This window comes from Colletes gigas, unplaced genomic scaffold, assembly GCF_013123115.1.
Source record: "Colletes gigas isolate AHSC1104 unplaced genomic scaffold, ASM1312311v1 Colletes_gigas_Sc00015, whole genome shotgun sequence".
Classification (NCBI taxonomy): Eukaryota; Metazoa; Arthropoda; class Insecta; order Hymenoptera; family Colletidae; genus Colletes; species Colletes gigas.
Genome location: NW_025106644.1, coordinates 4,833,744 through 4,905,832, shown reverse-complemented (window position 1 = coordinate 4,905,832; position 72,089 = coordinate 4,833,744). Strand labels below are relative to the sequence as shown.

General features: G+C 46.0%; 2 protein-coding genes across 2 annotated transcripts; one reads left to right on the top strand and one right to left on the bottom strand.

Moving 5' to 3' along the window:
* Window positions 1–2,620: 2,620 nt before the first annotated feature.
* Window positions 2,621–5,441, top strand: LOC122399954 (homeobox protein Nkx-2.5-like). The gene is made up of 3 exons (XM_043401059.1): window positions 2,621–3,074; window positions 4,827–5,043; window positions 5,117–5,441. Exons 1-3 carry the CDS (start codon window positions 2,621–2,623, stop codon window positions 5,439–5,441), a joined length of 996 nt encoding a protein of 331 aa, XP_043256994.1.
* Window positions 5,442–33,685: 28,244 nt separating this feature from the next.
* On the bottom strand, window positions 33,686–71,806 carry LOC122399933 (barH-like 2 homeobox protein). Its single transcript, XM_043401027.1, has 2 exons — window positions 70,053–71,806; window positions 33,686–34,260 (listed from the first exon to the last, which is right to left on the bottom strand). Exons 1-2 carry the CDS (start codon window positions 71,161–71,163, stop codon window positions 33,893–33,895), a joined length of 1,479 nt encoding a protein of 492 aa, XP_043256962.1. The 5' UTR covers window positions 71,164–71,806; the 3' UTR covers window positions 33,686–33,892.
* Window positions 71,807–72,089: the final 283 nt, after the last annotated feature.

Here is a 72,089-nt window from a genome sequence, read left to right as displayed (position 1 = left end):
ACATCTCTGGACTGACAGACGCGCGGACTTTAAAACCCAAGACTAACAAACAGTTAGCAGTCATCCGGTCTTCTTGTTTTTATATTCTTATGCCCGCCCATAGAGCGTGCTCCTTCGTCCACGATCTTCGTTACTTTCGTTGTCGTCGAAATGCCTTTTCCCGTCGATGCTTCGGGGAACGCGTTCTTGCCCCTACACGACGATGCAAAATATTTTTACGAGGAACACTATTTTTCCCCCCCAAACCGGAAATTCCTTACGATTTATCGATCCCGAGCTCGCGCCTTCTTTGGCCCGGGGGCAAACACAACGAAATAATAAAAAAAACGAGTGTTTGGGGATTTTCTGATCTCGGGGATCCGAAGAGTCCAGCTCACCGCAATCCGCCGCGGTCTATTTATAAAAGAACGATTTTAGAGCGGTTAACTGTTACGACTGGCCCGATCGAAAGTGGCCGAAACGATCGCCCCGAAACTCGGCTTGATATTTCCAGCGATTGCTCAGCCAGGGGGGGGGGCGGTAAAAAGAAATATCCAAGTGGCGGAATCGAACTCGTAAGAAAGCGAATCGGTGGGGGTGGCCAAAGAGCACAAGGGGGTTGGGATCGTGGACGATGGAGGGTGGGAGAGGAGAGACGAGTCTCTGGTCTCGTTCGAGGGTAACTGAAATAAGGTATAATTTTCCGCGCCAATTAAGGTCTTTAAGAATTGCGACCAATTGAGCGGGAGGGTCAGGGCTTAGCTCTAGGGGAGAGATGTACCGCCATCCCCCTATAATTTATTATTGATTAGATCGAATCGAGAAAAAGAGAGCCGAAGACGTGGTCGTCTTAAACATTCGCCCCCCACCGAGACGACACTCTCTCCCCTCTGAAACCAGTAATAGGGAAATGACGGACGTTTTTCCGGTTCGATTACTCGCCACCTGCTAATCGTCGATTCCTGGCACTCTCCGGAACGTTCGAGGCTAGAGAATTGAAAATTGACTCGAAGGAGGCGATGACTATTGGTCAAGTATTTCCCGAGAGAATTTCAAGGAATATCGTGTCTAGGAAGGTGGAATTATTTCCTCGTCGATATCCGGAACGCGCGAGGCCATCATCGGATCAAGTGAGGCGTGATCCACGCTCCTGTGGTTCACACTTAATTAAACCGCCATAGGAACTCGGCTGGCAGCACGTGGCGGACAATGCTGCAAGTCTTTAGCGGCGATTGTTATGTAAAGCACACCCTATATATGCACCGCGCAGTTTCCTCTCGACTCGATACGAGACGAAGTACGTACAACGCTCCTGCCTCTGTGCCCCACCGTACCATCGCGGGGAACTTTTTGAAAGGGGTTTTCGATGGCTCTCGTCTCTCAAGACGAAAATCCTACGTAGGGCATCAACGTTGCGTAAAAGATATTTCTATCGTGAATTTTGTCAATTTGAACAGTCGTCTTGCTGCAATTTTTTGGCGAACGTGCTCGTCAGCTGAGTCAATAAATCATCGACCTTAAATCGGGAACGAACACTTGCACGAAGTAGTACTCGGTCGGATAAAACGACGTGTCACGCGCGATACCTGAAAGACGTCTCGAGCCACCCCTTCGTCGCCGCCACCCCCCCGGGCGGCTCGACCCTGAAAAAACCACGAAGATCCCACTCCCGGGGGGCGAGCGTCGCTCGTCACCTAGAGAAGGCTTCGTGGAAGCATCGATTGGCTCGGTGGGGAAAGCGGCGTCGCGGGTAGAGTCGTGGATTGGTCGTAGGGCGAGGCTTGCGTCGTGACGGAAGCGTCGTCGAGCGTCGCGGGGACCAACCTTGGAGGTCATTCGAGGCTCCACCTACGCCGCGAAACTCGAATTCCTGGAGCGACTCGAAACTTGGAAATTTTTGCTCCGCGAACAGCGATAGATCAGAGTTGAAAGAGGACTGGGAATCCGTAAGAACCCTACGGCGGTGTCCGATATCAGCGCGAACATCGATCCACGGTCGTTAAGGGTCGGCGAAGTGACGCGTAAAAGTAAAAAGCGTGTTCGCGGAGGAGGAGGATCGTGGTAAGTCGCGAGTGGAGGGATGAACGGTTGGTGGGGGGTGGCTGGGATAGAAGGGGAAGATAGCCAGCGCGGGAGGAAGGGAAGAAGGAAGCCCCGGTTGAAGTGGCCGCGGACTAATTCGAAAAATAAGTCTACGCGCGCGACAAGCACACTTGACCGAAGCACACTCGGTGCGGAAGGGTGCACGCGGCCCTCGAGTGCTCGCCAAACGACAATTAATAACGGACGGAGCCGGGTGCACCGCACTGACAGCAGATTACGCGGACGCGGAAGTTACCGACGAGCGCCAGTCGACTCGCGGATCCGCCAGAACGTGGCCGGATCGTGCTCCACCAGCCTAAAAAATTCGTCTCTGTGCTCGCGGCAAGGACATGTCCGTGTCCAGGACCACGAAGGGTGGCGTTCGGGGCTCGTGATATCCCGAACGATGGCAGAAACGGTATCGTTGGAGCTGTGAAGAGGGTGAACGTTCGCGGAACGAATCGAAACTACGCCGGGAATCGCGAGAATAGTTCGCCGTAGCTGTAATTTCGTCGAGAGTTCGGTGGTCCACGAGGTGATGTCGGGGCGTGAAGAGACGATGGACGAAGAGAAACGGAGCGAAGCGTCGCCGAAACCGTCCCAGCTGACGCCGTTCAGTATAGCGGACATTCTCAGTCGCAGAACCTCTTATCCGGACCACGAGCGACGATCCTCGGAGTCCGACGAGACCCAGGGCGGTTCTTTGTTCGCGAAAAAATTGGAGGTGGATCGCAGAGAAGCTCGCAACGAGCTGGACCAGAGTCGGATGACACGGTTCCCGAGGCTCCCGTCGCCGGATCTGAACGTGGCCCGCGAGCTGGACATTCTCACGAGGAACCTGGTTCACGCGAACATCACGAACTTTGGTACCATCCCGCACCTGACCCAGGGAACCTTCAAGCACCTGGAGACCCTGGGTAACATGGCCGCCTATCAGCCAGCCAAGGACTCCAGGGAGGCTTCTCAGAGACAGCAGGACGAGGCTCTGGACATGAGCAAGAACAAATATCTCGGTAAGCGTTTCTAATTTACGTATGTCACGGGGTTTCCTAATCGCGATTCGCGTCGGTAGCCAAGGCAGCTCCCTTCTGGGAGATCGTGTGTCTGCCACGAGGATACAGGCTTAAGAGATCATTTAGCCCCACGGGTATCCTCGTAACAGGCAAGCTTTTCAAGGGTTTTTTTTTTCTTTTTAAGTTAACCCGAGCGCAGATAACGTGATCGAATGTAATTTTAGTAGCATAAGTGGTGCTCGACCCGGCAGACGTCACAAGTGGCCGGCACTCTACTTCTTGCACTTGTTCGATCCCTGGCCCACACTGTTGCTCTGTCTCGAGTCGTCGAGGATCCACGGATCGGAAGCAAAAACAGATTTAGATCAAGGTTACCGGGAGAACCGTCAGATTTCCCAAGAAATCGCCTTCTTTCGCCGATCGACAGCTCCTCGATTCTTGTAAGAGATAGGTCCAGGTGTCTCGATCAATTAACTGATCTAAATTTAAGGAAAGGATAAGCTTGTAAAAGGAAAGACCTTAGCATTGGGGGATATCATGGAACCTGCAATTAAGTAATTTCTTCGTACCTGGGACTGTTTCGTTCCTTTTCATCACTCGAGGGTGCAGGGCACGAGCTGGCACCGTTTCAAGCCTCGCTCACGAAATTTCCCCTTTTCCTCTATCGTTCTTGGGAATCACTTAATACGGTAATGGACAGGATACGCGAGGCAGTTCCTCGCAGGCCGTCTATTAAAGTCCCGTTTCCTGCCGCCATTAATCCAGAGTCGTTCGTAGAGTGGATGGATACAAAATTGTTTACGTATACTGTTCGATAAATTAATGAGAAGCACTACCCCTCTGTCTTATTAATTTCGTACGCGAGAAAGGCGAACCGTCCCCCTGATGAAGTTCCGTTTGCCCTGTGTTTGTGGTTCGTATGAATTTATTTGATAAACGACGGTCGAAGGGTTCGGGAAGGTACGAAGGGTCATCTCGTTGTAATCGGAGCGAGAGCAAACGGCACTTGCTCCTCGCGAACACTCTCGATGTAGGACGCGTAGGATGTTTGACGAACGTCAGAGGAGGGACGCATTAGCCGGACGAGATGGCACAGAGTTGACGTCGAAAGTGATCAAATATAGATCTCTCTAAATGCTTTGCGTCCCCCCATCGGGCCACTGCCGATAAACATTGACGCAGCACGAAGCACGAACCACGTACGAAATAATTATGATGTCATGGGACCTTTGGAATCCCATTTTTTTTTTCATCCGGAGTAAAAATAACAATTAAATAGTATAAAAGAGTCCCGGAATACACGGTCGACGAGACAGCCATCACGGGTGTAGAAAAGTAATAACAATAACAGGGCCGCGTGATTCGATTTTCTCGGTTGGAAAAGAAAGCAAGTAGGATTTTAGGACGGTGTGGAAAGACGATTGCACTCCGGGGCGCGACCGGTTAAACTTAGAGAGAGGAGAATTACCGTGGAACAGGAGCGTAAACATGTCGGAGTAGCGAGTGCACGTGTTAATGTTTGAACGAGACATCAAACGCGGGCGGAACTGATTCGGAGCGTTCGCCGCTTCTATGGCTGTCAGAGGATGGTTACTCGTTGGTCCACCTTCTCGTTTACCCTCCCCCCCTCAGTTTTAGCTAAAACGCGTTTGATTTACGATCGCGGATGATCGGTTTTCGAGCGTGTACCTGGGTGCCGCGAGATCTAATAATCGATGGTGATGGGGGTTTGTGAACGATGGGAATTTCCAGAGGACGCGGAGGAGGACATGTTCGAGGCGCAGAGCCACAACCAGAGTCACCAGAGCAGAAAGAAACGGAGCAGAGCGGCGTTCTCGCACGCCCAGGTCTACGAGCTGGAGAGAAGATTCGCCGCGCAGAAGTACTTGTCGGGGCCCGAGAGGGCGGACCTGGCGCGGGGGTTGAAGCTGACCGAGACCCAAGTGAAGATTTGGTTCCAGAACAGACGGTACGATCCCCATTCCGGGTGATAGCGGTCATTCATTTCCGTAAAATTGTTAAAAATCTCGTAAAATCTCCAGATACAAGACCAAAAGGCGGCAGCAACAGGAACTGGGCGCCCTGGTTAATTCCGGGAACGCGAGGCGCGTGGCTGTACGCGTCCTCGTGCATCCGGACGAGCATTTGAGGGGACTGCCACTTCGTGGTTCCGGCCAACTTCCCGGACAAATCTCTGCACCGCAAATTCATCCCGCGAACAAAGCGCTCGGTGGTTTCCCATACTACTGCCTCCCCTATCATCCCCTGCTCTGTCCGCCCCTTCACTCCGCTCATATTCAGGTGCAAAACACGATCGCGCCGGACCTCGATCCGAGCCAGCTCTCCAAAATCAACGACGAGAAATAAATCGCGCGAATCAAACGGTCGATCGTCGTTCATTCCCGCGCAACGACTAACCGAAATATTTTTTAAACCGATTCTCCTTGGCTACTATTTTTAACACTGAAACCTACCACGACCGATCAAACGACCGTATTATACGTAAAATATACGTAAAGGAGAGAATCTTCAGTTTCCACTGTCTTAGTACAGTCATACAACGCGTGTTAAAAATAGTTGAACTTTAGACCCCTGCAGTTCCGAAACTATTAATGTTTTGTTAATTATTGAGGTATCGTTAGAAGCGGCAAAGCCTCCCCTTTAAAATGGTTTTTGGTTTTTGACGATCGGACTTTCCGTTTTCGAGATATCGCAATTTATGTAAAGGGGTAATTTTTCAAATAGTTTTTTAGACCTCTCTCTCTCGCGCGTGAGTCGCCAGTTCATTGACCTCGCGCAGATGTAAACAATGGAACGTAAACAAACCCTATCTCCTCAACTAGCCACCGCATCGACTTCAGACTAAAATCGCTATATCTTCGGAACTAATTAAGCTATCGACTCGTACAAACGCTCATTTTAAAGGGCATTTCATCCCCTATCCGATGATTGCGCTAAACACTATAATTTATGCTCCCTTCCATGTTTATTTTGCAATTTACTTTGACTCTACATACCCAAACGCGATAAAACTGAATTTAAATTTGTACAGAGGATGTTTTGCGTAATTATCATCCCAGTCTGCCTCGTAAAAGAGAAAACCAGTTATTTGACCGGTCATGGTAGGAATGGATGTACACAAAGTGTCGGTAGGTTTAGTGTCCATTAGAATTTACTGACGATTGCCTCGGGGATCTATCCGGCTAGTTTAAAAAGATCAAAAGGAGAGTGTTGTTTCTTCGTTTTCGTTAAGTTTCATTTAAGTACGATTTAAGCTAGTCCTCCGCGATTAAGGTAAGAGATCGAGATTCCTTTTTAATGTTAGAAATGTTTTAATTCGTTTCGCCCACTCACTTACTTACACACACACACACACACACACCACGTACACAGTCACATTGTAATAACGATTAAAGAGCACGGTATCGATTATTCTGTCGACGCGTAGCGGGTACGTTAATTATAAATTTACTTATAAATATTATTACAGTCCAGGAAGAGGACCGTGTAAATTAGCATGTAAATAACTGTATAAAATGCAATCCGTGTCGATCGGTATCGATGGCTGGAGTATTTATTTATTCTGAGTCCTGGAATCGTAACTAGAAGTCGCGATCGACGCTTCGACCGGCGCTGTATTTAAACTTTGAAAACCAACAACGAGTTTGGGCGACGTGCCGACTGCCACTTTCAGTTCTACACTTTAATTCGAAGCAAATTGTTATTGCAAAGCGACATTTTTCTGAAATCCGATTGGCAGTCGACGCGTGGGTAGCTCCGATCGATCTTCGGACGAGAAACGGAAGCGTTCGAAGGACCACCATCGGCGCTCTTAGCGTCAGGAGCTGGTAAAAATGTTCAAAGACCTTTTTTTTGCCCTGCTCGGTGGTTTCGTGTGCAATAAAACCAAAGGGCACCTGTATCGATTAAGCGTTATCACGATTTATTATAAGCAAGCGCCAGGCTGACTCCATTGTTTCCGCGCACCTATGTGATGATACAGATCTATTCAAATATATCAAGTGGTTCATTAAAAAAAAAGAGTAAAATAAAAACTGACGTCTCTTCTTTTCTTCACCCTTCAACGACCAGTCCCGAAACGTCTGCGTCACGAGATCGTAAAAACTTGACGCGTTTCACCCGACTTCGTCCCGAACAAGTAGTTTTTTTTCATCCAGCCATGCTTTTACGCGTGTTCCCTGAGTGTAACTGTTAAAACGCGGGGGATTTTTTCTCGTACACAACTCCGAGGAACCGTTCGAGACCAACAGGTCCTAACGAGGGAGTTGAAACTAGGAGAATTTTACTCGGAACGCGCCGATAGGTAAACTCAAGGCTCTCCGCAACAACGTTTTAATCGTTCGATGGCAGATTTGAGTCGATCGAACTGTGCATGGAATAAATCGACGGGATGGAACCGACTTTCCCATAAGGGTTTTAATAGCTCCGGCTGGGTGGGCCCCGACAGACATCAGATATGTTTATTCAGACGCGGAGACGAGCAGACTTAACCGACGGACGAGGAAAAAAGGCTAGATCCGACACTCATCTGTTATAAACAAAGGAGTTACATTATCCTCCACGAAAGGGCCTTTCCTCCTCGCGTTCAAAGGACCGCCAAGCAAAGACAGCTTCGAAACTAGGATAAGTATATCGAATATCTGTCTAACGAGTAAATTTCACTAACGTTGCAAAGACATTATTCGGTGCATCGACCTGCACGCAACTGGAACAAAACAATAACCGCGTCTAATCGCGTCTCCGCACGGCAAAGTGCATTTTCAATTAGAATCCGCGGATGGAACGAGCAGACATTTCTGCGCGATAAAATCCAGCATCGTTCGTTCTCCGCGGGACCATCAATGACAAAATTGACTCGTACGGGCGAGCAGAGATCGGTCGGAAGATGGATTTTATAGTCGTTTCTGCAGTCCATTACTGCTACGTTTATATCACGTTCTAAACATTCGAAAGCCATAATGCTCTTGCGTTGAACGAGGCCTTGTACCGACACGGCTACAACTAGTTTCCGAACTAGCAGGGATTACTTGCGGTTTCCATTAACAAATTAACACGGACCATTGTACAGGGGGAGGGGGATGATCAGCCTTCGGATACGAGTGACCTATTTTTGAAGTACCGCGTCTCGCTATTCCGCGACCAAGAAAAATAATTCCTTCGACAACAAATTCGATTACACCATTGGATCATATAAAACTATTAAATAAGATGTTGCATATCATTTCAAAATATTGCTCTAATCAATTTATAATATCCACTTGAAAATTTAAGGGATAGTTTAAGGGATGATAATATTTGTTTTCCTTCAAATTATACGTCAGATGCAACATTGTAATTAACAAAAACCGTATTTTTAGGAACAAATCCAATAAAGAAAACTGATTATTGTTGGTTAACCCGAAAAATATGAGCGTTAAGGGGTTAAATGACATTTTTTGGATCATATCAGGCTATTTCATGAGAATTTCATTGTACATCGTTTCAAGATATTGCTATAATCAATTTATAATACCCACTAAAAATTGAATTTTCTATATTATTAAATAGGATTTTTAGATCATATCAGGCTATTTCATGAGAATTTCATTGCATATCGTTTCAAGATATTGCTATAATCAATTTATAATATCCACTTGAAAATTGAATTTGCTCTATTATTAAATAGGATTTTTGGATCATATAAAACTATTAAATAAGAATTTTATTGTATACCATTTTAAAATATTACTATAGTAAATTTATAGTATTTAATTAAAAATCATATTCAATTATTGATAATTTTCACTGGATATATGAAAATTTCTCTATTATTAAACAGGATTTTTGGATTATATAAAACTATTTCATAAGAATTTTATTGTATACCATTTTAAAATATTGCTATAATCAATTTATAATATCCACTTAAAAATTGAATTTTCTCTATTATTAAATAACATTTTTTGGATCATATCAGGCTATTTCATGAGAATTTCATTGTACATCATTTCAAGATATTGCTATAATCAATTTATAATATCCACTTGAAAATTGAATTTGCTCTATTATTAAATAGGATTTTTGTATCATATAAAACTATTTCATAAGAATTTTATTCTATACCATTTTAAAATATTACTATAGTAAATTTATAGTATTTAATTAAAAATCATATTCAATTATTGATAATTTTCACTGGATACATGAAAATTTCTCTATTATTAAATAGGATTATTGGATCATACAAAACTATTTCATAAGAATTTTATTGTATACCATTTTAAAATATTGCTATAATCAATTTATAATACCCACTTGAAAATTGAATTTTCTCTATTATTAAATAACATTTTTTGGATCATATAAAACTATTAAATAAGAATTTCATTGTATATCATTTCAAGATATTGCTATAATCAATTTATAATATCCACTTGAAAATTGAATTTTCTCTATTATTAAATAACATTTTTTGGATCATATCAGACTATTTCATGAGAATTTCATTGTATATCGTTTCAAGATATTGCTATAATCAATTTATAATATCCACTTAAAAATTGAATTTTCTCTATTATTAAATAAGATTTTTGGATCAGATAAAATTATTTCATAAGAATTTTATTGTATACCATTTTAAAATATTACTAATAGTAAATTTATAGTATTTAATTAAAAATCATATTCAATTATTGATAATTTTCACTGGATATATGAAAATTTCTCTATTATTAAACAGGATTTTTGGATTATATAAAACTATTTCATAAGAATTTTATTGTATACCATTTTAAAATATTGCTATAATCAATTTATAATATCCACTTGAAAATTGAATTTTCTCTATTATTAAATATAATTTCTGGATCATATAAAACTATTTCATAAGAATTTCATTGTATATCATTTCAAGATATTGCTATAATCAATTTATAATATCCACTTAAAAATTGAATTTTCTCTATTATTAAATAACATTTTTTGGATCATATCAGGCTATTTCATAAGAATTTCATTGCATATCATTTTAAAATATTGCTATAATCAATTTATAACATCCACTTAAAAATTGAATTTGCTCTATTATTAAATAGGATTTTTGGATTATATAAAACTATTTCATAAGAATTTTATTCTATACCATTTTAAAATATTACTATAGTAAATTTATAGTATTTAATTAAAAATCATATTCAATTATTGATAATTTTCACTGGATACATGAAAATTTCTCTATTATTAAATAGGATTATTGGATCATACAAAACTATTTCATAAGAATTTTATTGTATACCATTTTAAAATATTGCTCTAATCAATTTATAATATCCACTTAAAAATTGAATTTTCTCTATTATTAAATAACATTTTTTGGATCATATCAGGCTATTTCATAAGAATTTCATTGTATATCATTTCAAGATATTGCTATAATCAATTTATAATATCCACTTGAAAATTGAATTTTCTCTATTATTAAATAACATTTTTTGGATCATAGGCTATTTCATAAGAATTTCATTGTACATCTATTTCTCACAGATTTGTCTCGCCGCGGTATGAAATGAATTTTCGTAACGCGAGACCGCCTAATTTGACCCGAATAATTGTAATTGCGTTCAATTTTTTTAAAGTTTCCTTTTTGTTGGGACACTGACGACGAGTTTCCGCGATTCAGAGGGGTTTCATGGAAATTTGCAGAGCACTTGGCCCCGGAATGTCCTATCGGGCGGAGGAACATCGTCGAAAGAAAAAAGAAGTGGACAGTGCAATTCGTAGCGAGAGTACGTCGGTCTAACGACACCAGTGGCGGACTTCTCTCCCGAAACAAGAAAGGGACGATTTGACGCTCAATCAACCGACGAAAGCTAATTTTCATTAGCTGTTAATAGCGCTGAACGGTCTTCCTTCTGTCCAACCCTCTCGTTCCCCACCCCCCACCCCCCACCCCCCCGGTTTTCACCCCTTTCGTTCTCGTTCCCGTCGTTCGTTCGTCGACGATACCGTCGAGCAGTCCGCGAATCAAGTAGACGAATACTCTCCACGAACAGCGAGTTAATTTGCAAAGACGCAAAACCGTGTGAAAAATATCGTCGAGCCGGTTCGTTAGCGACTCGAAGCAATTAGCAATTTCCGCGGCTTGATTGGGAACCGGGGGAACAACTTCCTTTCCCCGCTGAGGCTATTTTTTTTTCAAACGCGACGACCGTGAGGATTTTCCGAAAGGCAACGGGGAAGGGAATTTATTTGGTTACGGCGCCGGCTATTATCAATTTCGCACGAACCATTTCAGACACGGATGAAAATATTCCCTTTTTTTTCGCGACGACCGCCTCTTACAATGGTCGCGAAAAAGGGAATTTAAAAGTATAATCGGGGACCCCCGTGCAATCCCTGCGAAATACTCTTCACCGTCCAGCGAATCCTTTCTCGCCGAATGTCCAGCACAAGGAATAAACGAAATACATACTCGCGCGATTAATCGTGCAATTTGCGTAAACTATCCGACGGATCGTGGACAACCGGAGTCTATCCGTCGAAACTCGTCGTTCACTGACGGTTTCGGGCAAAAGGAATCGCAGTCCCCTTTAACCTCTTCAATAGTCCGTGTGACACTCCGGCTCCTAGGTTTCCTTGGCAACCATCCCGATTGAAACGCGTGTCAGAAGTCAGGAGGACGGTGTATAAGAGAGATAAGGAAGGTGGAAAGGTCGTCTTTCGCGGCTCGGAGAGACGAAAAGTGGCGGTAGAAAATCTCAAACTTCGAACCGGCAATTCGACTCCGCCTCGCGAACCTGTTTTCTAAGGTACACAGGTATATAAGGGTTAAAGGGCTTACGATTCGTAATATCCATCAAGTGTTAAGCTATAAATATTCTCCCATGCATAGTATTAATTTTATATCTATTATTCTCTGATCTTTGGTCTCTGATCTCTGGTCGTCTCGTTTCTGAGTTTGCAAAAGGTATTTTCGAGGTGGAAATTTGTGGTGGAATCAGTCGTAGGGCGTACGGATCATCGGGCAAGCAACGATGCTTATCTACGCGAACAACTCGCCGTACCAACTACGGAGGGAACCATTTCCTCCGCTTTTCCGGCATTTCAAAGAAGCAATTTACCGATTTTTCGTGGCGAGGCGACGTCGGGGAAAATTGGCGCACGAGCGGCCAATCAGCGGCGTTTCATGCAGGTCCGCGGCTTCTACGAGTTCAGAAAATTCTTTCGCTCGAATTTCCTTTTCCCGACGCAGCTTCCACCCCCCACCCACCCCTCTGGAAACTCTCCATTTCGTCCTTAATTCCGTCGAATTAAGTGTCGGTCGTTTTGGTCCTGGAAGCGACTCCAAACTTCGATCGATCGAATTAAATATCTGACTTTATTTAGAGAAACTACGGAGATCATTTCTATGTGGAACTAAATAAAGATTAATTTCCTCGATCGTTACTTAATTTTTACCCTTGCCCTTTACTTCTTCTGTACGAGTATGGTGGAACATTTATGCGATCAATCCGTGAGTCCAAAGTCGTTTTTGTCCTGGAAGCGACTCCGTCTCTCCAACTTCGATCGATCGAATTAACACTAGAAAGACTGAAACTTAGTATATACCTATATTGGCCAAAAGCAGTCAAAATGACTGCATCGTGATAGAATAACTAATGTGTAAAGAAATTTGTTTAAAATTAATTTTTAATATTATGTTATAATATTATTAATTTAGGGCGTAGAAATAAAATAAACAACTTGTTAGAACAAGTATCACTGCATAAAGATTCGAATAACAAGTACTACTTTAGCTTATTGAGAAACTGTAATTTATCAATAGGTCTGGGTTAGGTCTGGGTTAGGTCTGGATTAGATCTGAGTTAGATCTGAGTTAGATCTGAGTTAGATCTGAGTTAGGTCTGGGTTAGGTGTGGATTAGATCTGAGTTAGGTCTGGGTTAGGTCTGGATTAGATCTGGGTTAGGTCTGGATTAGATCTGGATTAGGTCTGGGTTAGGTCTGGGTTAGGTCTGGGTTAGGTCTCATTTACACTGTTGTTGTATTTTGTAATTTCCAAGTGTATGATTTGGTTTGGACTCGAAAAAATGTCGAATGGGACTTGACGAACAATGCTTTTAAGTGTTTTATTTGAAATTTACCTGTTAAAATAAGTGTTTTATTTACACTGTTGTTGTATTTTGTAATTTCCAAGTGTATGATATCTGTTTGGTTTGGACTTGAAAGAATGTCGAGTGAGACTTGACGAAGGTGCTCCTGAGATCAAAATTGATGTCGAATCACACTCGACATAGGAGTGCAAAGGGTTAAGATAATTTGGATTATTAACTAATCCAGACCTAACCCAGACCTAACCCAGACCTAAACCAGACCTAACCCAGATCTAATTCAGATCTAATCCAGACCTAACCCAGAACTAACTCAGATCTAATCCAGACCTAACCCAGACCTAACTCAGATCTAACTCAGATCTAATCCAGACCTAACCCAGACCTAACCCAGACCTAAACCAGACCTAACCCAGATCTAATTCAGATCTAATCCAGACCTAACCCAGACCTAACTCAGATCTAATCCAGACCTAACCCAGAACTAACTCAGATCTAATCCAGACCTAACCCAGATCTAACTCAGATCTAATCCAGACCTAACCCAGACCTAACCCAGACCTAAACCAGACCTAACCCAGATCTAATTCAGATCTAATCCAGACCTAACCCAGACCTAACTCAGATCTAATCCAGACCTAACCCAGACCTAACTCAGATCTAACTCAGATCTAATCCAGACCTAACCCAGACCTAACCTAGATCTGGGTTAGGTCTGGGTTAGGTCTGGGTTATGTCTCGGTTAGGTCCGGGTTAGGTCTGGATTAGATCTGGATTAGATCTGGGTTAGGTCTGGGTTAGGTAAGCCCAAATCGACAATTTATCATGTACTTGTATGTTATCATGTGTTGGTAATCGAAAAAAAATGAAAACTGTTATTTCAATACAGAGTCGAACTGGTCATATAAGAAATTTACTCAATTCAATAATAAGAGTCATTTGATTATTTAAAATTTTCCAAGCAGTCAAAATGACTGCTTTTTTGGGCAATATAGGTATAACACATATATATGTATATACCGGAAATGAAGGAGGGGAGAGGTAACTACAATTATTAATAAACGCATTTATATGTTGTACAAAAAGTCACAAAATTCTAAGAAATTGTGTCATTATATACATAATTGTTTTTCTAATTGAAATTAAAAAGCAGTCAAAATGACTTCCTTGGGCAATCTAGTGTTAAATATCAGACTTTATTTAGAGAAACTACGGAGATCATTTCTATGTGGAACTAAATAAAGATTAATTTCCTCAATCGTTACTTAATCTTTACCCTTGTCCTTTCCTTCTTCTGTACGAGTACGGTGGAACATTTATGCGACCAATAGTCGATAGGTGAGCATCGCTACTTGGTAAAAATGTTGGCCGATAGTTGTGAGTTAGGTGGCCGCCTATAAATAGGTCTCAAATTACTCGCGAGGAGAGTTAGTTAGACCGGTGGCGGTGTTTTAGCGGCCATTTTGGAAAAATAAACGACAGAGCCGCGTAGGAAACAGATGACTCGGGCTGCGGATGCCAACTCGTCGCCGGAGTGACAGCCGCCGCTCACCCGATTGTTTTTCAGTTTACGTTAACGTTTCGTTTTCCTTTCGATACGGTCGTTGAACGAACCACCGTGCTCGCCCTTTATTGCCTCAGCGCGGTTATATCGGGCGCCAAAGACGCTACAGTACCGAATTATTTGATTTTATGAGAGATCCCGCTTGGCCTGCTAGCTCCCTCGTGCTGGCTGAGGCCCCGTCGACGAGCAAAAGGACCGTGCGACGACGCGTTTTTGCTCCTCGTTTTCTCGCGGCCAGCATGACAAACGGAATTGCACGACGGATGCGACGGGACGCCGACGGACGACTCAATCCCCGCTCGACGAGACGCTGTTCATCGATGCAAACCTTTTTACAGCTATCAAACGAACGACCAAAGTGACATGGGGTTTTATAGCGCGATTGAGATCCGAAGATTTCTAAAAAAGGACAACGTGCAATCGTGTACGTGATATAGAGAAGATAATTAATAAGAAATGTGAAGATCCTGACGTATCGTGGTACTATATGGAACACGATAAACGATACGTGTGTAATTATTTATTGAACGACGGATGGAAATAATTGGCGACCATAAGTAATCGGTATATTGCTCCCTAAAGCTAGAAATTATATTCGATTATTATTGCTGGGGTTGCTATCCTGTTCTACCCTCCATCGATACAGTAGGAGGCAGCTCACACGATAAAAAGCTCGTAGGGATCTCTGTATGTACGATGGTAGGAAATGTAGATCCCTGCAGACTCCTGAGTCGGTAGAGGGGTGCACGGTCGGTAAAAAAGCTCCAGCATGCAATGGAGAATCGCGTGGGTGTGGCGTGAATGCTTCGTAGCAGTCCCGTTAACTTTATGTCGCATCTAACGTTATCGATTGAGGAAGGAATAAGATCAGAAATGAGGGACACGAGTAGACTCTTTACTTTATCTCACTTTACGGGGTTAAGGAACAACTTTATGAACATTCCTGGAATTTGTAATTATTCATCGTCAAAGTACGCGTTGATTGCATTTTGAAACATTAAAATCGTCCAATCTCTTCAGAAGTTATGATGTTTTAAAGATACACATGCAATTACAGGAGATTCAGGACAATCAGACATTATTGATCAGACACCACATTTTCAATAAGGAATTTTTTTCTCGCAAATGGGTAGGACTTCGGGGGTATGTGTATTCACCAAAAATGCTTGTACTTGACCCCTCCAACTAAAAATAATTTTTTTAGAACGCTTTGAAAAATTTTTTTTTCGTCGAAGAATTTGCCCTTTTCTCGAATTTTTTTCTCGAAAGTGGGTAGGATTTCGGGGGTATGTCTATTGACAAAAAATGATTGCAATTGACCCCAGTAGCCAAACATAATTTTTTCAAAATGATTTGAAACTTTTTAATTTCGCCAAAAAATTCGCTCTTTCTCGAATTTTTTTCTCGAAAATGGGAAGGATTTCGGTGGTATGCCTATTGACCAAAAATGATTGTAATGCACCCTTGTAACTAAAAATATTTTTTCCAGAATGATTTGAAATTTTTTTTTTCGCCGATAATTTTATCACCTCATGGAATTTTTTCCTCGAAAGTGGATAGGATTTCAGGGGTATGTCTATTGACAAAAAATGATTGCAATTGACTCCCCTAGCTAAAAATAATTTTTTTAGAACGATTTGATATTCTTTAATTTTGACGAGAAAAGGGATTCCCCCCTGTCGATTTTTCTTCGAAACTAGTTTTTCATTTTTAATAAATTTGTTTGTCGCCGTACGGAAATTTTGTTTAATACTTTTTTGTAGGTACTCATGGGCTCTACTGCAGAAAAAAGTTTCATTGAAATATATTAACTATTGTAGGAGTTATGGCTGTTTGAAAATTGGGGAATATTTATGGGGTGTTTCTAAGTATACAGGGTTAAAGAACAACTTTTTCAATATTTTTATAATTTCTGCATATACTTGACCAAAATACACGTCGTTTGCCGCCTCAAACATTAAAATCCTTCAATCCGTTCAGAAGTTATGATTTTTTAAACGAATGCATGAAATCTCGAGAAACCATTTCTGACCTCAGATTATATTTTCGGTAAAGAATTTTTTTCTTGAAACTGCGCAGGATTTCGAGGTTATGTCTATCGACCAAAAATGATTGTAATGCACCCCTGTAACTAAAAATATTTTTTCCAGAATGATTTGAAATTTTTTTTTTCGCCGATAATTTTATCACCTACTGGAATTTTTTCCTCGAAAGTGGGTAGGATTTCGGGGGTATGTCTATTGACCAAAAATGAGTGTAATGGACTCCCCTAGCTAAGAATAATTTTTTTAGAACGATTTGATATTCTTTAATTTTGACGAAAAATTTCACCACTTCTCGAATTTTTTTCTCGAGAGTGCGTAAGATTTTGACGGTATGTGTATTGACCAAAAGTGATTGTAACGGGCCCCTGTAACTAAAAATATTTTTTCCAGAACGATTTGATATTTTTTTTTATCGCCGACATTTTGTCCACGCGCTTGTGAGAATTCGGAGATGATTTCAGCGGCCTCTTCTCATGGATAGCGGTCAGTTCAGAAACTATTCACTGAATTACCATTGACAGACAGACAGCTGTAGTGTGTAGGTAAATATATGTGAGCCGATTATGCAAAATTTATTTCTGAATCTGTTGACAATGGGTGGATGGTAATGGGGTTTCGAAACCCCATAAAAATAGGCCGAAAAAATACATTGGATCCCAACCCTTCTGCCGGTAAAAAAAGATACTAATCTAACGAGTGTCGATAAAACAGAGAACTCTCTGATGCATTCTCAACTGCAGGTAAGAGGTTATGGTTGTTGTTCGTAGCACAGATGGCCCGAGTAATTCTTACGGGACATTCCTATGGCAATTTCACCCTTTCGACCCTCCAGCTAGAACGAATCGTAATGGCCCATAAATCCCTGCTTTTTTCCTAGGCACCGGATCTTTTTTTTTTACGTCCGAACAAGCGAGTGTGAAGAATCGAATAATTATCTCTCCAACTCGCAATTAGGCCACCAACGGACGAACTACTTCGCGAAGACTTCGTTTCGACGCTGAAAGTCCTCCCGGAACGATCCTCCGCCGTGCATAAAGCGCTCGAACTTTTGTACGGGACGATCCGCCGCGGACCGTTTCCAACGATCACGCGTGGCGATTAAAGTTACGGATCGTTACGCGTAATCGACGCCTCAATTGTACGAACTACCTGCAGGGAATCGTACCACCGCGGCACCGTTACAAAACCGCGAGCCAAACGAACGATCGAGAACGGTGGGCGCGGAGGGTGCAATTAAATAACGTCCAAAGATTAAAAGAAACGACTCGCGGCAGACGATCGATCTTGTCACCGAAAATGAGAAGGAGCTGTCCAAGGGTCTACCGGTAATTACGTCCTTTCGCCGGGGCCCCCTTGATGCCCCGTATCTCCCTGGAATCTGCTCAGTCCCTCGAAAGAGGCTTCATCGATAGCTCTCACCTACGGCCGTGGGCCACTTCGCTTAACCCGCTAATTTTCCTAATAGATTAAGCATCGGAAGAGGTTGTCATTTCGCTGGCACGCTAAGTGAGCCCGGGCACCGTGCACCATTGTTTCACAAACAAAAGACGGCCGCTTTGCGAGTCATGGCGGCGCGCTTTGAACGCCCCTCGGCCAATCGACGGCCGCCTTTAGCGTAGCGCCAAACTACAAAAGAAACCGGCCCCCGGGAGATGATTGAGATTTTCTGTCTGAATTGCTCGCAAGACCTCGCGAGAAACTACCGCGACAGATCGGGGAATAATAGGAACGATCGAAGCGACGTCTAACGATAGGAAAAGTTCGTAAACCTGGTCTCCTCGGATCGATATCGGGACACTCGATCGGGATCATCGTCCAAGCTCCACGATAACTGCGATATCGAATGATAGTGATTACGTAGAACGCTGAAATTGATCGTCACTTTCTAGCGTGCACCAAACTCGCCACCCTGCTTATTACAGCACGAGTGATTATGGTTACATGAATATGCATAGCCTGCGATGGTAATTTACCGCGAAATAATTAATACCACTCTTTCATCGCCAAATTAAATATCTCAATCGCGGCGTGCACACGGTAGCAGAACAATTTCAATTATCACGATTTAACGGGAGTCAATCGTATCGCCGGATGTTTCGTACGCTCGACGAGAGATATACTTCCGTCGCCGATCGCGAAAGAAACGCGGAGTGCATTTCGAGCGTGAACCACGCTTTTTGCCACGGGGGGAATTAATTAAATACGATAGAAACCTGCGCGGTTCTATCCACTGGTCGCAAAAACCATTAACACGTTCGCAACAGCGCGATGGTAATTCTTCCCTCGAAACAATTAACCGAGTCTTTCCGAAAATCGGTTGACAATTCGCCCAGGGGGAGGATTTAAGCCGCGTCATCGGCGGTCCCTTTGGCTTTGAGGGGGGGGATCCTGAGATCGCTAATTGATTAATCATGATCCCTTTGGTCCCTTTCCCCCTGTCCTTGAGAAGCATCGAGGACGATCGTGTAAAAAAGTAGCCTCGTGACCGTGCACCGCTCGTTTTCCTTTTTATTCCCCCCCCCGCGGATGACGTATTTGGTCTACGTGGATCCGACATCCGGCGGTGGAAGCCTCCAGGACCACCGTGCTCGCAATTTCCCGGTCATCGAGGATATACGATTGAATTTTCATCGGAGAAACCTATTATCGCGAGCTGGTAGGCAACGAAACTCCATTTGCATTTTAAGTCGGCTCGAATAAGCGCGAACCCGACCACTCTGCAATTAACTCGATAAGATTTACAACTTCATGTAGCGTCGCCCAGGCCGCGAGAAACCGCGATTATCGGGGAATAGCGAGCCATGGCGAATCGTCTGAATTGAAGTCTCGCGGAAATTAGAGCCCCCACTTACTCGCCTCAAGGTTTCCTCTGTTGTTAAATACATTGTGAAAAAGAAGACACGCTTTTCGACGACCATTCCTCCGTACGAGACGCCCGAAACGTCTAAGGGGGCGTTGAATTTACGAATGGATAAATCTGCTTTAGGCCCCGAGACGATTTCACGTTCTACTAGCTGTTCGAGCTACCGTATTCCCATATTATCGGAACTTTATATCGGTTCTGGGCGAGCTTGTTCCGCTGGTTTTCTATTAGCGTCGAGGTGGATAGAGCCTGGGATCCGCGCCCGTCGGCTGTTTAAACGGCACTCCGCGCGAATCGAAAAAGTACGAATACAATGGCACAGAGTTTAATAAAACGCTCTCCTGCTTTTATGCAGTTCGTAGTTACGCGTCGCGCTGGCTAATTGTAGGGAATTAAACGGAGGATTGTCTGGCAGAAAAATCTCTCGTTTCGAACCGGGCAAGGTAACAGCTTCAAGAGCTAATTAAATCAAAGGTTGCCGCCGCGGACCGGTAATAAAAGTAAGAACACGTCTAGGGATATGCATTATGGGTGGACGCCAGCAATCAAATAAAAAGCTTTCAGAACCCAGATAAACACAAAACAGCCTGTGGTTCAGTGTTCCCCGACCTGTCGGTCTTCCGTGCCTGTCGTAAAAACGAAGATTCGTTTAATTAACGTTAAAAGGGTATTTGGAAATCGATGCCCCGGGGGATCGGTACGCCTCGTAGAAGCGAGAAACGGAAATCAAAGTGGTAAAAAATTCAAATCGATGGACAGATTCTTAACGACGCGACTGTCCTATGCAATGTAACGAGCATCGAAATCTCCGGGCATCCGAGTCGATTAGCTCGCTTCGATCACGTAACAACCTTCGATTTCGTCGAATATGGCCTAACAAGGACAGAGAGGACTGTTTCGTTTGTGCAAAGGTCTTTGGGTCGAGTCTTACCGCTGTTAACTTCGTTGTCCCTAATGCTCGTAAAATAAACACAATGATTCGATCGGATGACGCGAAAAAAAGGTTGGAAAAGTGGACGAAACCTCGTGAACGTGGCGAGAAGTGTGTCACGGGTTCGGTAAAAACGGAAGAGTCCGCTAACGACTTCGGAAGATGAACCCTAATGACAGAAAGCTGGCGAGTTTTAGAGTTCCTGGCGGCCATAAGAAACAAAATAGGACCGTGATGGACGGAAACGTTTCCAAATCAACACGTTCAACACGACAACGTTGAATTCTGTTACTTCGCGGACGTGTGTCGACAACTTTCTCGGAGGATGATCTATCTCTGACGATATTCTATTCTGCAGGAGGCTTTATCTTTCCTGGGCCGAAGACATCGACAAAATGGCGTGCAATTAAGGAATACTTCGTTGAAAATTACCGAAGAATAGCGGAATTTTAGGCGGAGAAGCCCAGAAATGGTGTTGTTTCCGAAGAAAAGGGCTCCCGAACGAGCCCTTTGAACGGCGAATCCGCGACGCCGACAGACAACGTCACGACGCATCTTGTTCGGTCTTCCTGCACGCCCAAGAAGCCCAACGATTACCAGTTACGATGTCAAAATACACGGGCGCAGAGAATCTAGAGACGTAAAAGACAAATTCTACTTGATCATTTGCCAACGCATCGAAAAAGAAGAGCGTTGAAAGGTACGCGTAACCAGGGGAAACGGAGAAGCCAGAAGTCAGAAGTCAGAGGTTAACGTAGACGCGAAAAGGGGGCAAAGCAAAACGATGGGAGGACGGGGGAGGGAAGAAGGGAAGAAACGCGAATAAAGACACGTGGGGGCAAGGAGAGAGACAGGGAGGAAAAAGAGGATGCCAGTCCGCGGACTTACGAACCCTCGGCTGGCTCCGGACTAATGATCGAAGAAAGGAGCCGCCTAAACGACCCGTGTCCTCGGGTGTTAGGCTCTCCTTTGGATGGGCCTGGGATTCGCTCGAGAGTCCAGGGGGTTCCCTCGTTACCAACTGCCAAAGACGGCCGCGTCTCGTAGGGATGGGATCAAGTTCAATGGTTGCTCGCGAAAAATCCAAGGATTGAAGTTGCAATCGGTAGGTAGGATAGATTTAACCGGATTTAACCGGTTTTATCCGATAATTCATTCGATTGATATTTAAATGCACGGATAACGCGATCAAAACAGTTTTTCGCAGTATGAAACTGGACGAATGGACGGGAAATCGATCATTTCTCGATTCTCGGGCAGTCGATAGCTAAATATCGGTTGTAGCTATGAAATATCACATCCCTAACCGACACATAAAATAATAGACGCATAATTTTTCATCAACCGAGCCCCGATCCCACGAAAGTCTACGATCGTTCTCTAATTTTGATTCGAAAACACAAATCATCGATCGTTACGACCCGCCGTGGATCGAAGGGGTATGCAAACGACAGAAGCGAGCATAAAAGTGACCGGTCTCGAACGGTACAGGTGTATTTACACGCATACGTCTGACGATTAACCAAACGAGACAAGGGTCTCCCGTATCGAACACTATCTGCCCAATATCGAAACATCGCTGAGCGATTTCGTCCGTCGTGTTCGTCTCTCACCTCCGTCCGTCTCTGTCCACCACGCCGGATACCTCGTCTCGCCATCTTCGTTTCGGTTTCAAACGAGACAGCAGCGCGTCGTCCTGTTCGCACCGGTGCTCTTCCCCTACTGTGCGTCTCCGTTGCATCAATAGCACCGACGCATGCGTGTTCCAGCCAACTAGTTCCCCCACCATCGACTCCGCGGTTCGTTCCGTCCTCGTCTTACCCCTGTCTCGCGCATGGCGCGTGTAATTTTCACGTAGCCCCCTCTTCGTCGCGACACCGTGTCCTTGTCTCGGGCACGCGTGCACCCGTTAGCTCGGTCCTCGTCACACAGCAGCGTCAGCGGCCAGAAAGAGAGGGGAGGATCGCTTGCGCTCCATCGCAGCCGTGTCGGCGCGGATGAAGGAGAGCGGCACCCTTTGAAGTCCAGTTGGGAGCCAATTACACGAGTCACACAGGGCCGCACGCACCGCGTCTCTACCGCACCGAAAATATTATTGCGCCCGCGCCTCATAGATCGATTAAAACCGAGAATTATGATTGCGGCCGCGCGGAACGAAAGCTGGAAAAAAGGGGGGCCCGCCGCCGCGGCCGAGACACCCGAGGGGTGGGGATTAAGCGCTTAAATTAATTAATCGAGTCCCGAGGCCGGGCACGGAAGCAGATGGAAGTCGGAATCGATTCGTGGATTATTGTTCCATCGGGCGAGGCGGATTTCTGTTCCCCGCCCCGCTCGACCGGTTGTTTTCGAATGTTTTATCGGCACGCTGAGATCCGTGACCGAGTAACGCGGAGAGGCGTAATATAACGACGTTTATGTACCGGCCCGGTCTCATTAGTTAATTATATTTGACGATATTTTTTGCGCGGAGAGCGCCGATTCATCACGCGAAGAAAAGTCTCGAAATACGAAATTGCTCCTGCAAAGTTAAGACGTTGGAATCTTTGGTATCCCCGGACCAATTTGTCCGCGGGATCAGCCATCTTGGACTCTGGAACGTGAGAGACACTGTGCACGAAAATCTGTGAAACTCTGTGCAAAGTGTATGCCCGAGAATGCCATTAAAGAATGCTCGTACCGGAAGTGGGTTTGTTTATTTACCATTTACAAGGTAGCATTCCGTACCTGAGATCCTACCTTTACCCTCCATGCTCTCATCCTGGCCCCACAGATTACCATCTGTTTCGATCTCTGTAAAATCCTTCGACGGACTTCGATCCCGAGCAGGCCATTAAACGCCATTCGCGTCAGACTTTTACCTCGAAAATCATAAATTTAAATGGAAAATACATTATCGAATAAAGCTATCCCCGTGGTATTCGACTAATTTAATTAACAATCGGCGATACTTTGTCACGCGAGCAATTACCAAATTGGCAATTACCGCGATTCCTCGACAACGTCGATTAATCTCCGGAACGAGAACGTAAAGTCGAAGAAGTTTTTCTTTCGCTCGTCGCGTTGAATCAATTAGCGGTGTTTTTTTGTCGCGAGCCCCCTGGGCACCAAGAAACTGCTTTGCATTACAAATTTAATTGCGTATCGTCACGTAATTCCAATAATTAGCGATCCTAATTAATTAGCGACATCGACGCAAGCGGCAAACACTGTTTCCGAGCGTCTAGAATAACGCCGCGTTACCGTAAATCGATCATAAACGATCGATAACGTTTTCTTCGCGTAATTGGACCGTGGAATCGCGGACGATAAGATTGTCCGAGGGTGTTTATCGGTCGATTCGCCGTTTTATTAAATCACGCTATCTTAATTAAACGAAGTGCTACCCGCCACATCGCCGCAGGAAATGAACCGTATTTGCATTGTGCCCCGAAGCTTCTCAGTCTTGTGGACACTGGAACCCGGGGGCCCGTGTTGCATCGCGTTTCATTACGTCGAGACGTATTCCCCGCCCCGATAAGAGCGGGAGGATAACACCGAGAAAATTTATGGGTTCCCCGGGTACATCGTAAACACGAATTAATTATGCGATATTCGCAAGCGGAAATAAAATCAGAGAGTAAGAAGGGTGCACCCTCCCACACCAGTGAACGTTCTACCTGATTCATTCGCTCTTGTCATGCGAGTTCGTAATTCGTCCTCGAGCGCATTCCTTTAACAAGTGTGTTGCTGTTTCCGCGAAAAGAGCAACGCCACCGCTGATTATTTTTGCACGGTGCCTTTAAAACCCAGCCGGGGATTGCTACGATTCCTCCGCTTCCTCGGCCCCCGGGGGAAGGTCGATGGCCATCACGGGCTCTTCTAGTTCTATTCTCGGACTACTATCTCGCATTCTTCGCGCATTCTTACAAGACAATTTGCCACGGCTTCTCAAACACTCTTTATTAAGCTCGAACTCCAGATAAAGGCTTTACATCTAAACCAAGAGGAGTATTTTGCTTTGCTACGTTCTCACTTGTAAACAATACGAATTCTTGCCAATGCAATAGGAGTATCACTGGAGCTCGTGCTCGTGTTGTTTGGTCGATGCAAAGGTCGCGAGGAGACTGATTCCGGATACGAGGTACAAATTCCACGGATTATCACGAGCGACAACAGCCAATAAGAGGCTCCCAGGGTATTACGGCCTCCCATGGAAAGCCGCGATCGCGTAGCAACAGACCATGCACGCTCTAATTTTCAATTATACAGGCTGTCTCACCCGATTTTTACCACTTGATTTTCTGATGTTATTAGTTTTTTCGTGACGTGGACCTGTAAAGGTCATACAAAGGTCAACTTTGTTTTTTTAAATGGAACCAGGTATTTTTTAATACATCGATCGAGTCAGCTGGACGATCGTTATAAATGTGTACTAACTATGTAACGTCGAAAAATTAGTAGTTCAGGAGATATTTCAATTTAAATAATTATAAAACAACGACCATTTACATCACTTGTCGTTACTTAAACTATATAAAAAAAAGTTATTTAATAATAAGAATAGTTAGTTTTTAATTGGATAGTAAAAATTGACTGCAATGATGTCTTAAAATGAAATACAATGAAATTCTTATGAAATTGCCTTATTGTGTAAAAAAACAGTTATTTAATAATAAGAATAGTTAGTTTTTATTTGGATAGTAAAAATTGACTATAGTGATATTTTTAAATTAAATACAATGAAATTATTATGAAATAGACTTTTGGTATAATAAAAAGTTATTTAATAATAAGAATAATTTTCATATATCCAATAAAAATTACTAATAATTGTATGTAATTTTTAGTTTTATAGTAAAAATTGACTATAGTGATGTCTTGAAATGAAATACAATGAAATCCTTATGAAATTGTTTTATTGTGTAAAAAAACAGTTATTTAATAACAAGAATAGTTTCCATTTGAATAGTAAAGATTGACTATAGTGATATTTTTAAATTAAATACAATGAAATTATTATGAAATAGACTTATGGTATAATAAAAAGTTATTTAATAATAAGAATAATTTTCATATATCCAATGAAAATTACTAATAATTGTATGTAATTTTTAGTTTTATAGTAAAAATTGACTATAGTGATGTCTTGAAATGAAATACAATGAAATCCTTATGAAATTGTTTTATTGTGTAAAAAAACAGTTATTTAATAACAAGAATAGTTTCCATTTGAATAGTAAAGATTGACTATAGTGATATTTTTAAATTAAATACAATGAAATTATTATGAAATAGACTTATGGTATAATAAAAAGTTATTTAATAATAAGAATAATTTTCATATATCCAATGAAAATTACTAATAATTGTATGTAATTTTTAGTTTTATAGTAAAAATTGACTATAGTGATGTCTTGAAATGAAATACAATGAAATTCTTATGAAATAGCCTTATGCTACAAAAAAAAGCTATTTAATTATAAGAATAGTTAGTTTTTATTTGGATAGTGACTACTAAATAAACGCTGACGTCTTGGTACAACAGTAATGGTGTTTTGGAATTATTTAAATTGAAATATCTCCTGAGCTACTAACTTTTCGACGTTACACAGTCGGTACTTTTTTATAACGATTGGTCCAGCTGAATCGATCGATGTATTAAAAAATACCCGGTTCCGTTTAAAAAAACAACGTTGACCTTTGTATGAAACATTTTTTGTTACGAGCAACGATAGGGAGAAAATCAAGATGTGAAAATCGGGCGGGACAGCCTGTATACGTTCGTGGAAGAAATCATTCATGGTAATGGGAAATATTGCGCTCGTATATCAATTAGCTTTACCAAGGCCTGGGCGTAGTGTTCCTAGTTGTGACAAATATCTTGATCAAACGGCGTTAGTTAAAATCATCAGCCAGCAGGGAAGATGCGGAGGGGTTGCGTGGGATCGCGAGAGGGAGGAAATAAATCCTAGGAAGTGGTGGGTGGCGCGATTGGGTGACCAGTTCGATCGTGCTGGGCCCCATTGTATCATGGTTCATCGAGATATACGATGTAAACTCTCCATCCCCCCCCCCTCTTTCACTACCTCTCACCCTGTTATTCTCTGTCTTTCGCCTATCGTCGCGGGTCAGGGCAGCTCTCCTTCACTCGTGGGCCTCGTGGTCCCAGGAAGGACCACCCACCCAACCTATACTTAGCGAGGTGTCGGCAAATTGAGCTATAGATGCCGAGGGTAATGCAACGGAGGGGTGTCGAGGAGGGGTACGGGGCGCAGGAAGAGCAGCATCGTCGATACCATCCGGCGCGAAGGTTATTAGGGACCTTGAGGGCCTCTGCCGACCATGCACTGCCGCTACTAATTTCTTATGGCACCTGGTCCGATCTTTTACCGCAAAAGCCCGTGCCCGAGTCTCCCTTTTTCACGGGAATTTCGATTTAAGAATGGTTCCTTCGGTACCTGTCGTTATTACGACTCCGGGGCGTCGATTGGAAGCTCCACCGACCCGACCGTGCTCCTTTCTTCCATGTACCGCGGCAGGAAAATACTGCGAGTTCAAAGATTGCAGTTTTTTCCTCTCTATTTACCTATTGCTTCGACCCCATCTTTTGTTTACGAACACTTAAATGTACGGGGGGGTGTTGCTTGGTATCAACGAAGTAAAAACTACAAAAGCGTAGCTTCTCTCCGCCGGCGACTCATTAGTATCCCGGAGTAACACCGTCGATCGCGTGTTGGAGGTAACACCGAGGGCTTTCTTCGAACCACTTCCACTGAAGCGGGCAGGGATAACTTTGCGACAGTTTGAAAGAGAAACATCGCGACACTTCGTGAGGAATTGTTCGACGAGATTTCGAGAAGGAGACGCGCCTAGGAACGATTAGCGAGGATAATGTTGCGGTCTCGCGACCGCAGCACTTTTCCGGCATCGAGTCGTCAATGTTTGTATGATAATGGCGAAGGTGTGGAGAAACGTAGAGGCAACGAGTGCTCGCGAGTAACTTAGGAAGGCAGGACGCTTAGAGAGCCTGGACAGAGAGAAACGAGAAGAGGAGGAGAGAAGGGTTAGGGCGAACGACAGAGAGGGCATCGTCGGGAGACCGTGGAGGAAAGGAGGGACAAGGAGGGAAGAGGAGCGGTCCTTTTGATGGAGCCTTTGTCGGGTCTCGCGGCGCTCTGGAGATTTGCAACTAAAATCGCCCCCTTCGCTTTGCAATCCTCACCCATGATTTGCTGCGAATTTATTAATGCGACGATCGGATCGTGTGTCGCTTTGCACACGTGCACCGATATACTTTCGACCTCCGGTTGCTTGGTATCTATGCAGTAAGGTGAATAAAGTATTTGGAAGGATTCAGCCCCGTCATTGGATCGAAGGGCGATGATCGTTCGGTGTCGTTAGGCATCGATGGCAAATTGCCCGGTCAGAGAGCAATAAGTCGAAGATTGCACCGCGAAGGGGAATCGGGGATTTTGTAGTTTCAGCGGCAGTTAACCGGGGAACCGTGCGAGTTTCCCCGACAATGTAGCATGGGTGCATCGGTGAGCCTGCGGAGATTGCATGTCCCGGCGTGCGCGCGGCTCCGAAGAAGACAGGAGAGAGCCGCGGATCGTCGAGGCACATAGTCGTGGGGAATACGAGCGTGGAAATATGAATAATATAGAGAGGAAAGAGGGACGGGAGGAACAAGGACGAGAGAAAGGTGGAGGCTGGTAGGCAAAGGCGAAGCGAAGGAAGAGCGGTAAAGGAGCGCGGGTAGAGACCACCCCGTGGCTTGTCGGCTCGTTTGATCTTCTCCCACCCCGGTACGATCCTCTTTCCACTCCCCGATTCCTGTTCCGCACCTTCCACCACCTCTCACCGCCAGGCCCTCTCTTTCCCTCGTGCTCGAGGATGGGCCTGCTCGTCCGGTACGATTTCGACGACCGTCTCTCTCTTTCTCTCCTCCGTACCCTCGATCGGTCTCGTGGTCTCTCACCTGCGGAGAAGAGGCGTCCGGACGCGTCAGAATCACACCTTCTACGACTACCCGCTCACTAATAATCCGAACACCCGTGTGCCCGGGGATGCTGTTCCCGGGATCCTCGTGGTCCTCATCCTCATGGAGGGGCTTTTGTCTCCGTCGTCGTCGGCCTCTAAGAATCACCGACACGCGATTGCAGTCGACCGTCTCTAGTATTCCGTCGCAAACTAAACAGTAACTCGACAAGTTTGGATCATCGTGCGTTGTCGGTCGGGATCGTTCCAAGCACGCGGCCCACGGAGTATCGTTTTTCAACCCTAATTGGATAGACCGTTCAAACACGGCGTAGCCAAGATGTCGGGAATAAAATAGAGGCGAGGAGCACGGCGAGATCTTCGCCGAGGGAAATCCGGGGCACGAATATCGGATATCGTTTCGTACTATAGCTGGGCGTTATTCGAAGGCGCTACTTAATTATCCACCGGCCTCTAATCTGCCTGCGCCGACACACACGCCACGCTATGCATCCACCAGAGAGGCCGAACCTAAGCCCGAAACCTAAATCTCACCTTAACTCCGGCGATCCCAACTCGGGCCTGACCCGGACCAAACGCGAAATTACGAGATTTTCTTCGCCGTTGTTTAGAATTCTGAATATTTTCCAAGCGCGGACACACGCGGTCGGTTTCTAGATGTGTCGTGGAACGCCAGGCTCGTCGTTGGCGCGAATGGGACAGCTGATGAGCCGGTGTCCCCGAAGGCGATCGGCCGAGACCAATCAGCGTCCGTCCGTCCGCGCCCTAATGACACCTGCAGGCTAAAAGGCCATGATATTCAACAGTCGGACGCTAACGAACTCTCGCACCGTGTGATCGGCCGTGGACGTTGGCGAGGCCCGATTACAATTCATTTTTCCACGTGGAATACCAGCGACAATTTTTCAGAGCATCGACAGGAGGAGGCAGGTGGACGTTACACTATGCCAGGTAGCGTAAATGATAACGCGGTTGCTGGCCGTTAATAGGTCGAACAGTTCGATCGGTTCGCCGGTTACGCCGGGTCACCTATTTGACCAAGCAACCGTTCAGCCGATTAATCATCGTTTTGACAGTTAAATTAACGGTTCGCGCGAATTAGTTTAGATATCCGTCGTTCCATTAAGTTCCCCGGCAATATGTTTGGCCCCTAAACGGTGTCGAAACTCGCGATCGCGTTTGTTTTCCGACGCGGTGCAATTCTCCACGTGTCATTAATATCTGGCCGTAGACCAGACTGCAAATTAAACCGCTTAATAAACACTATCCGGAGACGGGAACTAGACGTCTTGTCCGATATTCCGCCGACCACTAACTAGATCTGTCTAGGTGCTTATCGATCTACGGGTTATTATTATTATTAAACGCGGGGTGGGGGGGTTACGTGCGTGGCGTACCACCACGAAAAAACTCCGCGTACTCGAAATCCTCCAAAGTATACGGTTCGTGTAATAACAGGGAAAGCCGGTAGCTCCCCCCCCGGAATAACAAATGAAAACGTAACGGCGTAACTTTGACGTCTGACAGACCCCGTGAACGTCAAAATCAAAACCCGTCGATCAATCGTCCTAATGATCGTTCGATGTAAAACGATCGCTGATCACGACGACATCGAGATAACGGTACCGAACGTTGGACCCGGGCCATTAATTCGGGAATAGGAACGATCGTTAACGGGCCCCGTGCGGATCGTTGGCGAATTCGCGGTGCGTGCGTGAGCGGGGAATGATCGAGGGATCGAGGATGACGTCAGGTTGACGGAACGGAACGGAACGGATACCGGATAGGTTAATGGTAAGGAGGCTGAGGACCAAGGCATGGGTCTGCCAGCGGCTCGGCTCCTGATTACAGACCTCCGGATCCCCTACACTCTCGCTCTCACCTCGGTTATTGTACCGAGCGAGGCCGGAGGATCGCTATAGATCACCAGTTTGTCCGATCACCGCGGCCAGAAGTGTTGCAACCCGTGAGCGCGGAGGTGGTCCCAGGCATTCCAGTTTCACGAGAAATTTATCGGTGGCGTTCCGCGGCCTTCTTGCGCGATCCTTGGGCCCCCCACCCGAGAAATCGAAGACGACGCGAACAGGCCCCCGCCAGGGACGTGGTTTTTTGCGTGATGGACGAGCCACGGTGAACGAGGAAGCCGTCCCGTATCGCGAGAATCGGTTAATCTCGTGGCTGGAGCACCAGAGGGGGGTGGAAATAGAACGAAAAGGGAGAAACGATCGAAGGAAACGAGGTTAACCGTCGAAAGAAGCTTCAACAACTTATGATCGATGCAGTGATATAATATTCTTTAAGCGCCAAAGGAAGTGGAACGGGTCTCCGTACATAATTGTATATTATAGCTATTCTGCTACGTACATTTAACTTTGGAAATAGAACGGTCGTCGATATTCTTTGCGAACGTCTGGTTAGTTTCAGGAATGGGACGAGACCAGCCACCGGGGTTCGCGAGCTCTCGTTAGCTAGTCCGGCCCGAAAACAAGTCCACCTCCCGTGTAAATGAACCTCGTTGGCGGGAGGAGGATCAAAGACCCCGCAGGTAGGGCATCCCCGGAGCAAAGAGTAGCACAGGTCTACGAGTAATCTAAAAAACGCCGACGAAACGAGAGGGAGCAGCGGAGGCGGATGAGGCGGTGGAGATTTCGACGTACCGAGCAGGTCGTCCGTGATATCGTATTAACGAGGCCCCCCGGTGATGGGCCCAGCCTAGATTCGCCAGTGTCTAATTACATCGTGGACCGAGGGAAAACTCGTTTCTCGCGTGCTGAAGCGGAGATCGCGTCGAAATTATGGATCTGCTACGGGGCCGCAAGTTGACTGACGCATGACTGGGCTGCGGGTTAGGCGAGTCAACGAGCAAATGAGTCCGAATTACGTGGGCGTGTCAATGCCCCGGTCGTTATTGAGGAATCTTCTCCGTTGGCGGATTATGCAAATGGTGCGTGTGCCCGTGTACCTTCGATGACTGGGTAAGTTATCGGGAAGCCTCGATGAAAAGTCGATGATCTGACGGATACCTCAGCGAGATATGCACAATTATTCCTGCCTTTCTAACTTTTGTAATATACCTGCGAGGAGGATCGGTTCTCGTTTTAAAAACGAGCGTGGGAGTAGCGAGGAAAGGAGAGAAGTTTCGATAATGCGATCGATGGAGCTCGGAAGACCGGAAGACAGTTTATTCCCATGCGACGTAATTCTCGTTTCGCGGAGAACCGGAGGACAATAAACGAAATTACGCCGGCGCGCCGGGCTGGATATCGACTGAGTTATTGGTTGTATCGGCTATATCGAGAAAATTGGCGGCGGTCATCATCGCCATTATGAATTCTTTATTTGGATGTTGCGGCGGCTGGATTACAGGGCGGCGCGGGCTACCTTGCTTACTGCTTCATACATGGACCCGTCGAACCCAGCGACGGCTACGAACCACCCTCCTGCTCGAACCACCCAACAAACGCGTTAGCCGTCTCGTGTCTTTTCCAAAAGTTTCAACGAAGAGAAGACGGGATCGCGAAAGTCGCGATTCTCGTCTTATCGAGAATGTCTCGAGCCGGGTTCGCTGAACACGAGTCGTACCGTAAAACGTGTAATCAGCGTGCATGCTCGTCGCGCGTAATCGCGCTTCTAATAGACATCCTAGATTCAGCAGCGATTAATCGATCAACGCGCCGGTAACGACGCGTGTTTTATATCGAGATAATGGACGACAGACTAATGACGGGCTCATTAACGAGACTCGATATAAAATGGTTCCGTTTAGTATCAGATATTCCATTAACAGGAAGTGGGACGAGGTATATCTATCGTGTATCTCTTGTCGCTGGATAACGGTTTGCCAATGCCTGATTAGCTTCTCTATTTACGACGTAGCCGCGACTCTATTAAAAACGCGCCTGTTACGAATCACTTTTGCGCTCATCGATCCCTCGAAACGTTGATTATGACGAATGCCAGGCTTCTCGCGAACGTATTCGCCCAGGAAACACGAAATGACTTCATCTTAATAAATTACGGCTCCGGGTAAACCATAGCGAACGACTTCAAAAAGGTTCTCGGAAGGGCAGCGTGTATCGCGCTATTTTTGGAGAATAATTCTCATCCGTTTCGTCAGTCGTCTTTGAAGACACCGATACCGAGTTATGCGCGGTACGTCTGGCGCGTTACATTACGTAAATAACGATAAATTAAAAGAACGGTAACGTATACCATTGCGCGGATCGTACGACGATAAATATTCGAAACAAATTCTTTTGTCCTTGATTCGAATGCCGCGTGTCACCTGGTGCCACTTACCTGTCACCTAAATCTTCCGCGCGATGGATCCAGCGTCGATTCGAGGAGCGGGCGAGCGAAACGGGTAAAATAGCAATTATTTCGCGCGTTTATTTTAAATGTCTCCATTTATTTAGACTCGCTATACACAGTACTAAGTCCGTTCACACACACGCATTCTCGTTTGTCCCTTTCGCGCGTCTATCACCTCGTAAACCACTAAGCGCGTACGCGATACGGATTTACATCTTATACGCGGTCGTAAAGCTCGCTAATTAAACTGATGATCAGGTATATTGCAGTGTCCCATTCTATCGTTTTATAATTCTTCTCGATTTTATTCTAATCATGTCCGACGACTCCATCTCTCGTTAATACGCATTATTATCGGGCGAAACGACGTATATACAGCTTATGTACAGGATCGAGCCTCGCGTCGCGAGGCTTCTTTATAATTTATAATACGCTGTAATATTTACTTAATAACTTATCATCGATTCTCTCTCCCCGGATCATTTGGCTTTCTTCGCGATCTTTCTCCCATTATTTTTTTTTTTTTTCTTCCGCAATAAATACAATATGATACAGGATGATCGTAGGCTTCGCCGAACGAAGAGAAATTTCATCCGGGTACCTTTTAAATTACGCGAATTCTATCTATCCGTCGATGCGAAAATACGAACTTGTCGAGAGTCAGCGGGCCTGTAAATATTTGGCAGTCTTTTTCATTTACAAAAACCTTTACGTTCGGAGAACAGTTGCATAGTCATCTCTCTCTCTTTCGACGAACGAAAAGTCCACCGTTACTTTATTCCCCCAAAAAAAAATACGAAAGCGACGTCGCCTTTGTACTATGCCTCGTGTCTCCCTGACTATGCCCACGAATTCTCGATACCCAAGAAGACGTGTTTTTTTTTTTTTCGAAACGAACCCATTTCCCTCGCTGTACTCGTTCCAAGTATTACGAAAAAAAAGAAGAAACTATCAGAGATCTCCTCCCCACTCCCACCTCGTGGGAATTAATTAATTTGTTCTTGGATTAGCTGCTCCTTCTACGACTTTTCGTCCATGGAGTTGGGCAGAGGTCGTTTCTTGAGGATCCCCAGGTCCTGGACGTTCTCGAGGAAGGTCTTGTGGTGTTGGGCGACCAACAGAGGGTTCACCGTCTGCACGTCCTTCTTCAGCTCCTCCATGTCCCTCTTGAGCTTCGCCCGTCTGTTCTGAAACCACGTGATCACCTGGGCATTGCTCAGGCCCAATTGGGCCGCGATCTCGTCCCTGTCCGCCGGGCTCAAGTACTTCTGGTACAGAAATCTCTTCTCCAGCTCGAAGATCTGCTGATTCGTGAACGCCGTTCTGCTCTTGCGTTTCTTCTTCGGCTGCTGGCGGTTATTGAACAGGTTCAGGTGATTCGCTTGCTCTGAAACAGAAACGGGTGAACGGTTGATCAGCAACTGCTCGTAGACGATATCTCGGGAGCAAGAACACCCATAAATACACCTTAGAACTCGAGGGGCCCCGCGTCGGTTCTAATATCGAAATTTCTTAATCTCCGAACGAGAGGATAGAAGAGAAATGCAAAACGAATCGGACATCCTCGGGGCGTCTTTGAACGCCGGGGCCCTAGACGGTCCCCTCTGCTTCGAACCACAAATCAGATGCATTTTCGAGCCACGGAATGGATCTCTCCATAAAAGTCGTATTACCTATTCGTTACGGTGTTCGGTCCATGGAATTCCAGGACAGCTTCTTGCCCCACGGGACGTTAAAACTCCAGTTGTTTTCGACCATTCTAACAATATCGTGGCAGGCTGCTCGAACCAGTCACGGGGATCGTACAATCACCGATCGATTAACAAGAACGAATCAACCGGCCGGGGATAAAACAACCACTTTGCGTTCGAGGCAACAATTTTTCTCGAACGATTAAAATTCCTACGTACGTTTCACTCCCCTCACCCCCCTCTCCCGATACAGTTTCGTTTCTGCTCGTCGAGTTAGAAGAAAGTCGTTCGAAACGTGTTACTCGAGACTGAAGAAAAAGTTGGTGCATTTGAATTGGATGACAGCGCGCGGACGGCAAGATCACCCCGGAAAACGGAGGCGGAATCCGCGATGGCGTTAGCCATTAGGAAATAATCGAGTCGAATGACCGAAAAAAAGTGGCGGCCGATGAGTCGTGGACAAGGTAGCCGAGGAGTCTACAGGATCAAAGAACGCCGCCATCGGTCACACCTGCGCAACCCGACTGTACAGTCCCACCTGAAAACAGCTTCGACGATCAAAACGATCAACCTTCCATCTCGGGTGTCTTTCTCATGGACGCGCCGTGCTATCGTTTCTTGCCGCGCTTTTTGAACCAGCTAGCACCAGCGCCACGATTTGCTCCGTTTTAGACGCAACATGGACGTTCTTTCTTTCGCCGACAGTGCATCGTCATCTGTTGGTTTTTAGAACGCACTCGGCGTCGACAACTTGTATCCACAGATCGATATAAAATTCTGCCTACGATCAATCGGTAATAAATCAAACGAGACGTCCAACGATCCCGGCCACTTAATTCCTTCTACGTAAGCCCTCGGTACGAGATTAGACGCGACAAAATAACAGGAACAGAATGTTCAATTAAATCGTACGACGAGGAAAGAAAAAACCACGGCGTAATTTTGCTCTAATATCGAAGGACGATGTCCGCGGAAGCAGGAAATCCTTTAATCGCAAATTGTTTTCGTAATGGACGTTCAGTGTTCAAACTTTCGCCACGAGTATTGACACCTATCCGGGGCAGGATGATGTCTATTACGGTCTATTACGACGACGAAGATTGCTTTCATAACGGTTCTCGGTGGATTTATGCGCGAGCTTGCACCTCGTTCGCTTTTCCTCCGGGATGGCTCGTTTTTCGCGGGACACACGTACCCCCCCCCCTACCGACCACCTTTCTAAATCGCGCCGGAAACGACTTAATCACCCGCGAGGAGGAAATTTAATGCTCGTCGAAAGTGTTATTACATCGCCGTAAAACACGCGGATCCATCGTCCCGGCCGATCGTAACCGTGGATTTTTTTGCTCCGCGGAATTGTCTAATTGTACGCGATTTGCCCGGCAGCCCGGGACAAGTGTCAGCCCTAATTACGATCGTACCACAGTTCGTTTACCTCGGGAATTATATCCTCACGATTTTATATCTTCCCTTTGGCGCCAATGGTAGGATTCTTCCGGGGGGGGGTGGCGTCTAATTCGGTCGAGAAAAATGGGCAACAATTTTGTCATCGAGGCGTCCATATTGCCGGTGGTCGGAGGAACCAGAAATACGGTGGCGAACGTGGTCGTGGACGGAGAGAAGCGACGGAGAAACGGCGAACGGAAGAACCGGAGAGCTTGCCGAGATATTAGTTTCTGCGGTCGACTCTCCGCGGAGATTTAATTCGTTTGATGTTCACGAATTCGCCGCTACGGCTGTCCTTTCGCAACCCGGTCCCCCCCGCCATTTTGCAGTTTGGTCGTCGATCTACGTCGCCTCGCGGATTTTCTCACCTTCCTTTGTGATTATACCGGGGGGATCCACTCTTCTCCGTTTGGCTTCCTTTTCGATACCACCGCGGTTCGACGAACGAACGGAACGCTGCTCCGTTGTTTACCCGCGAGTATTATTTTAATCCGCGGTAAGATTTACAATTTGTCACGTAAAAATCGACGGCGAGACGGGCAAGGACCTGCCATGCGATTCAATGTTGCAAAGCGGTCGCGCGTCATTAACTTCTTTGACTCGCTTCTGGTCCTCTTTGTTGCCTCTCCGCCGATTACGAGCGCGAATATATTAAAAGCGGCGTCGTCGCTCGTCGCCGTGGCCTGTCCCGCCATTTATAACCTATCAACGTAAATCACGTTTTAACGCGTTAATCCGCAGACGTACGGCGTCCTTTAGCCGGAAGTAGCCGCGTTGGCACTCGAAGCGACTACGTCGGTCCGAGCATCCCGCACGCCAATTGGCGTGTCGTGTCGCTGTTACCGTGAATGACCGAAATTGGAGAATGTCAACTTTCACCGGTGAATGTCAACAGATACCAAATATGTCGGTGAAAGATCGAATATTTCATTACATTGTTGTACATTTGGACCCTCTCCGGTGTGTGTCGACAATCACAGATATGCTCTGGTGGAGGTCCAAAACAGAAGAGTCAAAAAACAAGCGACTGGCTCTCTCCCGCCAAATCCTTTGTTCTGCTCGGAGTCAATCAGCTTTGTCAGTCTTATGCAAGCTTTGATAACGCGAGCAACGTTTTCTTAATTTTTTTTCCGATACCCTAATTTATACTAAATGGATACTGCAGTAAATCGGGATCTTTTTCTAACCCAGACCTAACCCAGACCTAACCAAGACCTAACCCAGACTTAATTCAGACTTATTCCAGACCTAACCCAGACTTATTCCAGACCTAACTCAGACTTAATTCAGACTTATTCCAGACCTAACCCAGACCTAACCCAGACCTAACCCAGATCTAATCCAGACCTAACCCAGACCTAACCCAGATCTAATCCAGACCTAACCCAGACCTAACCCAGACCTAACCCAGACCTAACCCAGACATAACCCAGACCTAACCCAGACCTAACCCAGACCTAACCCAGATTTAATCCAGACCTAACCCAGACCTAACCGAGACCCTAGATCTGGGTTAGGTCTGGATTAGATCTGAGTTAGATCTGAGTTAGGTCTGGGTTAGGTCTGGATTAGATCTGAGTTAGATCTGAGTTAGGTCTGGGTTAGGTCTGGGTTAGGTCTGGGTTAGGTCTGGGTTAGGTCTGAATTAGATCTGGGTTAGGTCTGGATTAGATCTGAGTTAGATCTGAGTTAGGTCTGGGTTAGGTCCGGGTTAGGTCTGGGTTAGGTCTGGGTTAGGTCTGGGTTAGGTCTGGGTTAGGTCTGGGTTAGATCCTTTCAGAAAGAGAGGCGAAAAAGTTACGTCACCCTTGTGACGTTTTATAGCGACTGAATTACGGAGAAGAAAATATAAATCTCCAACATGTTCAACACTCACCATTAGTGCATGGTGAATGTCAACATTTACCGGTGTAAGTCGACATTCTCCAGATTTCGGTGTTTCACTGTAACATCGCGATTGATGCCGGGAGCCTAGATGCGACCGGTGAACTTGGAATTTCAACCTCTCCGTTTTTTTAACACGCTCCTTTTCCACTGTCGCGTGATCGATCGATCGCCACCGAGTTCTGTGTCAAGGGTCGAGAACGCGCACGATTCCCACACCATCGATAAATCGCGACTCCGTGGAATATAGATCAGCCACGGTTCTCGCTAAAAAGGCGTGTAAAGGATAGCGGTCGATGGAATGAAACGCGACGCGGAGATAACCGAGCGCGCCAAGCGAACGGTGACGAGACCTCAGCAGCCATTTTGGTTCCGCTCGGGCAGAAATCACTCGAGTAGAATAGCGTCGGAGTTAAGAGCCGCGACGATCTCGAAACGACGAGCCGCAGGTCTAATGGATTATTTGGTAACAGTTTCTTGTTAGCTGGCTTTAATACGGTCCAACTGCAAACATCGTTTCCAACTATATTCCGCCGCGACCGCGGCTAGCTTCGATGGCTCGTTTGCGCGCACCGAATTCCATCAAACTATCCGTACTGCTGAAATAACTGTTGCATTAATACGCGCGACTCTAACGACGTTTTGCGGTTCTTCGATCACCCGTTCTCTCTACGAACGGCCCTCCTTTTATAAACGTTTCTCGATAAACGACTTTCCAGCAACTAAGTCGCGCCACGACCGTAGCTATATTTAAAGTTAAACTGCGCGAATATTACGATTTTTTTCTCGAAAAAAGGAAGAACGGCTACTCGTTCGCGGAACGAATGCACGAGCAGTTATTAGAAGCGATCGCAAGGAAAGCAGAAGCGTACGTAACGTGGAATTATCAAGTGGCGGACAGGTAGGCCAGTTTGAGGAACGTGATTTTTGGAGCGAGACGAAAAACTAGCGGACCGGTCATAGCCATGAATCGCTCGAATAAAAAAAAAAAAAGAAACGCGGGCTGGTCGATCGAGTGCCTTCGCGATAAATTTATTTGTATCGCGTTCGAAAAATGTGAAATATTTGCAATTCGATGGGGGGGATGGTGGGTATCAAAATACTCGTTAGAAAATGACGGTGGCACGCGTCGTCGGTTCCCCGAATATTTTGCTAATAGGTCGTTCGCTCGCGAGGAGGACGCCACGAAGAATATACGAAGAGACACGTAAAAAGAGGCGGGACAGCGACACCGTGGAGCAATTTGGAAGTGTCTTCCGTCGGTCGACGGTCATTTGTCTCCCGGGGGGCAACCATGCGCGTCGTTTCTCTCTTTCTCGGTTCCTCCTCTCCCTTTCCAGCCCCCGTTTCGCCGTCTGTCCGGACCCCGTCCCTGTCTTTTTCCATCTCGAGCTCGGGCGCACGGCTCCCGAGAAGCTTCCTCCCTCTGGCTAACCCGAGGGGCTTTGCCCACATGTCAACGATATATTTTCTGCCGGCCCACAAATCGTTTAGCGGGTAATTTTGAAATTGGAACACTTATTTAGTCGTTTAGGCCCAAGGGCAACCGCCGTCCTGCCACGCCAAAGATTTATCGTTTGATTTGTCGCCGGTTTATAAATGCGATTTTCTCCCGTACCTAAAAACTAGTTCCTACCGTCGATATTTAACTATTCGAACGCTTCCAAGAAAGCTTTTAACGACTGTCCGCTGAGTAAACGCGAATCGAACAATCAGTGTGTCTGGATCGAAACGGAATCACTGATGGGGTTGACTTAGGTCGAAGCTCCTTATAATTCTTTTAGTTGCCCATTTATTTCCATAGCATGTACGACGTGTAACGCGATCGATAACTAGCTCGGTGGTGTTCTAGCTTCGATCTACCTGTGGCCTGGTAGCTCGCTAGTGTACGCGTGTATGTAAATATACCGGTTCGCATAATTATCCGGCCGGGATAGTGGTGTTTCTGCTCGTGCCGCGGGTAATGTTCCCGTCAGAGCTGTACCTTAATTTTCCATCCACGTCGACGAATCGTTAACGTCCAAAGAACCATTTCTGTCTCTGTTATTCGTTATTCGTTATTCGTTATTCGTTATTCGTTATTCGTGATTCTCTCGGGTTACTTCGGCCTTTAAAGAATCGAAAAACGATCTAAAGGTAACGATCAGGTCCTCGCCTCGAAAGTTCGATGGAAGAATTAATTGGATTTTCCACGGGGCGACCTGAAATTGATTCAAAGCGACTCGAGATCCACGAACAAAGGAGAGTAACGGAAAGAGAAAGGGAAGGGCGGAGCAGGAAATAAGTATGGCCGCCATTTTGGGTGAGATTTGTCTTCATTAGGACTTCCTGCGGCGCCGTTAACGTCCCACCTGGAGTTACAAGGTGTTGAACCACTCGAAGCAGTGATATTAGCGACTGATGAAACGATATTGCTCCTGATGGGTGGTCTCCCTTCACGGGGCCGTTGATGAAGACGCGAACAGTTGGCTCTCCTTCGTCTTCTTCGTTCGAGCTTACCAACTGACTTTGCTCGCCCCCGCCCTGGCCAATACACAGTCTTTTGAAAACGATCGAGCAACCTACGCGTTGAAAAATGGCCGCTCGAGAGCTGTCGCGTACGAATGTAACGAGATACGCCACGTCCTCCGAAACGTCTTCCTCCCCTCTCTTGCAATAACAGAGACTTCAAGAGTCGTTTGACCGCTATGATCCTATTAAGTCCGACTTCTTTCTCAGATTTCCATCTTACCCCGTTACTACGTAGCAAAGCGGGCTTCACCCTCCCGCTTCTATTTCCAGCTCTTCTCGCCTTTTACTCGTTTTTAGCAGCTTTGAGACCGTCGAAAGACAGCTCCCCGATTCACGTGCCGCTGATTAGCGTAATTATCAGACAAATTCCACGTAACCGACTAAAACCGGGTTTCGCTCGTCGAAAAATCCGGTTATCGTGCAATTTCCAACGCGACGATAAAAGTAAACGTTCCCTTTGTTCACAAGATCAATTCGGATTGGAATTTTCCATCGTTCGAGGAACGAAGGAGGAAAAGAGTACGTATCCCGGGTGGCTACACTTTTCATTGGAGTGTTTAAAATGCGCGCTCGTCCGCACCTCGTACGAAGGACCCTCGTAGAAGGACGCTCGTCTCGTCGTGACTACTGACAGGACGTCGTCTCCCGGTCATTAGTTACGGCGTCGTCACTTCTGCAATTAGAAGCCACTAACCATTTTTTTTCTCCCTTCCCCCTTCCTCGTACGCGGCCAATGTGCTGTGTGTGCCTCCTCCGTGCGTGTCTTTATGAGCTTGTTCCTGACATGAGTCAACACGACCGGGTTCCCGAGGGGATCCTCTGGTATCGTCGTAGGTAGCGCGTTAACGCCACCCACCGTACTTACGTCAGAATATATTCGTATCAAATGAGGGAGAACGACTGATGGCCGTTTTTACGAACCGACGCGACCGAAAGCAGACGCCATTTCCTGCCTCAGCGAATCTCTGACTCCGTGACAAAAACCTTGCTATTAATTTCGAAAGTATCCTTCATTTTACCAGCTTGGTATCAACGATCGTGTTTTGTTTTTAAAAATAGTCATGCAGCCAGTTGGAACACCACCCCCTAAATAGCAGAGGCGAGTGACAAGAAGATGGCAGGTCCTGGAGGACTGACGGGAAATCGATCGTCCGGGCGACAAAAGTTGGAAAGAAAACGAAGCCCTCGACGCGCCAAACGGATTGTTAAAATTTGACTCCGTCGCATTTTAATTGAATAAATACTTTGCGAGCGGATAGTGCCGTTTTCTAACTTTTAATTCAAACACGTCGGACATTAGGTCAGGTCAACGCGTGTTCGTATTGCGAAACGAATGACGAACGCCTTGTTTAATATTCCACGACATCTGGCAAAAAGTTTTCGATGGAACGAGTTGACGCGGCTGTAGAAAAAGTTATTTACATATTAAAGGAACAAAACACTGTCGCTGCTAGTTAAAGAAATAGAACAAAAGTGGTAACTTTATTCGAACGGACTATGGCCGCGTCGATCCGCGGATAATGTAAAGTTAACTCCGCCAACTTCTTTTCCCCGCTGTCTGTTTGTTTTGACAGGTAAATCTACGACCGACGGAACTATATTTGCGTAACATTTTTTATTCTCGTTAATTCCAAGAATTTTCTGGAGTCGGATAAGAGGAGTGGAATACAATTTCCGGATCCTCCGATGCTCGAAATCGCATTAGGATGAACCCACGCGCGGATAGATAACGTAATTTCACGCGGATGTGTTTAACCCCGGAAGTTCGCGGGCGCGATTCCCCTGGGTGCAATATTCTGTTAGGAGGGTTCATGGTTTACGGTATCGAGTAACACGGCGAACCTTCTGCTTCTAGGAAAACAATTTCTGTCCTCGAGATCATTCCAACGGTTCTGGGGAACGGGTGCTTCCGGGAGCAATTAAAAACCGAATCCGGAAAAACTTGTAACTAAAAAACCACTAAGCCCAGCTCGGTGAGAAATGTGTCGCGTTGGCTGCAAGAAGATGAACTTTAATCGTCGCGTCGGTTGTTTTTATTTACCGGTGGGGGGTGTCCAGAGGGGCGACGAACAACTGGCGATCGAGAGAAGGGCGCCAAAGGCAGAAAGTGACGTGACGCGTATTAAAGGGAGGTGGATATCGACTAGACAAATGATAGAGCGGCGTTTTCGAGTACAAACAGCTTGCCACGGTTCCTTCTCGAAAATAATTCCCTACGCCCTCGATATATTAATTACGATCCGTCTCCTAGCCGCACCCCCGACACCTGTTTCGAGCTAATAAATTGCATTTTCACGCGTCATGGTTCTATCGTGGCTGGAATTGAAACGATTCCGTCGATGGACTTTGGAAAAAAAAGAACGGACAAGGTTCAAGGCGAGAGAGCAGGAACGCTACAAAGTGCTGATCGAGCGGGAATACTAATTCGCCGCATCGGCCATAAAGCGATCGCGGGTCGTTTCGCTTTTTCTTGGTCTCGCGAGTGTCGTTCCGGGGCCCCGATGGAGAAAGGTCACGCGGTACGAAGGAAAGAGTGAGAAAAACGCGAACGACAGCCATATAATTAGCGCTTGCAACGCGGCCACGCGGCAGGAGGGCGTCGCCGATCGTTGGGTCGCGGAAATTCGAGCCTTCGACGAAACAATGTTCTTGAAACGTTGCGTGCCGTGTGTCTCCTTTTGACGGATTCGTTAACGCGTTTAACACATTTTTCGTAACACTCCAGCCTCGTCGTTTCATAGGCGTTATTCAGCGATTCTCTCGGGTCAATGAAACGGCAAATTAAAAGCGGCAACTTTTTCCAGCGATTCGGTTCCCTCGAGTCCTCGTTAACGTGTCGTTACCCGTAAATTCGACGTTCTGTGCGTTTTAATCCCCCCCGGTAGCTTAAAGCTCGATCGAACGGGCGTTTATATGGTCGGGCGAGCAGAAACCAGGCCTATTCCGAAGCGTTTCGCGAGCGGAAAAACTGGCACGAGATATCGCCATTTAACGCCCGGTCGGGCTCGTTCACGGACTCGTCCGCGAATAAGACGATGAGTCGAAGAACGCGTCAATTTTAATGGCGAACATTGCTCTGAATTCTCTGCCCGATCACCGTGAAATAACCGCTCCGAGTCGCGTGGAAACGCGATGTGGCGACGTTAGGTGGTACCGGGCATCGTCCGCGCAACAGTTACGATAGTTAAAAGTCGCGTTAGAGCGGTCGCGGGGACTGAAAAACCTGATCGATTTCGTTGTTACGAGTTGTTGACAGTCCGGTGGGTTATATCATTCGATGAAAGGATAAAAACACTCGCGCGAACTGATTTTATCGTTTCTTTCCCGCGCTATTACTTCCTCGATCCTCGTCTACAACTTTCCATCCACGCATCGTTTACCGGTTGCAATCAATGTTCTTCGATTCTACATGGCGGGAATTGTTTTTGCAGCGATCGTCAAATTCGTTTTAATAGGAATCGAAAGCTGAATCGGTGCATCAATTATCGAGTATATTTCGTGCGCCGTTAATTCGCGACGGTTACGATCCGGAGATTTCGATGCCCGTGTTTGTTCCAGCGTGTCCGGACTCCGGCGATATCCCCGTCGATTTACGCGCGGTAAAAAACGATTGTAAACGTATCTCGATTCCCGGCGAATGATCATTTTAGGAGTTTTTTTCGAATGCTCTCGCTAACCAGATCTAAATGAAAGATTTCCATTATCGTTCGCGGCTGGTAAAAGAAAAAGTAATGGCAAAGGTACCAAGCGGTTTTGTTTCTCTTTGGTTCGAATGCAAATCGCTGGCAGAATCCGTCGACGTAGAAGCGAAAGCATTCGGGAGCGGCAGTGAAAGGATCAAAGCGTCCCGAAGAGGCAACACTCGCATTACTCATTCGGTAATACACGCGTACTCGATGCCCGATACTGATAGCTTGACGTAGCCTTATTAATAACATCGGCCGTCTAGGCGGCTGTCGAGCCACGGAAAACCTCCAACGGACAAATGATTCTATTAATGAATCCGTCGATCGCTATTAACGCACCTGCGGTGTATCAAATCGACGAATAAAAACCAGTTTTTCCTAGGACCGTGACGCAACGAGAGATTTACAAATGAAAATCAATCAATTACGTATTCGTACCTCTTAATAACGCGTCTTTTATCATGTTCCATGGGCACGAATAAAATGTCGATAAGTACTCGGTTGATTGATCGACCGGTGTTATTGTTAATTACCATTCTAATGAGTGATTGATCGAGGGAACGACGACCGCGATTAGGTGTACACCGGGCAATTAATTACCGGGGGAGAAAGTTGCGAGGCGAAGTTACGATCACGGTCGTTCTTTGTAATTCTTAGAGACAATGCGTTTGCTCGGTTGTTTAGCTTCGGGGGCATCGTTTTTAAACGATACTCTTTTTACACCACGGACGTAGGTAAACGGCAAGAAAAGAGAAGCTTCGGGAGCGTTCGACGCGGTTCGTTGCAAGAAAGGGAAACGAGACAATAGGAGTCGATCTTTGATCAGACTTAATTTCCTGTCCGAATCGATTGTCGTGGATCGTTCTTTCGCCCCTTTGTATCGGGCCCTTTCCTTTCGAATTAATTCCGGGGTCGTAAAAAACTGTAGAGAAATGCGTTCGAGGATGCTTGGTCATCGTCGGTTGCTCGTCGCGATCGATATGGGGGGATTTTATTGAAAATTAGACTAAAATTAACACGGGAATGGTAGGAGAGAAATCGCAAGATGATAGCTAAAGAAGAGGGTGAAGAGAGAGAAGACCGAACACTCCTCTCGATCCTTTATTTACTTTTGTCGCTGCACCGCAAAAGGCAGCGAACGATGCACGGGAAGCGAGGTAGCCTAATTAGCGGCCGTCTAATATCGCCTGGTAGCCTAATCGTCCACAAGTAATGATACCGCGATCCCCCGTTCTATCAATGATCAGCAACGGCCACGAGCAACGTCCAACGGCAGCTTCGCCGATTTATTTACCAGCCACTCGTTTATCGTATCCACGTTAATGCCTCGCCTTTCGTTTTGGTGAGAATGGTCCTAAAGCGACAGCTGCGTCAACAGATCTTAAACGAATTCGATCCTAATTCGTTTATTCCTTTGTGCGGTGGCGACCCGGCGAAGAACCACCCCACAAACACGCCTAATCCCTTACGACATCAAAATCCATGTTTTCCTAATAAACAGTGGCTAATCAGTTGTTATCCATCAGCCGTGTTGTTACTGCTTGCGACACGCCCAAGTGCTCGCCAAGACATCGATCTATATTGTAGATCATTCGCTGTGATTCGATAGTTGCAGAGTAAAGAAGAAAAGTTTCCAAAAGTAACTTCTTGCTCTTCGAACTCGTTATTAATCATCGTCCCGATTCTTCGATCTCTTCCGATATTCGACAAAAATTAATGTACCTCTTCGCGGGAACGGTATCAACCGGCAATCAAACATAATTGTAGGCGTCGAACCTTCGACAGCATTTGCTGGATAATGGCGGGATCGGCATCAATACCAATCACTTCGTTCGAGGTCCGTTTCATCGATGGCGAGAGGAGAACCCATAAAAACGAAGCTTTCGTTTAACTTACTTGCCGAGCACTGCTGCTCAAAATACGCTTCGAAATAACTTCCTTTCTCTTTGGCTAGCTGTTACCACTCTGCTTCTATCTTGATCATTGCACGAGCTTACATGAACAAGAGACTTGCATCGAGCACCAACTAACTAAATAACTAAATAACTAACTAGGTAACTAACTATCTAACTGCAAACTAACTAACTAACTGACAAACTAACTAAGTAACTGCAAACTAACTAACTAACTGACAAACTAACTAACTAGCTAACTAACTAACTAACTAACTAACTAACTAACTAATGGAAGAATAATCCCAGTTTAGTGGTGGCTTATTTGTCAAAGTTTGGGACTTGTACGTTGAGAGGGGGGTGTTGGTCCCATCGCTATGGTCGATAGGAGGCATTAAAATAATAGCGAATACATTACGGAGGAGTTTCGTAGATCGTCGGATCTGCTTACGAATGCAATTTTCCCGAAACATTACCGGCCGGGTGTTTTCGGGAAGCGTAATCGTCGACGTCGGTGGATCGCGTTTGCCGCGAAGGTCCGGGCGGTTCGTTTTGCAATAACCGACGGAGCAGTCGCCATTAAACGTAATTGGAGGGATCCTTTCGATCAATCAATTTCGCTCGGTGCGCGGCCGGGATAGCCTCACGCGCGATGGAAAGCCAAGTGCAGGCTCATCGGGTTCCCGTAACTTCGTTTACGTACGATATCAACGCGATGCGCGCGCTGGGTCTTGGACGTCGGGCCGCCATTACGCGGGAATCGGCGAAACGAGCGGTTCGCGCGGTACGTGTGGTTTGTTGTAAAGGTCAGAGACTCCGGGGTCTTGGAAAATCCACGGGGTTCGGGGGGCACGATTAGCGTAAGTTGCGTAATGCACGACGTCCAAACGGTAATTGGAAGGATGGGCACCGATCGATCGATCAGGATAATCGCGGGAGAGAAGGACGCGACGCGAACGTGCCGGTGCACCGTGTCAAACGTCACCACCTGTACTTGCACGCAACGTGGCTAAATCGATTGCGTTTCCGTCGACGCTTTCACCGGGCTTTCCACTAGATTGAGTCCCGGGGACCCCGCGTAATTGGACGACGAACGCTCGTGGGAATAATCCGCGACTAATCGGCCACGCAGATGCTGCGTGGAAATCGATATTGTTGTACCATCGAGCAGGTGTGTAGACGCGCACCGATCATTCTCCTTCTACGAAACAAGAATTCTTAACGATCGAGATGAAGAAGAAGAACGCCGTTGTCTCGAGCACGCTCTGAATCATTGTCTAGAACGATGTTTGTCTTTACGTAATGGGGCATAGAGTAGGCAAATCGAGCGTGCAATAGGAAAAAGAAACTCGCGGCGTTTCGATGCAACGCGAACGGTAATTTCACGTTCGGACAATGTTTAACCGCGACGTTGTCCAACGACGTATCCACGCTTCCATTTCAAGAATCGATTCACTTATCGGCAGAGATCCGCGACGATAAAAACCTGATTTCATTGCACGATGCAAGGTAGCAAATATGCGACGTTTGTAATTGACCCCCGAAACCGAAAATAATTTTTTCAGAACGATTTGAAATTTTCTTTTTTCGTCGAAAAATTTAGTCGAAAAATTCGAGGTCGAAAAATTTTTCTTCCAGACCTAACCCAGACCTGACCCAAACCTAACCCAGATCTAATCCAGACCTAACCCAGACCTAACCCAGATCTAATCCAGACCTAACCCAGACCTAACCCAGATCTAATCCAGAGTTAGGTCTGGGTTAGGTCTGGATTAGATCTGGGTTAGGTCTGGGTTAGGTCTGGATTAGATCTGGGTTAGGTCTGGGTTAGGTCTGGATTAGATCTGGGTTAGGTCTGGGTTAGGTCTGGGTTAGGTCTGGATTAGATCTGGGTTAGGTCTGGGTTAGGTCTGGATTAGATCTGGGTTAGGTTTGGGTTAGGTCTGGATTAGATCTGGGTTAGGTTTGAGTCAGGTCTGGGTTAGGTCGAAATATTCGAAGTCGAAAAATTTTTCTTCCAGACCTAACCCACACCTAACCCAGACCTAACCCAGACCTAACCCAGACCTAACCCAGATCTAATCCAGACCTAACCCAGACCTAACCCAGATCTAATCCAGACCTAACCCAGACCTAACCCAGATCTAATCCAGACCTAACTCTGGATTAGATCTGGGTTAGGTCTGGATTAGGTCTGGGTTAGGTCTGGGTCAGGTCTAGGTTAGGTCTGGATTAGGTTTGAGTCAGGTTTGGGTTAGGTCTGGGTTAGGTCTGGAAGAAAAATTAGATTTTCGGTAAGAAATTTTTTCTCGAAAATATGTAGGATTTCGGGGGTATGTGTAATGATAAAAAATGATTGTAATTGACCCGTGTAAATAAATATAATTTTTTTAGTGTGATTTTAAATATTTTAATTTCATCTAAAAAGTTCAGTACCTACTCGAATTTTTTTCTTGAAAATGGGTAGGATTTTGGGGGTATGTGTATTCACCAAAAATGATTGCAATTGACCCCAGTAGCCAAAAATAATTTTTCCAGAACAATTTGAAATTTTTTAATTTAATTGTTAATAACTTTTTAACGAGGCCTTAGTCAAAAAACTGATATTCTTCATTTTCGTCTTATTTTGGCCTCTAGAATCTCCTATTAAAATTTTTCCCAGCCAAGAAGTAAAGCCATTAGATAGAGAAGCGGAAGAACTACTATTAGAATTTAATAAAAAATAAAGGAATATATTGTATATTATTTTGAATTATATTTATAATATAATAAATTGTTATTGTTAAATAATTTTTCTTTAATCTACATTTTACTTAATATCCCTACAATGTACAGTTCAAGTTTCATGCCGATATCTTCTATAGTTTTAAAGTTATATGAATATGTCGCTAAATTTGTCAATCCGGACCACTGTGGCGACGTGTCCCTCGAGAACGGAGATCGCGTTTTAAAAACACGATGCACACGCATTTGCAGCTCCAAGTGTCTTTTTCGTCTCGTAATTTCGTCTCGCCAGGGTGATCGATCGACCGACCGGTCGCAATTAAATTCCATCGTTCGATCGCGACAGGAAACATTCGACTCGGTCGTGAATAATCGGGAAAACGCGCGGTGTATCGAACCGATTTCGGCGTCGTTCGTGTGGCACGCGTACTTACTTCCATTCCATTAAACCGTGTCCATCCACGCAGCGCGAAAAAATCCTTGCAGCCAGGAGAGGAGGAATCGGCTAATGGACATTAGCAGGTGTTTATATCCGACAGAGCGAGCGCGAGTTCTAGCACGTCATGCAGCAGGCGCGCGTGTCCAATTTACATGGAATGTAGTCGAAAGTTTCGACGACGTCGTTTACTGGCCGTCGTTCAGAATTACTTTTATCGGTGCATGTTTCTTTTATTTCCCTCTCCCTCCCCCTCTCCCCGTCCGTTAAGACTAAAATATTTTCTCTGTCGGATCCGCGCCGACCTACAAATCTCTCGTCGCGAACAACTCCATTTCCTCCGAGCTTCCGCGGAATGTTAGTTGAAACGTTTGTTGGCCATGGGGGCGCGGGTGGAAGCGCAAAACCGTAAAACATACTCGCGCCTTCTCCCCGTTTAGTCCCTTGAACTCTCGCGAATAGGACTTAATGGCCTGTCGCGATGTTATTACGACCGTTGGCTTCGAGTTTCGCGCACGCATTTTTCGACATTCGATGCGTAAATATTCGCGAAACGATACGAGTAATTAGGTTGGAGCATCGCCAAAACACCGTCGTGAACCGATGACACGGTGATAAAAGATTTTCTTGTCCCAAGGATACTCCTAATTGCTGGCCCGACCAATGGACAAGTTCCTCCCTCGTTGTCGTGGTCAACGCGTTTGGATTGTTGCCACCACAGGCTCTTGGTCCAACGATTAACGCGATGCTTGAAATAGTCCAACAAGGGGCACGTGTATCGAGAGAAAATAGAACGTAATAGAAACAAATGTACGAAACGTCTGTCATACGAGCAGAATCTTGCCGAACGTCGAAACAGACGTTCTGGCGATCGATGGGGAAACGTTTCAAGATCGGCACGAAGATCGATTAAGAGAGCCGATACGTTATTTGCATCATTGACGTCTAAATTGGATGCGTGAATGGAGGTAGCCCGCGGCGCACAGGCTAACGGCACCATGTTCAAGCTCATGGGAGGAACACAGAGTAGACCAGAGCCGGAGATAAGTCCTCAAACATGCCGCCCGCGCGAGTGTCTGCCCGTGATTCGAAGCAGAAGCCTCGATCGCCCGCGGGACACTTGTGCTTATCGCTCGACGCACAAAAATGGCCGCGCCACTTATGCGAGCCCGCGTCCCCGGCGAATCGCTGATCTGTCATCGAGACTAACCGCGAATCAACAATTGCCCCAACGAGACGTTCATTTTTCATTCCACCGCCTCTCGACGGCTTCTCGAAGGGCAAAGAAAAAAGAAGCGAAATCGTTTCGATTCTGTAACTCGTTAACGCAGTTTCGCTTTCAATTACAAGCACGCGCGGTTCGATACGCGATAAATAGTAATGGGTAAACTTTGACGCTTACCCGTGCAAGTTCTTGCAACGCCTTCGATCCAGTTCAAGGCAGATTTTGCGGCTCTTGTGTTTTCTACCGATATCCTCGTATTATATTTCAACGTCTGTCTATTCACCCTAGGTCGTTTTCTTGCTCGGTCAACAGATTGCGGACTTAATCGGCCGTGAAAAGAGCAAATCGTTTCGCGCGATTATCCGGTACATTGTCTCTTTCTGGCTATCTCGGTCTCCCTCTTGGTTTCTTCCTTGTCCACCGTCACCCTGTCTCTCGCCAACCCCCGTATCCTCGTCGAGAAACTCGCGCTACTGTTTCAGCAGGGGTGTGGCCGTTAATCGTCCCGCGCGTAAAGGTGTAACCGATTCGTAACGGCCGTAAGATCCACGAGAGCGGCAGTAAAATTCGACGAACAGGGAGGGCGAAGGGTGGGTCGACGCATCCGCGATGGGGTGCCGTTTAATTATTCCCGGAGAATCCAGCAATTTTCCGTTTTATCGCTCCCGTGCATCGCGCGACTCGCGGTACACGACAGATCACTTTTACCCCCGACAGATTCGCCTCCGGAACCTTTTTAACCATCGAACGTTTATTTATTTCGACGATCGCAATCTACGAACCACGTCCAACATGCAACCCTCCTGTTACACGTAAACATCGTAATTTTTTAATAACACGAGCTCGTTACTGCGAAAGTAATTCTTGATGAGAGAATTCATGATTAATTTACTGTTGAGCGCGTGCACGAGGTGCTAACGGGCACCGAAAAGATTCAACGATTATTCGTAACATCTGAATTGAAACGCGTAGGAAGTAGAAACCGCTGGAGACACGCTCGTGCGTCCCGCGGACGTGGAAGTTTAATTATCACCCAGGAATTTAGTAATTTTCCATTTTACCGTGTCTCCGGCGGCCGCTGTTCCTCAACTTAAAACGGTACAGCGAGCTTTTGCTAAATTTCCATTCGTCCCGGTGCAATAAACTTGAACTTCTTTGAATATTTCAGCCGTTTATTTTGAAAGCGGCCTAACTCCATTTATACTTAAATCAAGATATTTAATGTTTACATGAAAATCCCTTTCACACGCACAAAATGTAAATGAGTAGTAAATTGTTTTGTAATAAATTTATGTATGTAATTTTGTACGTTAAAAAATGTTTTCAATGGCATAAATTATGTCTCCAAAGTGTTTTAAAGATATATAAAATAAATTCAGTATTGTTTTTTTTCAATTTGAAGCATCTAAAATTATGTCGAATGGAAGTGGCCTAACTCCATTCTTGATAAGAAAACGCATATTATTCGCTTAATAATTGCCACTATTTTAATGGGAACTATAAATTTAACACCCTTGGATACACTTAAGCAGTATGACTCATTAGTATCCTATATTTTAAAATTCATTGAAACGCAAACCTTTAAATATCTCGAAAAACGGCTCGTTTCTTCCTCTAAATATTTAATACGCCCAAAAACGAATAGAAAAATACTTTGAACGAACGCCATTTAATTATCCCGCAGGAATTCAGCAATTTTCCGTTTTATCGCGTTCGCGGGAGGGTTTCTTTGAGAAAACAGGAAACTGCCAGCAGCATTTCGTCCGAAGCGATAAGGGGGGGAGCGCTTATTTCTTGTATGGAAGCTCGTCGTTGCGGCCATGGTTCGGAAAAGTGGTTTTCCGAGCGACGGACGAATACCAGGCCGCCGCTGGCTCGCTTGCGTAAAATAAATGGTCCGATTTATGAGCTCGAACCTCCAGTTCGCTTAATAAAATCTCAGCTATGCCGATACGTTTCCCTCGACTGTTCAGCTCACGATCCTCTCGCGGGAAGACTATCGTTCGGTGCGCCATTTCAACGCAATTTTATACACATCACCCTCTTTCGATATTTACTTTTATCCTATCGCTGATAAAACTATCATATTAAAGGCCAAACTATAATTTCGCGCTGGCTTAAACGCGTTAAAATAATCTCCGGGAATAACTGTATGTACGGAAAGTGCGTCGTTGGAAAATTATCCGACCAACTTTTACATTAACTTGTGTGTAAAGAAATATCTACACGCGTCATTCGAAATGTTTCTCCTATACATTCCAGGGAAAGTGTGAGGATATAACACAAGCCAGCCATAACTGCTTGCAATTTCAAATGACCTTATCTGCGTTCTCTAACAATTTTAAGGCATACATACGCAATGTCGATTCTATGCATTCGCGGCTTCTACTGTCATCGGTTTCATGGAAATTGGAGAACATCTATAGCCAGTTTCTCGGTATAAGACAATCTCGTATTCCTATTCAATTTATTCGATCCAAGTATCGTTTACTAATGGAACAGTAATCGTGACAAAGTTTCCTCGATACTTTCCAAATATTAAAAAATGAATATTCTTTCGCGAGTATTTAATTTTCCTATCTTCGAAGAGTGAGTCTTCTTTAGCGTTTACACGCAGAGATGCAAATCGGTTCTTCGAACGGTTCGAAACGGCAGCGGTAATTATGTATTGCGTGCACGCGCGCTTGACGGTATCCCCTGCAAAGAGAAGAGCCCGAAGGATACGCGAATTATAGCGAACCGGGGGAAAAGTCATTCGTTTCTCGAATATGCGACCGGATCGATGGAAGTACGTCGACGAGGCTATTTTCGACAGCGTAGGAATGTTGTCGACAAATTACTTTCGCTGGCACCGCGAACACGCCATCGGGTTATTAACTTCTCGCTGTTGAAATGTCACCTATCGGACAGTGCCAACTTGCTTCAATTTAATTCATGAGAGACGTACCTATTCCGCTCTACACACAGGCCATCGATGCGTTCCTCGTGGCTGCAAAATCTATCGACTTTACGATTAAATAATAACGCGCCGGCATAACGATTCAAAAATTACTGTTCCGAGCGTTACTTTCTGCTAAAGTTAAACTGCACCTTGGTATCGTCCATAGATTAAACAAAACGTCCGTAACGTTTTCTAGGTCCTCGATACGCCGGGAAATAATCAGAAAGACGGTAACCGCCCACGAACTTTCTCGTCCAGATAGCGTTCCCCTTCCAATGACCGCGGCGTATTCGACCCTCTTTCCTGGCCCGTTCCCTATCCCAAACTCGTCTAACGCCCGCTACCGGTACGCCACGAGCTAAGCTTCTCCCGTCGGTGATCGACCATTTGTCACCAGGCCGCTGGATTTCCCATTTTCCGGCCGATTTCCCAGCAACGACACCGATGTCCCGCCGCCCTCGCCGCCGCCACCCTTCTCCGATCCCCCTCCAGGCAGCTGTCATCATCCCCCTCCGTGGTTCCGTGACGCCCACGATGTCGCGGGTTTTCGGGGGTCGTGGGGACGAGCAGACACGGCGATACCTATTTTCCTAGCATCGCTAAGTGACGGTGCACACCTCGATCACGGATCATCCCCCAACCCCGGGGCGATCGTTTGTTTTACGCGTGAACGCCATTGTTATTGTCAACCTTTCGGGGATCGATAGCGGAGACTCGACGCGACAGCGAGTGGCGAAATCGTTTCGAGGAAGGATTGGTATCGTTATTAACCGATATGAAAACATAATATCGAGGTAACGATCACGACACGGCATCCCCCGTAATGAGGATCGCGTGTGCATCGTCGGCTGACCCTCGGATGCTCGAGTGTCGGCAGTCGAAGGTAGCTACAGCATTTTCCTCGTCTTCTCGAACCTTCTGCACCCTTCCACCTCCTGCAATATCCGCTCTTTAAGGGTGAAACGCGATACCGCGGCGGCGGTTCGTTCGATATCTCGTTATAATGTGGCAACAGCTAACACTCGTTAACCCCCGCGGGGTAAAGCCTTGCTTCTAGTTCAATCATGTAACAGTATCCGGAGTCCTAATGCGCGCTCAAATTTTGCTTAAACATAAAATTGTTCCGGCGTTGCTCCATGGAATCCACCGCGTCTACCGCGCCAATTTTACGACCCCCACACCCACCCGGCATAATCCCCTAACGAGTTTCGATCGGCTTTGATATCACCCGTGACACTGATCGCCAATGATTTGCGACCTCGCGGCCAACTATTTTAAAATACTCCCGCAACCTGTTTGCCACTTTGAACGGTGCTTTCCACCCGCGCTGGATAACAGAAACATCGATAACGCTCGCGACTATACAGGGTGTTCGGTGAACACCGGGAAAAATTTTAATGGGATATTCTAGAGCCGAAAATAAGACGAAAATCAAAGATATTCATCGAGGCTTCGTTAAAAAGTTCTCGGTAAAGAATTTTTTTTCTCGATAGTACGTTGGATTTCGGGGGTGTGTCTGTTCACCAAAAATGATTGCAATTCACCCCTGCAACTGACAAGAATTATTTCAGAACGATTTGAAATTTTTTAATTTCGTCGAAAAATCTCACACCTTCTCGAATTTTTTTCTCGAAAGTGGGTTGAATTTCGAGGTTATGTCTATTGACCAAAAATAAGTGTTATCGAGCCCCCTAGCTAAAAATAATTTTTTTAGAACGATTAGAAATTTTGTAATTTCGTAGAAAAAATTTCACATTCTCGAATTTTTTTCTCGAAAGTGGGTAGAATTTCGGAGGTATGTCTATTCATAAAAAATTATTGTAATTGATCCCCTTAGCTAAAAATAATTTTTTTAGAACGATTTGAAAAATTTTTTTTTTTTGAGGAAAAATTAAGGCAACCCCCTCTCGATTTCTCTTAAAACTTCGTTTTTCTTTTTTAGTAATTATGTTTGACGCCCTATAGAAAAGTTGTCTTATACTTTTTTGTAGGTACCCATGAGCTCTACTTCAGAAAAAAGTTTCATTGAAATATATCCGCTATTGTAGGAGTTATGGTTGTTTGCAAATTGGACCATTTTTATGGGGTTTTTCTAAGTTTTCGGGGTCAAGGAACAACTATTCGAATATTTTTAGAATATCTACGTATTTGTCACTAAAATCCCCGTTGTTTGCTTCTTGAAACATCAAAATCCTCCAATACGTTCAAAAGTTATGACATTTTTAAGACTCGCATGAAAAGACATTTCAGGCCAGAAAGTATATTTTCGGTAAGGAATTTTTTTTCTCAAAACTGGGTAGGAATTCGAGGGTATGCGTATCGACCAAAAATGATTGTAATTGACCCCTGCAACTGAAAATATTTTTTCCAGAACGATTTGAAATTTTTTAATTTCGTCGAAAAATTTCACACCTTCTCGAATTTTTTTCTCGAAAATGGGCAGAATTTCGGGGTTATGTCTATTGACCAAAAATGAGTGTAATTGACTGCCCTAGCTAAAAATAATTTTTTTAGAACGATTTGATATTCTTTAGGTCTGGGTTAGGTCTGGATTAGTTCTGAATTAGATCTGGGTTAGGTCTGGATTAGGTCTGGGTTAGGTTTGGGTCAGGTCTGGGTTAGGTTTGGGTCAGGTCTGGGTTAGGTCTGGGTTAGGTTTGGGTCAGGTCTGGGTTAGGTCTGGGTTAGGTCTGAATTAGATCTGGGTTAGGTCTGGGTTAGGTCTGAATTAGATCTGGGTTAGGTCTGGGTTAGGTCTGGGTTAGGTTTGGGTCAGGTCTGGGTTAGGTTTGGGTCAGGTCTGGGTTAGGTCTGTGTTAGGTCTGAATTAGATCTGGGTTAGGTCTGAATTAGATCTGGGTTAGGTCTGGGTTAGGTCTGGGTTAGGTCTGGGTCAGGTTTGGGTCAGGTCTGGGTTAGGTCTGGAAGAAAAATTAGATTTTCGGTAAGAATTTTTTCCTCGAAAATTTCCTTGAAATTTTTTAAGTTTAATTTTTTAGTAACTTTGTAACGAAGTCTCAATCAAGAAATTGATATTCCTTATTTTCGTCTTATTCTGGCCTCCAGAATCTCCCATTAAAATTTCTCCCAAGGGTGGCCGAGCACCCTGTATACCGTTGGCACAGAGTATCGCGAGCGAGTGTGTCCGACGATCGTTAAAAATTTCGCCGCTCTTAACGACCTGAAATTACAAGCCACTCGTTCTAGTTTCCTCTCCTATCTTTACCAAGTACGAGTCTAACGACTGGGACCTCGGTGTAATTGCACTCAACCCTTTATGAAATACGGATTATTCGCTATCTAGGTTCCGCGAGGAATAAATCATTCCGTTGATCGGCTATAAAGTCGATAATAATTGACTGCGACTAATTTAATCGCAATGGATGTAATTATCGTTAACACGCGATTCATGATTGTTAACGACTGGCTAGCAAGGGAACCCGTGAAGCTTCGCCATATTTTTTTCGTCAAAATGTTTCGTTATTAATCGCGACGTTACGAAGCTGCTGGATGGAAAACTTGCCCGTTAATATCGCGGAACTCGGTTATAGGCGAACCTATACGCGGATATACTCGAGCGAGGCTCTGTGTGACTTATGAACTATTCGTTATTTATTTCAGCTACAATCTAGCCGGATCGTTCGATTGCTTAGCTATAGGAACGGAGGTAAGCAGGCTGGTTAATAAGCGTAACGTGTGAATAGCCTAGTTGTACGCGTGTCGTTATAACCGTGAGAATACCAGAATTCTAAATTAATAGGTTGCATACTGCCATTATTGCGGAACGCGAACCGGCTGAAATAGTATTTTTCTCGTTGCAAATAGGAAGACGGTTTTTCATGGTGTCTAGACGCGGTTAACGGAGTCAAAGGTCATACATGCTCTGGATTCTATTACACGTTCGTCGACCACTCGAGAAGCGAGAAGAAAATCAATTTGAACGATCGCCGCGGCACGGTGGCGGTTTTTTAAAAATTGCACGACGAGATTTCCCGATTAAACGCGTCGGTCCGCTACGTGATTACGGTTGGTTACCGAACTGTCTAATTAAAGAATACGAAACGCCTGGCTGTTCATGTCCACGAGACATTAATCTAGAACAAACATGGCCGTTCTGGGCTCCCGTATCGAGCAAGGCTATCATGCCTAATGCGCTAATGACTCTGGAATCGATTAGTCTGTACAGTGTAGACGTAGAGTCTACACTCTTCATTCTCGCCGGAACGTTTCCGTGAGTCGTGCACCGTGTGTAGATACGTGCACACACACGCACAGCCCCCTGTTCAACGTTGGATGGCGCATGTGCATGGCCCAACCGAAAAACATACCCTTTGTGAAACAGGAAACGCGCGTGTCGAACCAATGCGTGTTAAACTAACGGCAAGCAGCCACCGTTGTCCTTTTCTCGTCTCGTGGTTGTACATTCGCCATCTGATCGGAGAAAGCGCAAGAAGAAAGCAACCGTTTCTCGATCGTACGCCGATCGTCGATGATCGCGCGAAAAAACACACCTGCGCTCCGTAGTGTCGTTTAACTTTTCATCGCTAGTTTGTCCTACATCCGTACCGTGCAAAGGTCTTTTCGTCGAGTTTATGAAACGCCTGCACGAAATTTTCCTTGGAATCGGATGATATTTTTTACACCTCGATAATGGATTAAAGATCATCGTGTACACCACTGGTCAAGCAACCTCGAACCGCGTCAAACTAAACCCTTCCGTTCGAGAATCTTCCTGCTCGCCGACGAGGCAGCTGAGAAATTGCCATCGAGGAATATTCCCATCCCTCTCGGTGTACGAACACGCCTGTTTCGTCGGTAACGAGAGGCCGGAACAGCATGAAACGCCGCGACTTAAATTGCAATACAATGTTCGCGAATGAAACCGTTTCGAGGACGATTTAACAGGTGTACGCGTGTACGGAGATGCAAGGGTGACGCGACGTGCGTTCCATTAATAAAATTTCCGCGCGGTACGGTTATCACCTACCCGCCGCGACATCGTTTACCTCATGAATTATATTTCGAGTTAGGAACTAACCCCGGTGACAAGATCGCCGATGTTCGACGCAAGTGCGAAGACAGCACGCGATTAATTCATGGGACAAAGGGGTTTATTATAGCCCCCTGGCACAGTTGCATCGTCAATGGTTGCGCATTTTCCAAGAAAGAAAAACAAATAAGAAAACGTTAAATATCGCCCAACTCGCACGATAGTTGTCAAGTCTCAAGTCTCTTTCGTTTTTAATATCTCACCGATTCCTTCCGTCACGAGATCCTCCAAGAAGACGCATCTTCGTGCGATTTTTAGTAAAATTACCAAGTGACGAATCGTTTCGTTTTTAATTCGAGTCGCCCGGTACGATTTACCGGGCGTGAAATATGGTAGCTTTAGACCGCCGGTAGATTCAATTCATTTCGTGCACGGTTGCCTGCGTCGAGGATACGCGCGGCTATTAATGCACGCAAGAAGGACTCGATTGGCCTGGAAATTATGACGCTGCCGCGGTTCGTGCTACTTTATATTACAAGCTGACACAGCGGTGCTTGCGAAATAACCAGGTACAACGTTACAATAAAACGTCACGGCCAAATTGGACACAAAGCGATGTTAACAATATTACTTTGCTTAGGGACGAAAGTCTTGAATAGCCTCGCGCTCGAATTCGGAATCCTATCGAGACGATCGACAAACGCGATTTCTACGTTTGATCTAGCTCTGAAACGTAATTATCCCTACATACGTAGTGCTTTTAATTTGACAGAACGGGACCTGGCAACCTAGAATCTTTGCAGTTTAAATTTCAGAAAAATCGCCTCATCATCGGAACTATCGTGGCTACTAACACGCCATGCCGTGGGTAATTATACGATCTCTCGATTGTCGGAACGGGAATACATTTAATTACGTAGGTAGTTTCCATCTTGGTGCAACATTTCACCGAACGAACGATCTCTTATCGATAATGGTTAAGGGGGGTATCAGACTCCCGGGGAGGACACTCGAGGAAGAAGCTGGTCGGTGTCCAATTCCGTTGAAACGTGATTCGTTGTTGTGCCATGTTTGAGCAATTCCATTCGCGCCGCGTAATCCCGGTGCCGTTCCTCTCGACAGGATTTCCTCCGATAACTCAGCGAAATTAGCAAGAAACACCCCCCGGGCGGGCAGTATTGCGGGGGAATAATTCTCAATTAGTCGTCGGAGATCGCGGGTCTCGCTAAGTCGTATTTATGTCAGTCGACGTAGGTTCGTCCGCTTCGTACGCTCCGGTCGGCTTCGGCTTTATATTAGACCGTGCCGGCGGAGATTTATGCGATCGATCCGTCTCAGTTTGCTCGCGGATCCCCGCGTCCAATAATCGTTCCGGCCATTCGTCTACCCCTCTCGTTTCGATACGACGTGTTTCACCTCCCCCGACGAACCGACTCGTGTTTTTCCTTCTCCCCCCCCCTGCTTGCGTTCGGCCGCAAAACTGCGAGACGCGTGCCCGAAGAAAATCACTCCCGCGCGACACGATCGAGGGACGGAAATCATCGTCGACCCTCAGCGACAAATAGAAATAAATTTCACACAGATTACCCGGCTTTGCTCTAACGCCGACACGTGGAAATTAAACGAACCCTCGGGGCGACAGGAACGTTCGATATCGCGCAATTAGCTTTACATCGTTGCTAATTCGTACGGATCTGCAACGAGTATTATCCGGTACGGTTTATCGATGGTTACCGTGAATGACCGAAATTGGAGAATGTCAACTTTCACCGGTGAATGTCAACAGATACCAAATACGTCGGTGAAAGATCGAATATTTTATTACATTGTTGTACATTCGGACCCTCTCCGGTGTGTGTCGACAATCACAGATATGCTCTGGTGGGGGTCCAAAACAGAAGAGTCAAAAAACAAGCGACTGGCTCTCTCCCGCCAAATCCTTTGTTCTGCTCGGAGTCAATCAGCTTTGTCAGTCTTATGCAAGCTTTGATAACGCGAGCAACGTTTTCTTAATTTTTTTTCCGATACCCTAATTTATACTAAATGGATAGTGCAGTAAATCGTGATCTTTTTCTAACCCAGACCTAACCCAGACCTAACCCAGACTTAATTCAGACTTATTCCAGACCTAACCCAGACCTAACTCAGATCTAATCCAGACCTAACCCAGACCTAACTCAGATCTAACCCAGACCTAACTCAGATCTAATCCAGACCTAACCCAGATCTAATTCAGATCTAATCCAGACCTAACCCAGACCTAACTCAGATCTAATCCAGACCTAACCCAGACCTAACTCAGATCTAATCCAGACCTAACCCAGACCTAACTCAGACCTAACACAGACCTAAACCAGACCTAACCCAGATCTAACCCAGACCTAACTCAGATCTAATCCAGACCTAACCCAGACCTAACCCAGATCTAGGGTCTGGGTTAGGTCTGGGTTAGGTCTGGGTTATGTCTCGGTTAGGTCTGGGTTAGGTCTGGATTAGATCTGAGTTAGGTCTGGGTTAGGTCTGGACTAGATTTGAGTTAGGTCTGGATTAGGTCTGGACTAGATTTGAGTTAGGTCTGGGTTAGGTCTGGGTTAGGTCTGAATTAAGTCTGGGTTAGGTCTGGGTTAGGTCTGGGTTAGGTCTGGGTTAGGTCTGGGTTATGTCTCGGTTAGGTCTGGGTTAGGTCTGGATTAGATCTGAGTTAGGTCTGGGTTAGGTCTTGGTTAGGTCTGAATTAAGTCTGGGTTAGGTCTGGGTTAGGTCTGGGTTAGGTCTGGGTTAGGTCTGGGTTAGGTTTGGGTTAGATCCTTTCAGAAAGAGAGGCGAAAAAGTTACGTCACCCTTGTGACGTTTTATAGCGACTGAATTACGGAGAAGAAAATATAAATCTCCAACATGTTCGACATTCACCATTAGTGCATGGTGAATGTCAAAATTTACCGGTGTAAGTCAGAAATAAGGGTGTTTAGCAAATATTTCGGACATACACTAAGCGACTATGTGAATGTTGACATTCACCGTTGAAAGTCGACATTCTCCAGATTTCGGTGTTTCACTGTAACATCGACACAATAGGAGAGGAGTCGTGGCGTCAAATAGAATTTAATACGTCGGAGTCTTTGGAAAATAAATAAATAAGAAAAAGGATGGCTCTAACCCGCGACCGGTCTTGGGAAAGAATGGACGATCTTTGGAAGCCGATATAATAGCTTTCACGGCCGGTACGACGGGGCAACCACCGTTGAAATTGATTTTCGCGTGTCACGTATTTTTCGGCAAGGCCCCGGCTGATTGTCAGAGGATGCCCGCAGGAGCGGCTCCTTTTTGCCCGTCCGCGTACACACGGAAACCCCGGGGACCGCAACACACCAACGGAAAGGGAAAGGTAGAAAAAAGAAACGCACGGGTGGACGTTGCACGCCGCGAGAACGCGAACCAAAAGAGAAACGGTGGAGAGGTGGTAAGCAAGAATAGAGCCATAAAGCTGTTCGGGAGGCTCGCGTCAAACCGCGCCGCGGCCCTATATTGTTTCGAATTCGAGACTTCCGTTCGAGAAACCTTCCCCTCCCGCTGGCTGGTGCTCGAGGATCGGTCCAACAGAGACAAGACGGAATAAAGACGTGAGGCGGCCGAGAAATTACCATCGAACCGCGCCGATTCCCGGAGAAGACCCTCTTCTTTCATCTCCGCACACACGCCTATTTCGCTGTAATTAGATCCTACGGTGAATTGGCGCGCGTTTCGTGTCCCTCGTGTGTCTTTTCCGTTCTGTTTCATGCAAATCGACCGACTTCGGACCGCCTTCCACGAAAACTTTACGGCGGTGCTAATTCTTCCGGCAACGGAGGTGCTAAGTGAAACAAAGGGCACGGCCGCGTACAACGACGATCGGCAAAGAAACGCGGTTCTTTGCGCCGCATGCAAACGATTTTATCGCAGTCCGAGATCGAACGACTTCCTGCAACCCTACCGGGACTCTGGATTTAATTACGCGGTAAATCTCGTCCAGAGAACCTCCGATGCATTAGCGTTTATTGTTATCCTATCGCTCTGCACGAATTAGCACGAGTTCGTATTGTTTTCGGCGAAACAAAGCTGTAGGTTCGCGATGGATAACGATCGTTCTTTTCGAAAGGGCACGAGGAAAGTTTGAAAAAGCTGTCGCTGTTATCGGCAATACAAAACGATCGTGGCGTTTGAAGAAGATTCTCTAAAACGTTTTGTCAGAGAAAGATCTCATATCGCGCTTAAATATATTCTCCATTACCCGGTGCAATTAACCATGCTGGAATTTGGCGAATGGATGGAGAGTGGATAGAAGGCTGTTGGACTTAAACGAATCGTTCGTAATCGTAATGGCGCGCGCAATGTAAGTACAACTAATTATCTCGACGGTCGACGTACAAGAGAGAAGGTGAAACACGAATCACGAATCACGAGCTGCAACGAGACATTTAATAATTATGCTGCGCATAGCGATCCAGTGACTTTTCTAACGATGTACGGGGGAAGGCTCGCCTGTTGTTGGTTTCTACGGAGAATCGAGAGGACCGCGAAACGCGACTCCCTTTCGGTTCAGAGCCAAGTAGGATAGAGAGTCGGGTGTCTTCGAAGAGTCCCCAGCCATGCACACTTGTTTGAAAACCGAATGGTCACTTAACGCAGCGGGGGTGCCTGGTTTGTCGAGTAAAAAGTTCTGCCGGCATCCGGGCTCTCGCGGCCGTGAAGGGGGGCGAGCTGGTGTTTTGTTTGTTCGGCAAACTGTCACAACAACTCGAAACGAACGACCCGCCCTCCTTTATCTTCCCATTTTTTTCCACTCTCCTCGAAACCGTCGAGGATCCCGGAAATTCGAGTGGTCCTTTAACGTGACTAATACGTGTCCCCCGAGCAGGAAAAGAAAGCAGGGAGCGAAACGATACGCCACATGGTGGCGGCCGTAGACCCAGAAAACGAACGAAAGACGATTCGGGGGTCCTTTTGGCTAGGAAAAAACGCTAACGGGACGTTCAACTAGCTCGATTACCACCGCTGCTTGATTATAGAATCGTCCATCGGTGAACGTAAATATTTTCATCGCTGGCTCGTTATTATGACTGATAATTTCAGCCGCTACCGGCCGACTGCGCGTAACTATGTATGTTCCCGGCGATGTCGTACTTAAGTTAATTGCCAGGCTGATCGTTTGTCGCTGTAACGAGCGTCCGCGGACGCGCACGGACATGCGCCAATCAGAGGAACGGTGATTGCAAACGGCCCGAGCATGAGAAACAACCCGAGTAATTAATATTTACGAAAAGGCAGGATACGTTGTCCGTTCCCGAGCATGGGAATTAATTTCGATTCTCTTCGGCAAACTGAAATCAACGGAGATTATGCAAACTTCGGGCACGAGCACCGCGTGCACGATTATTCCGCGACATGGCCGAGTTTGCGGTCTTTAAAACGTGCCGGAGATATTGCTCGCGGTAAACAGCTAACCAAACGCGGATTAAACTCGAACGGATAGATAAAAAAACGTTGCTTCGGCGAGAAATCGCTCAGACCCGTCAAGGAGAACTGAATATGCATGCACACGCTTAACATTTTTACCAGATTTCATCAAACTGTGGAAGCAACAATTTCTGTACACTGCAAATCGCGATAGAATTATTTCGACTGTCAACGTCACTGCTGATGATGCATGGATTCGAGATTCAATCGATTTGCATCACCGGACGAATTATCGAATGCAATGTTTTGTCGACGATCTTGGACCAACGGACTTTGAAGTTTGTTGAAATTGTTTTGCACGGAGAGTGTTTATGGTAAACGCTGGAGATACAATTTGCCGATCGATTGCTCGTTTGTGAGGTTAATCGGGCGAATCGGCGTCGGTTTAACGCGGCTTATTAACGAAACCGAACCGCCAATCCTTTCGAGAAACGTCTGTAAATTCGAGAAATAATGTACGTTAAAGTAATTTGCTGAAACAAGTAGATGTCTATAGGAAGATGGAAGTCTTGAGATTACGACAGTGAAAGGGTATAGCCGAATAAGGGGGTCAAATATGCCCTTGAACCAAATGTGACATACGATGGATCCATCGATAGAGCATCAAGAAAAAACGTTCTGTGCCAAATTTTAACCCTCTATCTTGTTTGGAGGGGTAGTTATTGAGAAAATTCGGATTAACGAATTTCTGCCTATTTCCCCTATTTAATCGAGTACAAAAATTATGAAAAAAATCTGGCGCATTGTGGTTATTGAGATACGTGTTTGAGAATATTTTTCGATTTTTCGATTCCAAATCCTACGTGTGAAAAATTGAAAACGCAGAAAAACACAGAAAAATACGGATTTCGTATTGAAGCTTTCGAGACACTAGATTTCTATAATTACTGTAAATGCGTATGGTCATTGGTTATCTCCCTGAATTTTTGCCGATTTTTCGATTGCAAATCCTACGTGTGAAAAATTGAAAACGCAAAAAAACACAGAAAAATACGGATTTCGTATTGAAGCTTTCGAGACACTAGATTTCTGTAATTACTGTAAATGCGTATGGTCATTGGTTATCTCCCTGAATTTTTTCAGATTTTTTGGTAGGGTGCGACGCAGTAGGAAAAATCGAAAACCGATTTTTTCGATGTTTTCCGCGTGAAAAAGCATCTTATACTTTGAATTTTTGTATTCTCTTTAATAGATAACTATATTGTATGGTTTTAAACATTTCTATGTTGGGCAGAACAGTGTCAAGTAACATCGAAGCAAACACTGACAAATAAAATTATAGAAATATGGAACTCCATTGGGCGTAGTTTTGCAAAATCATTGGTTTATAGTATGGAGCGTCGGTTAAGGGGCATTATAGCTTAAAATATTGATATTAAATAATTTAATAATACACGTAGCGTTCGAATACTTTTGCGAGTCACTCGCCATACGTGTTTCTAATAAATGTATCGTAACTCCTACTTACGTTGTTGAATCTTTTTCAAGTTTTACTGGCACGATCTTAATACTTCCGTCTTTCTATTGACATCTACTTGTTTCACACATATACAAGAAAGTTAGTACTTTCGTGTGCCAGTGTATCGTGTGTTGGGAACTAAGCATCGATTTCGAAACAGCTACCGAAACTTCGTCGATTCGAACCGATAAACTGCGATCGAATGGATGCGGAGGGAGAATTGGTGAATTCGTTTTGCGACAATGGAATTTCGTCGAGGAAAGGCTAACGACTCTGATTTGATGTCGGAATATCTGCCCGGCCGGATGTCGATACCGCGACAGGATCGAGTACCGACGCGAACGACAGATTCTATTCGGAACGCGTAAACGGTCGAGTAATTCTTGCGGGAAACAAGTGCTACCTATAGCCCCTAAAGCTCCTCTTCGAGGCAGGTTGAAGTGGGCTGCGACGAGGGCACATATCATCAAGAATCTAACGATTGGGTTCCGCCGTAAATCGATACCTGCCTCGATTCTCGTACAAGGCAGCGTCCGACGAACGAAAGAGAACGCGAACGAGAAGAGGGAGCGCGATAAAGACGCGTCCAGGTAGCGGTAAGAAGAGGACGCACGGGAGGAATAAAACGAACAAGAGATAAGAATGCCGCGTAAGTATAGATAGCATAATAATCAGAAGTAAATTGCGGATACGTGAGGCTACCGTGTTGTAGAGGGCCTCGGGGGCCTTACTGGCCGCGTCCGTCTGTCTGTTCCGTCGGTTCTTCTGTTATTCTGTAAATGTGCACGGTCCTCTACACGCATGGACGTTTACCTACACACGTACACCATATATAATATATATATATATATATATAAATAATATCGGTGAGGGAACGTGCACGTAGGTACACGGAGGTACGTATGATCAGGACTACCTAACCTACCGGTAATCTAATTTGAATCCCAGAGGCCCTGGCTCTCGCCGGTAATGGAACACGTATCGAATAATATTACGAACGATTCGATTCGATATCATTTGTAATTCCCGGGCCCCCGAGACCGCAACACTCGGATCCGAAGTAGATGGCCGCCTTGTCGGCTCGATCCGTCGTGTGAACAACGCGTATTATGCGTATTCCGGGTGGCTCGAGATAGCACAACGAATCATACCGTCGCGATCATGATGCAAAAACTGGTCCACGAACGATGGGACCAGTAGATTCGCAAGGTCGCCGGATAATAGAAACGATCAGACTCCTTGGGAGCTCGGGACAACCGAGATCGTGCAAACCTTCCTGGCTCGTTGGGATTTTGCTACAAAAATACACAGAATAAATGTGGAAAAATTGGAGCAGGATTGTACATACGCGTGCATCCAATCACCGGGAATCTTGTAACGCGTCTTTAAACCGTTGCCTCTTTTCTTAATGTTAACCCTTTTCAGGAACGTATCGTAAATTGCGTAAAGCGAACGTGCACCGGGTTTTATGCCGCCCTGCCCCAGGCAACGCGTTCCCCTTTCTCCACGCTCCTTCGTACTTGGAGAGGGCAACCCTTAAGGACTATTAAAACGCAGAAATTTTTGGCCCAGGTAGAAGATCACAAAGCGTTGCAATTCCCATCAAAGCTGATGTCTATTTTAACCGAAGCCCTGGAATGGTCTGTCACATCTACTTCCGTTTGAACCAAAAGCACACGATGCGAGAGTCATCAGCATGTTACGAATGATTTTCCTTTGCCGCGTTACCGTTTCGATTGGTCCGTCGATCGCGTTTCGAAACGCGACGAGGACGGTCCCTTTGTCGTGGCGGCATATTGGCCGCCGTCGCCGCGGTCGGAAGTCCTGGTTCGCGTTTTCTGTATCACGCTATATGCAAATGAGACATATGCTCTCGCCGCGCCACATAATAAATTACTCGTGTAGAAATCGTTCGCGTATAGGTGGGCCGAAAATTACGTACTGGTCCTGTCACGAACACACACGCGGCCCACCGAGACACGTACGTGGTCGATGGTCGAGCGACGCGCAACGACCATCCCCCGTCTTGCGGAATAATACGGGCCCCTTCCCCGGACAATCTAATGACAAACTGTCCTTTCGTCGGGGACCAGCGTTTTCAAAAAAGCCGGTCAACCGTTTTCCTTTCATTTTTACGTATTTTTGTCCGAATAGTAATTGAAGCGCGGTATGAAAATGATGAACGACGTGTCCCGATGCTCGAACAATCTGCGCCCACCTAATTGGGCCTACACACGAAGAAATCGCAAGATTTTGGTCAACGCGGCCGTTCGAACAGAAAACGGTCACTGTTTTTTTTCCCCCTTCGTTCGTATAGCGCGTAGGTCGTATAGAAACACGTCAATTATTATGACTTCTTGTATTATTTCGCGTACGATAAATCGCCTCCTCGTTCCCTGTTATTGCAGTGCCACCGAGACAACAAACAGAATATCGAAATCCCACGCTTTCAAGAACAAACACGCGTCTCCCATAACGCCCTTGTTATTTACGATACTTTAACACCAGGTCTTCCAAAGGGATAAACATGACTTGTTTTGCGCGTTTGCATTTTTATTTAATGAAACTAGTACCATAATAATTCTATAATAATTGCTTCGTTACGGGATTCCTGTAGTGGTCTTATATTTCCCATAGGTCGATCATCGAAACACGTGACTCGATATACTATTGTCGAGGGTAATATCCCAACAGTGGCTCGAAATCTGCTTTACGCAACGAATGTTTACATCGGTGGCCAGAGAGGGGGGTGGAGGGTTGAAGAAGCGTTTTCCTTTTTCTCGAGAAACGGGGTTGTAAAACAATTTGCCGTACCCCCGGTAAACAATGGACGATCACGAGGATGGTCCTTCGGAAGGACCCTCGGGCGCTACGAGCTTCTCACCCGAACCCTCCGCAATTCTCGTTTCATAAACCCTTAATTTTACGATGATTATTGCCCCCGGACCTCTGTGCGTATCTTTTTCGGCGATTTTAATCCCGCCAACGATGCCAAAACTGAATTCTGCGGCCTAACGTTACGGAAAACTGAGTTTTACGACGACTCGACCGGTGACGAGGAAGGCTCGGGAAAAGGGGCCCTCCGTTTGCGTGGTCCCCGGCGCATCCAACGTTCCCACTCGGGGTTTTTACTGCTCGAGTAATTGGATTAAAGAACCAGAAGATTGCCGACACAGCCTCGCTGTTTTCAACGTATATCGTCGGTAAATCCAATTTTTTAGTTACCCCGTGAACGTCTCGATAAAAGATCTCGACTTTTACAACGAGAAATTGTGAAAAATAAGAGGAAACTCGTACAACGAACACTGATTCACGTTTCGCCGCTAACGATCCACGATTATACATAAATCACCGCGTTTCCATTGACCCGGGTAAACAAAATAAACGTCGATCGATATCCTCGTCAATGGCTGGTGGACGGACGCGGTGCGTCGGCGTGTATTCCATTAAGCTTCGAGCGTAATCGCGCACTTGTCCCTCGTGTACCATCAATCGTCACCGCAATCTCGCTGCAACCGCCGCGAAAGATTGATATTCCGTGTCTAGGAACAAACTCGACCGTGGAGGCGTACCGAGCCTGCTGGATAACAAGAAAGATTCGGCGGACCATGCGTTTCAATAAATAACGCGCTCCCAGGGATGAAAACGCTCATTCCAAGGGATTCTGATTTATTTATTTCGTGGGAAAAAGACCCATCCGGCGCCGCATAAAAGAGGAAGAATATACATAACGTTCCCTCGGAAAAAAAAAAAGAAATTACAACGTTCGATTCATATGTACGCGATTGTAAAAACAACCTGCTTATTTAATCATCATCGAACGATACAATTTTTGAGAGTTCAGGGAACGGCAAAGTTTCTCGCAGAAGCAATTTTCGTATTCTTTCGACGGGCGTGTTTCCATCCTCGGAATTGTTTTCCGAATTTTTTTAAATGTTAGTGCTGATATTAGTAGCGTTCGTAGAAACATGCTTCTGGACGATTGTTCGAAGCAGAACGAACAGAATAAATATTCCCCGATGAAAGTCTCGGTGTGCATGTTTCACGATTGGAAAGGAATCGGCAAATAGACGTTTTAACGTTGATTGAACATTCCGCGGAGAAAGAAGCGGAGTAAATGTACCTCAATGAACTTTCCAGAGTTCATTTTTCACTTTCGAAACAAGGTAAGTACGAACTTATTACGGCTTGCGTGCTGTTTCGCGTCGAGTGTCACAGATGGCTGACGAACAGATGAAGAGATCACGTCATGCGACCGCGGTACAATCAACGCAAACCGTACTTTTTTTTTGTGGGATCGGTGGCAATATTGACGTGGAACAGGAAACATTATGTCACTATTAGTTATCAATAACCGAAAATCGTCCGAGACATATGGTTTTGCATTTTCGGGGCTGTTTGGCATTGCTCGAGTATCGAGCACAGAACGAACCCGGAACTTCCTGTCTTTCGCAAACAGGTACACAGGTACACCGTCTTGGAAGACTCGCAGGCAACGAATTTAATGAGAGAGAATTCAGGAAATAATAAAATCAGGTTACACGAAGAACATCGATCAAAATTAAGCCTCCCATTCATCGGTAAGGGGGGAAAAGAGACAAAAGAGCGAGGAATTCGACCCGAGGATTGCTATAATATCGGTTAATATTGGTTCTATAGACCTTTTCACAACACATTTCGTAGGATACGCGTAATGAGTTAGCGTCTCGACGACGTTTCCGTGCCAATATCCACGTTTCCAGGAACCTTGGAGGTTCTGCGTTTATTAGATTGGATCGTGTTCCATTTTTCGAGGACTCACCTTGGCTATGCTCGCCGGCGTCGAACGTTTTGCTGGTCATCTGGAAGAGGGCGTCGAGGGGGCTTCCCTGGCCCGTCGTCCTCTTCCCGTGATGCCCGGCCTGGGAGCCGTGCTGTTGCGAGGTTTTCCTTTTGAATTGTTGCTGCTGTTGTTGCTGTTGCAACGCCGGATGGTGGAGAGCTGGATGATGCAAGCCGTGATGCAGGCTGTGATGATGGGCGAGAGGATCCGGGCTTCCGGAATCGGAGACGGAGCTTCGCCCGGACGACGAGGAGCTGCTGAGAGGTGGCTCGCTGATGGAACCGGACATGGAGGCCAACGACATGCCCATCAGAGAGAGATCCCTCGCCGCGTTCGAATGGCTGTGATGATGATGCAGGTGGTGCTGATGATGCGGCTGCTGTTGCTGGTGAAGATGGTGACGGTGATGGTGATGGTGGCTCAGACTAGACTCGACGGTGTCCCAAGGGCGTACGATTTTCGCCTTGGGTCTGTGCGACAGAATGTCCAGGATGCTGAAAGACTTCACTCCTCGTTCGTTTGCGTCCCTGTCCCTGTCGTCCTCGTCGTCCGAGTGCTGCACCTGCACCATCTTGAGACGTTTAAGCGGCTTGAAGTAATCGTCCGTGGCACCGGCAGCCGAGGCACCGTTACTGCTGGTCCTGCTATCCAGCTCCTCGTCGTCCTCCTCGTCCTCCTCGTCGTCTCTCAACGTTGTAACGGAATCTCCACCGCTGCTCTCGCGGGTGAGCAAACCTCTGCCGTTGGATATCCGGTAATCGCCGGTTCTCGAGTAGCTGTCCTCGTCGTCGATCGTCGAGTCCCTCGGATAGCTCCTACGCGGGCTCAGCCTCTCCGCGTACTCCTCCCTGGATCTGGACAGCCTCTCGTCGTCCTCGGTGCTCGGTGCAACCACCACCAGAGGCAAAGGGCTCGGACACCCGACGGAGATCTCGTCCTCGTCGTCCTGAGCGTCGCTACGACCCGGCGAGCTCCTGCATGGCGTCCGTCGGTGAACCGGCGAGCCCAGGCAGCCTGGCGTCGTCGCGCTCGAGGACACCGTCGTCGACGGTGACATCGTGTACGATTCCGTCATTTCCGTGGTGCACATTACCTCGTGGCTGGATTATTCTTCGATGTGTTCGGGATCAGAGACGCGTAAACTAGTCACAGGCTCTTTTATTTTTCGTCACTGAGCACGGTCTCGAGCCGTCATCGAAACCGACAGTATTCCCCAGCGAATATGTCAGCAACGCCGCGCATAGGAACGAACGAGTCATCCCGTTTCACCGACAACGTTCCAACACACTATCGTCGCTCGACTTTTCGACGCAGTTTAGTTTATACTTTCAACGGTGCACTGTCATTGTACTTCCCGCCGATCGTCCTCAGTCATCGTCTCAACAGTTTTCGTTACATCACAACCTCTCGAGCCTCCCCACTGTCTTCTGTCCGCCGTTGCGTGTTCTTCATCCTTGGCTACCGCGAAACGGACCGTACGAAACTTCGCTCCGACCGATCATCACCCACATTCGAGTGAATTTCGGGGGGGGGGCACCGAGAGTCACTGATTCACTCGCGTTCGATGGCTCTGCTCGCGGTACTCGTCGAAACACTGAATCACGGCTACGACACACAAGTCCCGAGGCCAGCTGGGATCCGCGACGAGCATGCGAAAACGAGCGGTCGGTACGCGGCCGAGAAACGTCAATACGTTGATGGCGAAACGAGCTACGGGAGTTCGTGGCTTGCTATCAGGCCAGTGCAAGCCAGTAACTCGAAATGGTACGGGGACGGGGATCTCGAGCCGGTGTTCCTGCAGGGGCAGGCGCTTCTCTCTCGACCGCCTCGTCGCGACCAGTGGGGGAGTCCACCGATCGTTCAAAAACCCCCACCACCATCTACTCGAGGTTGCAACAACTCCCCTCGATGGGACGATCCTAACCAGGCTGGGTTAGGTGCATGGGCGGCCTCAGGGTTAGGTCTGCCTACGAGAACCCCCGGCAGAACTGAACCGTGGCCCCTACGACACGGCAA

Excerpts from the sequence above, each read along its gene's own strand:
- LOC122399954 (XM_043401059.1), top strand. The coding sequence starts at position 2,621 with ATGGACGAAGAGAAACGGAGCGAAGCGTCGCCGAAACCGTCCCAGCTG. Across the intron at positions 3,075-4,826 it reads GAGCAAGAACAAATATCTCG|AGGACGCGGAGGAGGACATG; the intron begins GTAAGCGTTTCT and ends GGGAATTTCCAG. Across the intron at positions 5,044-5,116 it reads ATTTGGTTCCAGAACAGACG|ATACAAGACCAAAAGGCGGC; the intron begins GTACGATCCCCA and ends TAAAATCTCCAG.
- LOC122399933 (XM_043401027.1), bottom strand. The coding sequence starts at position 71,163 with ATGTGCACCACGGAAATGACGGAATCGTACACGATGTCACCGTCGACG. Across the intron at positions 34,261-70,052 it reads CGCCGGCGAGCATAGCCAAG|AGCAAGCGAATCACCTGAAC; the intron begins GTGAGTCCTCGA and ends TTTCTGTTTCAG.